Raw genomic sequence first — 72,089 nt, forward strand, 5'->3', positions numbered from 1 at the left:
CACAAATTGCTCCGCGAGTCAATAATGCAGTCTCCAGACGACTTCTTACAAAGGAACTAACAATGCTATGGTCACCGTTCGGAAGTCTTCCTGGGACTCACCTTGGTTGCTTCCGATACGCAGTTTTCAGTTTACTGCATTCCTTGAAGTTTCCTGTAGACGATGGAACACACATATTGCGTCGCGAGTCAATAATGCAGTCACCAGATCACCTCTCACAAAGCGGCTAACGTCGCTATGGCCACAGTACGGAAATCCGCCTGGGAGTCACCTTAGCTGCTTCCGATGCGCTGTTTTCAGTTTGCTGCATTCCTTGAAGCTTCCTGTAGATGATAGAGCACAAAAATTTCCTCGCGAGTCAATAATGCAGTCTCCAGATGGCTTCTCACAAAGCGGCTAACGTCGGTATGGCCACTGTACGGAAGTCCTCCCAGAAATCACCTTGGTTGCTTCCGATGCGCAGTTTTCAGTTTACTGCATTCCTTGAAGCTTCCAGTAGGCGATCGAACACACAAATTGCATCGCGAGTCAATAATGCAGTCTCCAGATGACTTCTTACAATGGAACTAAGGTGGGTATGGTCACCGTTCGAAAGTCCTCCTGGGAGTCACCTTAGTTGCGTCTGATGCGCAATTTTCAGTTTACAGCATTCCATGAAGCTTCTTGTAGACGATGGAAAACACAAATTGCGTCGCGTGTCAATAATGCAGTCTGCAGATGACCTCTCACAAAGAGACTAACGTCGCTATGGCCTCTGTACGGAAGTCCTCCTGGGAGTCATCTTGGTAGCTTCCGATGCGCAGTTTTCATTTTACTGCATTCCTTGAAGCTTCCTGTAGACGATGGAACACATAATTGTGACGCGAGTCGATAATGCAGTCTCCAGGTGACTTCTTACAATGGAACTAGGGTGGCTATGGTCACCGTTCGAAAGTCCTCCTGGGAGCCACCTTGGTTGCATCCGATGCGCAATTTTCAGTTTGCTGCATTCCTTGCAGCTTCCTGTAGACGATGGAACATACAAATCGCGTCACGAGTCAATAAAGTAATCTCCAGATGACTTCTCACAAAGGGACTAAAGTGGCTATGGTCACTGTACGGAAGTCCTCCTGGGAGCCACCTTGGTTGCTTCCAATGCGCAGTTTTCAGTTTACTGCGTTCCTTCAAGCTTCCTGTAAACGATGGAACACACAAATTGCGTCGTGAGTCAGTAATGCAGTCTCCAGATGACTTCTTACAAAGGAACCAACGTTGCTATGGTCACCGTCCGGAAGTCCTCTTGGGAGTCACCTTGGTTCCTTCCGATGGGCAGTTTTCAGTTTACTGCATTCCTTGAAGTTACCTGTTGACGATGGAACATACAAATTGCGTCGCGAGTCAGTAATGTAGTCTCCAGATGAGTTCTCACAAAGGGACTAAAGTGGCTATGGTCACTGTACGGAAGTCCTCCTGGGAGTCACCTTGGTTGCTTCCGATGCGCAGTTTTCAGTTTACTGTATTCCTTGATGCTTCCTGTAGACGATGGAACACACAAATTGCGTCGCGAGTCAATAATGCAGTCTTCAGACGACTTCTAACAAAGGAACTAATGTGCCTATGGTCACAGATCGGAAGTCCTCCCGGGAATCACCTTGGTTGCTTCCGATGCGCAGTTTTCAGTTTACTGTATTCCTTGAAGCTTCCTGTTGACGATGGAACACACAATTTGCGTCGCGAGGGAATAATGCAGTCACCAGATGCCTTCTCACAAAGCGGCTAACGTCGCTATGGCTACTGTACGGAAGTCCTCCTGGGAGTCACCTTGGTTGCTTCCAATGCGCAGTTTTCAGTTAACTGTATTCCATGAAGCTTTTTGTAGACGATGGAGCACACAAATTGCGTCGCGAGTCAATAATGCAGTCTCCAGACGACACCTTACAAAGGAACTAACGTTGCTATGGTCACCGTTCGGAAGTCCTCCTGGGACTCACCTTGGTTGCTTCCGATGCGCAGTTTTCAGTTTACTGCATTCCTTGAAGTTTCCTGTAGACGATGGAACACACAAATTGCGTCGCGAGTCAATAATGCAGTCACCAGATGACTTCTGACAAAGCGGCGAACGTCGCTATGGCCACTGTACGGAAGTCCTCCTGGGAGTCACCTTAATTGCTTCCCATGCGCAGTTTTCAGTTTACTGTATTGCCTGAAGCTTCCTGTAGACGATGGAACTCACAAATTGCGTCGCGAATCGATTATGCAGTCGCCAGGCGACATCTCACAAAGTGGCTAACGTCGATATGGCCACTGTACGGAAGTCCTCCTGGGAGTCACCTTGGTTGCTTCCGATGCGCAGTTTTCAGTTTACTGCATTCGTTGAAGCTTCCTGTAAACGATGGAACACACAAATGGCGTCGCGAGTCAATAATGCAGTCTCCAGATCACCTCTCACAAAGCGGCTAACGTCGCTATGGCCACTGTACGGAAATCCGCCTGGGAGTCACCTTAGCTGCTTCCGATGCGCTGTTTTCAGTTTGCTGCATTCCTTGAAGCTTCCTGTAGATGATAGAGCACAAAAATTTCCTCGCGAGTCAATAATGGAGTCTCCAGATGGCTTCTCACAAAGCAGCTAACGTCGGTATGGCCACTGTACGGAAGTCCTCCTAGGAGTCACCTTGGTTGCATCCGATGCGCAGTTTTCAGTTTACTGCATTCCTTGAAGCTTCCAGTAGGCGATCGAACACACAAATTGCGTCGCGAGTCAATAATGCAGTCTCCAGATGACTTCTTACAATGGAACTAAGGTGGCTATGGTCACCGTTCGAAAGTCCTCCTGGGAGTCACCTTAGTTGCGTCTGATGCGCAATTTTCAGTTTACAGCATTCCATGAAGCTTCTTGTAGATGGTGGAATACACAAATTGCGTCACAAGTCAATAATGCGGTCTCAGATGAGCTCTCACAAAGAGGCTAACGTCGCAATGGCCACTGTACGGAAATCCTCTAGGGAGTCACCTTAGTTACTTCCGATGCGCAGTTTTCAGTTTACTGTATTCCTTGAAATTTCCTGTAGACGAAGGAACACACAAATTGCGTCGCGAGTCGATAATGCAGTCTCCAGATCTATTCTCACAAAGTGGCTAACGTCGCTATGATCACTGTAGAGAAGTCCTCCTGGGAGTCACCTTGGGTGCTTCCGATGCGCAGTTTTCCATTTACTGCATTATTTGAACCCTCCTGTAGACGATGGAACACACAAATTGCGTCGCCAGTCAATAATGCAGTCTCCAGATGACTTCTTACAATGGAACTAAAGTGGCTATGGTCACCGTTCGGAAGTCCTCCTGGAAGTCACCTTGGTTGCTTCCGATGCGCAGTTTTCAGTTTACTGCATTCCTTGAATCTTCCTGTAGACGATGGAACACACAAATTGCGTCGCAAGTCAATAATGCAGTCTCCAGATGACCTCTCACAAAGAGGCTAACGTCGCTATGGCCACTGAACGGAGGTCCTCCTGGGAGTCACCTTGGTAGCTTCCGATGCGCAGATTTCAGTTTAATGCATTCCTTGAAGCTTCCTGTAGACGATGGAACAAGTAATTGCAGTCGCGAGTTAATAATGCAGTCTCCAGATGGCTTCATACAAAGGAACTAAGGGGGCTATGGTAACCGTTTGGAAGTCCTCCTGGGAGTCACCTTGGTTGCTTCCAATGCGCAGTTTTCAGTTTACTGCGTTCCTTCAAGCTTCCTGTAAACGATGGTACACACAAATTGCGTCGCGAGTCAATAATGCAGTCTCCAGATGACTTCTTACAAAGGAACCAACGTTGCTATCGTCACCGTTCGGAAGTCCTCTTGGGAGTCACTTTGGTTCCTTCCGATGAGCAGTTTTCAGTTTACTGCATTCCTTGAAGCTTCCTGTAGACGATGGAACACACAAATTGTGCCGCGAGTCAATAATGAAATCTTCAGATGACTTCTTACAAAGGAACCAAAGTGGCTATGGTCACCGTTCGGAAGTCCTCCTGGGAGTCACCTTGGTGGCTTCAGGAGCGCAGTATTCAGATTACTGCATTCCTTGAAGCTTCCTGTAGACGATGGAACACACAAATTGCGTCGCGAGTCAATAATGCGGTCTCCAGATGACTTCTTACAAAGGAACTTAAGTGGCTATGATCATCGTTCGGAAGTACTCCTGTGAGTCACCTTGGTTGCTTCCGATGTGCAGTATTCAGTTTACTGCATTCGTTGAATCTTCCTGTAGATGATGGAACACACAAATTGCGTCGCGAGTCAATAATGCACTATCCACATCACCTCCCGCACAGAGGCTAACGTCGCTATGGCTACTGTACGGATGTCCTCCTGGCAGTCACCTTGGTTTCTTCCGATGCGCAGTTTTCAGATTTCGGCATTCCTTGAAGCTTCCTGTAGACGATGGAGCACACAATTTGCGTCGCGAGTCAATAATGCAGTCTCCAGATGACTCCTTGCAAAGGAACTAAAGTGGCTTTGGTTACTGTTCGTAAGTCCTCCTGTTAGACACCTTGGTTGCTCCCGTTGCGCAGTTTTCAGTTTACTGTACTCCTGGAAGTTTCCTGTAGACGTTGGAACACACAAATTGCGTCGCGAGTCAGTAATGCAGTCTTCACATCACCTCTCACACAACGGCTAACGTCGCTATGGCCACTGTACTGAAGTCCTCCTGGGGGCCACCTTGGTTGCTTCCGATGCCCAGTTTTCAGTTTGCAGCATTCCTTGAAGCTTCCTGTAGACGATGGAGCACACAAATAGCGTCGCGAGTCAATAATGCAGTCTCCAGATGACTCATTACAAAGAAGCTAAAGTGGCTATGGTTACCATTCAGAAGTCCTCCTGGGAGTCACCTTGGTTGCTTCCGATGCGCAGTTCTCATTTTACTGCAATCCTTGAAGCTTCCTGTAGACGATGGAACACACAAATTGCGTCGCGAGTCAGTGAAGCAGTCTCCAGATCACCTCTCAGAAAGCGGCTAACGTCGCTATGGCCACTGTACGGAAATCCTCCTGGGAGTCACCTTGGTTGCTTTGGATGCACAGTTTTCTGTTTGCGGCATTCCTTGAAGCTTCCTGTAGACGATGGAACACACAAATTGCATCGCGAGTCAATATAGCAGTCTCCAGATGACTTCTTGCAAAGGAACCAAAGTGGCTATGGTCAGCGTTCGGAAGTCCTCCTGCGAGTCACCTTGGTTGCTTCCGATGCGCAGTTTTCAGTCTACTGTATACCTTGAAGTTTCCTGTAGACGATGGAACACACAAATTGAGTCGCGAGTCAATAATGTAGTCTGCAGATGACTTCTTACAAAGGAACTAAAGTGGCTAGGGTTACCGTACGGAAGTCCTCCTGGGAGTCACCTTGGTTGCTTCCGATGCGCAGTTTTCAGTTTACTGCATTCCTTGAAGCTTCCTGTAGACGATGGAACACACAAATTGCGTCGCAAGTCAATAATGCAGTCTCCAGATGACCTCTCACAAAGAGGCTAACGTCGCTATAGCCACTGTACGGAAGTCCTCCTGGGAGTCACCTTGGTAGCTTCCGATGCGCAGATTTCAGTTCACTGCATTCCTTGAAGCTTCCTGTAGACGATGGAACACACAAATTGTGCCGCGTGCCAATAATGAAATCTTCAGATGACTTCTTACAAAGGAACCAAAGTGGCTATGGTCACCGTTCGGAAGTCCTCCTGGGAGTCACCTTGGTGGCTTCAGGTGCGCAGTATTCAGATTACTGCATTCCTTGAAGCTTCCCGTAGACGATGGAACACACAAATTGCGTCGCGAGTCAATAATGCGGTCTCCAGATGACTTCTTACAAAGGAACTGAAGTGGCTATGATCATCGTTCGGAAGTACTCCTGTGAGTCACCTTGGTTGCTTCCGATGTGCAGTATTCAGTTTACTGCATTCGTTGAATCTTCCTGTAGATGATGGAACACACAGATTGCGTCGCGAGTCAATAATGCACTATCCACATCACCTCCCGCACAGAGGCTAACGTCGCTATGGCTACTGTACGGATGTCCTCCTGGCAGTCACCTTGGTTGCTTCCGATGCGCAGTTTTCAGATTTCGGCATTCCTTGAAGCTTCCTGTAGACGATGGAGCACACAATTTGCGTCGCGAGTCAATAATGCAGTCTCCAGATGACTCCTTGCAAAGGAACTAAAGTGGCTTTGGTTACCGTTCGGAAGTCCTCCTGTTAGACACCTTGGTTGCTCCCGTTGCGCAGTTTTCAGTTTACTGTACTCCTGGAAGTTTCCTGTAGACGTTGGAACACACAAATTGCGTCGCGAGTCAGTAATGCAGTCTTCACATCACCTCTCACACAACGGCTAACGTCGCTATGGCCACTGTACTGAAGTCCTCCTGGGGGCCACCTTGGTTGCTTCCGATGCCCAGTTTTCAGTTTGCAGCATTCCTTGAAGCTTCCTGTAGACGATGGAGCACACAAATAGCGTCGCGAGTCAATAATGCAGTCTCCAGATGACTCATTACAAAGAAGCTAAAGTGGCTATGGTTACCATTCAGAAGTCCTCCTGGGAGTCACCTTGGTTGCTTCCGATGCGCAGTTTTCATTTTACTGCAATCCTTGAAGCTTCCTGTAGACGATGGAACACACAAATTGCGTCGCGAGTCAGTAAAGCAGTCTCCAGATCACCTCTCAGAAAGCGGCTAACGTCGCTATGGCCACTGTACGGAAATCCTCCTGGGAGTCACCTTGGTTGCTTTGGATGCACAGTTTTCTGTTTGCGGCATTCCTTGAAGCTTCCTGTAGACGATGGAACACACAAATTGCATCGCGAGTCAATATAGCAGTCTCCAGATGACTTCTTGCAAAGGAAACAAAGTGGCTATGGTCAGCGTTCGGAAGTCCTCCTGCGAGTCACCTTGGTTGCTTCCGATGCGCAGTTTTCAGTCTACTGTATACCTTGAAGTTTCCTGTAGACGATGGAACACACAAATTGAGTCGCGAGTCAATAATGTAGTCTGCAGATGACTTCTTACAAAGGAACTAAAGTGGCTATGGTCACTGTGCGGAAGTCCTTCTGGGTGTCACCTTGGTTGCTTCCAATGCGCAGTTTACAGTTTACTGCGTTCCTTCCATCTTCCTGTAGGCGATAAAACACACAAATTGCGTCACCAGTCAATAATGCAGTCTCCAGATGACTTCTTACAAACGAACTAACGTCGCTATGGTCACCGTTCGGAAGTCCTCCTGGGAATCACCTTGATTGCTTCCGATGCGCAGTTTTCAGTTTACTGTATTCCTTGAAGCTTCCTGTAGACGATGGAAAACACAAATATAGTCGCGAGTCAGCAATGTAGTCTCCAGATGACTTCTTACAAAGTAACTAAAGTGGCTATGGTTGCTGTGCGGAAGTCCTCCTGGGAGTCATCTTGGTTGCTTCCAATGCGCAGTTTTCTGTTTAATGCATTCCTTGAGGCTTCCTGTAGACGATGGAACACACAAATTGCGTCGCGAGTCAATAAAGCAGTCTCCAGATGACTTCTTACAAAGGAACCAAAGTGGCTATGGTCACCGTTCAGAAGTCCTCCTGGGAGTCACCTTGGTTGCTTACGATGCGCAGTTTTCAGTTTACTGCATTCCATGAAGGTTCCTGTAGACGGTGGAACACAGAAATTGCGTCGCGAGTCAATAAAGCAGTCTCCAGATGACTTCTTACAAAGGAACCAAAGTGGCTATGGTCACCGTTCAGAAGTCCTCCTGGGAGTCACCTTGGTTGCTTACGATGCGCAGTTTTCAGTTTACTGCATTCCTTGAAGCTTCCTGTAGACGATGGAACACTCAAATTGCGTCGCGAGTCAGTAGAGCAGTCTCCAGATCACCTCTCAGAAAGCGGCGAACGTCGCTATGGCCACTGTACGGAAGTCCTCCTGGAAGTCACCTTGGTTGCTTTCGATGCGCAGTTACCTGTTTGCGGCATTCCTTGAAGCTTCCTGTAGACGATGGAGCACCCAAATTGCGTCGCGAGTCAATAATGCAGTCTTCGGATGACTCCATACAAAGGAACTAAAGTGGCTATGGTTGCCGTTCGGAGGTCCTCCTGGGAGTCACCTTGGTTGCTTCCGATGCGCAGTTTTCAGTTTACTGCATTCCTTGAAGCTTCCTTTAGACGATGGAACACACAAATTGCGTCGCGAGTCAGTAAAGCAGTCTCCAGATCACCCCTCAGAAAGCGGCTAACGTCGCTATGGCCACTGTACGGAAGTCATCCTGGGAGTCACCTTGGTTGCTTTCGATGCGCAGTTTTCTGTTTGCGGCATTCCTTGAAGCTTCCTGTAGACGATGGAGCACACAAATAGCGTCGCGAGTCAATAATGCAGTCCCCAGGTGACTCCTTACAAAGGAACTAAAGTGGCTATGGTTGCCGTTCGGAGGTCCTCCTGGGAGTCACCTTGGTTGCTTTCGATGCGCATTTTTCTGTTTGCGGCATTCCTTGAAGCTTCCTGTAGACGATGGAGCACACAACTTGCGTCGCGAGTCAATAATGCAGTCTCCTGATGACTTCTTACAAAGGAACTAAAGTGGCTAGGGTTACCGTACGGAAGTCCTCCTGGGAGTCACCTTGGTTGCTTCCGATGCGCAGTTTTCAGTTTACTGCATTCCTTGAAGCTTCCTGTAGACGATGGAACACACAAATTGCGTCGCAAGTCAATAATGCAGTCTCCAGATGACCTCTCACAAAGAGGCTAACGTCGCTATAGCCACTGTACGGAAGTCCTCCTGGGAGTCACCTTGGTAGCTTCCGATGCGCAGATTTCACTTCACTGCATTCCTTGAAGCTTCCTGTAGACGATGGAACACACAAATTGTGCCGCGTGCCAATAATGAAGTCTTCAGATGACTTCTTACAAAGGAACCAAAGTGGCTATGGTCACCGTCCGGAAGTCCTCCTGGGAGCCACCTTGGTTGCTTCCGATGTGCAGTATTCAGTTTACTGCATTCGTTGAAGCTTCCTGTAGATGATGGAACACACAAATTGCGTCGCGGGTCAATAATGCACTATCCACATCACTTCCCGCACAGCGGCTATCGTCGCTATGGCTACTGTACGGATGCCCTCCTGGCAGTCACCTTGGTTGCTTCCGATGCGCAGTTTTCAGTTTGCAGCATTCCTTGAAGCTTCCTGTAGACGATGGAACACACAAATTGCGTCGCGAGTCAATAATGCAGTCTCCATATGACTCCTTACAAAGGAACTAAAGTGGCTTTGGTTACCGTTCGGAAGTCCTCCTGGGAGACACCTTGGTTGCTTCCGATGCGCAGTTTTCAGTTTACTGTACTCCTGGAAGTTTCCTGTAGACGTTGGAACACACAAATTGCGTCGCGAGTCAATAATGCAGTCTTCACATCACCTCTCACACAACGGCTAACCTCGCTATGGCCACTGTACGGAAGTCCTCCTGGGGGTCACCTTGGTTGCTTCCGATGCGCAGTTTTCAGTTTGCAGCATTCCTTGAAGCTTCCTGTAGACGATGGAGCACACAAATAGCGTCGCGAGTCAATAATGCAGTCTCCAGATGACTCATTACAAAGGAACTAAAGTGGCTATGGTTACCATTCGGAAGTCCTCCTGGGAGTCACCTTGGTTGCTTCCGATGCGGAGTTTTCATTTTACTGCAATCCTTGAAGCTTCCTGTAGACGATGGAACACACAAATTGAGTCGCGAGTCAATAATGTAGTCTCCAGATGACCTCTTACAAAGGAACTAAAGTGGCTATGGTCACTGTGCGGAAGTCCTTCTGGGTGTCACCTTGGTTGCTTCCAACGCGCAGTTTACAGTTTACTGCGTTCCTTCCATCTTCCAGTAGGCGATAAAACACACAAATTGCGTCGCCAGTCAATAATGCAGTCTCCAAATGACTTCTTACAAAGGAACTAACGTCGCTATGGTCACCGTTCGGAAGTCCTCCTGGGAATCACCTTGGTTGCTTCCGATGCGCAGTTTTCAGTTTACTGTATTCCTTGAAGCTTCCTGTAGACGATGGAAAACACAAATATAGTCGCGAGTCAACAATGTAGTCTCCTGATGACTTCTTACAAAGTAACTAAAGTGGCTATGGTTGCTGTTTGGAAGTCCTCCTGGGAGTCACCTCGCTTGCTTCCAATGCGCAGTTTTCTGTTTAATGCATTCCTTGAGGCTTCCTGTAGACGATGGAACACACAAATTGCGTCGCGAGTCAATAAAGGCAGATAGTTAGAGAACCAACTCGTGAAGCTAACGTTTTAGACCTCATAGCAACAAATAGACCGGAACTTTTCGACTCCGTGAATGTAGAAGAGGGTATCAGTCATCATAAGTCAGTGGTTGCATCAATGACTACAAGTGTAATAAGAAATGCCAAGAAAGGAAGGAAAATATATTTGCTTAACAAGAGTGATAGGGCACAAATCGCAGAATATCTGAGTGACCACCATCAAACGTTCATTTCTGAGGAAGAGGATGTGGAACAAAAATGGAAAAAGTTCAGAAACATCGTCCAGTACGCCTTAGATAAGTTCGTACCGACTAAGGTCCAAAGCGAGGGGAAAGATCCACCGTGGTATAACAATCATGTACGAAAGGTACTATGGAAACAAAGAAAGCTTCATCATAGGTTTAAGAGTAGTCGAATCATAGCTGATAAGGAAAAGCTGAACGAAGCGAAAAAGAGCGTAAAGAGAGCAATGAGAGAAGCATTCAACGAATTCGAACATAAAACATTGGCAAACAATCTAAACAAGAACCCTAAAAAGTTTTGGTCATATGTAAAATCGGTAAGCGGATCTAAATCCCCTATTCAGTCACTCGTTGACCACGATGGCACCGAAACAGAGGACGACCGAAGAAAGGCAGAAATACTGAATTCAGTGTTCCGAAACTGTTTCACTGCGGAAAATCGTAACACGGTCCCTGACTTCAGCCGTCGCACGGACGCCAAAATGGAAAATATTGAAATAAACGATATCGGAATTGAAAAACAACTGCTATCACTTAGTAGCGGAAAAGCATCCGGACCAGACGAGATACCCTTAAGATTCTACAGTGATTATGCTAAAGAACTTGCCCCCTTTCTATCAGCAATTTATCGTAGATCGCTGGAAGAACGTAAAGTACCTAGCGACTGGAAGAAAGCGCAGGTCGTTCCCATTTTCAAGAAGGGTCATAAATCAGATGCGAATAATTATAGGCCTATTTCGCTTACGTCAATCTGTTGTAGAATAATGGAACATGTTTTGTGTTCTCGTATTATGACGTTCTTAGATAATACAAATCTCCTTCATCATAACCAACATGGATTCCGCAAACAGAGATCATGTGAAACTCAGCTCGCCCTATTTGCCCAAGAAATTCACAGTGCCGTAGACACTGGCGAGCAGATTGATGCCGTATTCCTGGACTTCAGGAAGGCATTTGATACGGTTCCGCACTTACGTTTAGTGAAAAAAATACGAGCTTACGGAATATCGGACCAGGTTTGTGATTGGATTCAGGATTTCCTAGAAGAAAGAACACAACATGTCATTCTTAACGGTTCAAAATCTGCAGATGTAGAGGTAATTTCGGGAGTACCGCAGGGAAGCGTGATAGGACCTTTATTGTTTACAATATACATAAATGACTTAGTTGACAACATCGGTAGCTCCGTGAGGCTATTTGCAGATGACACGGTTGTCTACAAGAAAGTAGCAACATCAGAAGACTCGTACATACTCCAGGAGGACCTGCAGAGGATTAATGCATGGTGCGACAGCTGGCAGCTTTCCCTAAACGTAGATAAATGTAATATAATGCGCATACATAGGGGCAGAAATCCATTCCAGTACAATTATGCCATAGGTGGTAAATCATTGGAAGCGGTAACGACCGTAAAATACTTAGGAGTTACTATCCGGAGCGATCTGAAGTGGAATGATCACATAAAACAAATAGTGGGAAAAGCAGGCGCCAGGTTGAGATTCATAGGAAGAATTCTAAGAAAATGTGACTCATCGACGAAAGAAGTAGCTTACAAAACGCTTGTTCGTCCGATTCTTGAGTATTGCTCATCAGTATGGGACCCTTACCAGGTTGGATTAATAGAAGAGATAGACATGATCCAGCGAAAAGCAGCGCGATTCGTCATGGGGACATTTAGTCAGCGCGAGAGCGTTACGGAGATGCTGAACAAGCTCCAGTGGCGGACACTTCAAGAAAGGCGTTACGCAATACGGAGAGGTTTATTATCGAAATTACGAGAGAGCACATTCCGGGAAGAGATGGGCAACATATTACTACCGCCCACATATATCTCGCGTAATGATCACAACGAAAAGATCCGAGAAATTAGAGCAAATACGGAGACTTACAAGCAGTCGTTCTTCCCACGCACAATTCGTGAATGGAACAGGGAAGGGGGGATCAGATAGTGGTACAATAAGTACCCTCCGCCACACACCGTAAGGTGGCTCGCGGAGTATAGACGTAGATGTAGATGTAGATGTAAAGCAGTCTCCAGATGACTTCTTACAAAGGAACCAAAGTGGCTATGGTCACCGTTCGGAAGTCCTCCTGGGAGTCACCTTGGTTGCTTACGATGCGCAGTTTTCAGTTTACTGCATTCCATGAAGGTTCCTGTAGACGATGGAACACAGAAATTGCGTCGCGAGTCAATAAAGCAGTCTCCAGATGACTTCTTACAAAGGAACCAAAGTGGCTATGGTCACCGTTCGGAAGTCCTCCTGGGAGTCTCCTTGGTTGCTTTTGATGCGCAGTTTTCAGTTTACTGCATTCCTTGAAGCTTCCTGTAGACGATGGAACACTCAAATTGCGTCGCGAGTCAGTAAAGCAGTCTCCAGATCACCTCTCAGAAAGCGGCGAACGTCGCTATGGCCACTGTACGGAAGTCCTCCTGGAAGTCACCTTGGTTGCTTTCGGTGCGCAGTTTTCTGTTTGCGGCATTCCTTGAAGTTTCCTGTAGACGATGGAGCACCCAAATTGCGTCGCGAGTCAATAATGCAGTCTCCAGATGACTCCATACAAAGGAACTAAAGTGGCTATGGTTGCCGTTCGGAGGTCCTCCTGGGAGTCACCTTGGTTGCTTCCGATGCGCAGTTTTCAGTTTAATGCATTCCTTGAAGCTTCCTTTAGACGATGGAACACACAAATTGCGTCGCGAGTCAGTAGAGCAGTCTCCAGATCACCCCTCAGAAAGCGGCTAACGTCGCTATGGCCACTGTACGGAAGTCCTCCTGGGAGTCACCTTGGTTGCTTTCGATGCGCAGTTTTCTGTTTGCGGCATTCCTTGAAGCTTCCTGTAGACGATGGAGCACACAAATAGCATCGCGAGTCAATAATGCAGTCTCCAGATGACTCCTTACAAAATAACTAAAGTGGCTATGGATACTGTACGGATGTCCTCCTGGGAGTCACCTTGGTTGCTTCCGATGCGCAGTTTTCAGTTTACCTCATTCCTTGAAGCTTCCTGTAGACGATGGAACACACAAAATGCGTCGCGAGTCAGTAAAGCAGTCTCCAGATCACCCCTCAGAAAGCGGCTAACACCGCTATGGCCACTGTACGGAAGTCCTCCTGGGAGTCACCTTGGTTGCTTTCGATGCGCAGTTTTCTGTTTGCGGCATTCCTTGAAGCTTCCTGTAGACGATGGAGCACACAAATAGCGTCGCGAGTCAATAATGCAGACTCCAGATGACTCCTTACAAATTAACTAAAGTGGCTATGGATACTGTACGGATGTCCTCCTGGGAGTCACCTTGGTTGCTTCCGATGCGCAGTTTTCAGTTTACCTCATTCCTTGAAGCTTCCTGTAGACGATGGAACACACAAAATGCGTCGCGAGTCAGTAAAGCAGTCCCCAGATCACCTCTCAGAAAGCGGCTAACGTCGCTATGGCCACTGTACGGAAGTCCTCCTGGGAGTCACCTTGGTTGCTTTCGATGCGCATTTTTCTGTTTGCGGCATTCCTTGAAGCTTCCTGTAGACGATGGAGCACACAACTTGCGTCGCGAGTCAATAATGCAGTCTCCAGATGACTTCTCACAAAGGAACTAAAGTGGCTAGGGTTACCGTTCGGAAGTCCTCCTGGGAGTCACCTTGGTTGCTTCCGATGCGCAGTTTTCAGTTTACTGCATTCCTTGAAGCTTCCTGTAGACGATGGAACACACAAATTGCGTCGCGAGTCAGTAAAGCAATCTCCAGATCACCTCTCAGAAAGCGGCTACCGTCGCTATGGTCACTGTACGGAAGTCTCCCTGGGAGTCACCTTGGTTGCTTTCGATGCGCAGTTTTCTGTTTGCGGCATTCCTTGAAGCTTCCTGTAGACGATGGAGCATACAAATTGCGTCGCGAGTCAATAATGCAGTCTCCAGATGACTCGTTACAAAGGAACTAAGGTGGCTATGATTACCGCTCGGAAGTCCTCCTGGGAGTCACCTTGGTTGCTTCCGATGCGCAGTTTTCAGTTTACTGCATTCCTTGAAGCTTCCTGTAGACGATGGAACACACAAATTGCGTCGCGAGTCAGTAAAACAGTCTCCAGATCACCTCTCAGAAAGCGGCTAACGTCGCTATGGCCACTGTACGGAAGTCCTCCTGGGAGTCACCTTGGTTGCTTTCGATTCGCAGTTTTCTGTTTGCGGCATTCCTTGATGCTTCCTGTAGACGATGGAGCACACAAATCGCGACGCGAGTCAATAATGCAGTCTCCAGATGACTCCTTACAAAGGAACTAATGTGGCTATGGTTACCGTTCGGATGTCCTCCTGGGAGTCACCTTGGTTGTTTCCGATGCGCAGTTTTCAGTTTACTGCATTCCTTGAAGCTTCCTGTAGACGACGGAACACACAAATTGCGTCGCGAGTCGGTAAAGAACTCTCCAGATCACCTCTCAGAAAGCGGCTAACGACGCTAAGGCCACTGTACGGAAGTCCTCCTGGGAGTCACCTTGGATGCTTTCGATGCGCAGTTTTCTGTTTGCGGCATTCCTTGAAGCTTCTAGTAGACGATGGAGCACACAAATTGCGTCGCGAGTCAATAATGCAGTCTCCAGATGACTTCTTACAAAGGAACTAAAGTGGCTATGGTTACCGTTCGGAAGTCCTCCTGGGAGTCACCTTGAGGGCTTCCGATGCGCAGATTCAGTTTACTGCATTCCTTGAAGCTTCCTGTAGACGATGGAACACACAAATTGCGTCGCGAGTCAGTAAAGCAGTCTCTAGATCACCTCTCAGAAAGCGGCTAACGTCGCTATGGCCACGGTACGGAAGTCCTCCTGGGAGTCACCTTGGTTGCTTTCGATGCGCAGTTTTCTGTTTGCGGAATTCCTTGAAGCTTCCTGTAGACGATGGTGCACACAAATTGCGTCGCGACTCAATAATGCAGTCTCCAGCTGACTCCTTACAAAGGAACTAAAGCGGCTATGGTTACCGTTCGGAAGTCCACCTGGGAGTCACCTCGGATGCTTCCGATGCGCAGTTTTCAGTTTACAGTATTCCTTGAAGCTTCCTGTAGTCGATGGAACACAAATTGCCTTCGGGGGTCAATAATGCAATCACGAGATGACTTCTTACAATAGAAGTTAAGTGGCTATGGTCACCGTTCGGAAGTCCACCTGGGAGTCACCTTGGTTGTTTCCGATGCGCAGTTTTCAGTTTACTGCATTCCATGAAGCTCTCTGTAGCCGATGGAACACATTAATTGCGTCGCGAGACAAGAATGCAGTCTCCAGATGACTTCTTACAAAGGAACTAAGGTGGCCATGGTCACCGTTCGGAAGTCCTCCTGGGTGTCACCTTGGTTGCTTCCGATGCGCAGTTTTCATCTTACTGCATTCCTTGAAGCATCCTGTAGACGATGGAACACACAAATGGCGTCGCGAGTCAACAATACAGTCTCCAGATGACTTCTTACATAGGAACTAAAGTGGCTATGGTCACCGTTCGGAAGTCCTCCTGGGAGTCACCTTGGTTGCTTCCGATGCGCAGTTTTCAATTTACTGCATGCCATGAAGCTTCCAGTAGACGATGGAACACACAAATTGCGTCACAAGTCAATAATGCAGTCTCCAGATGACTTCTCACAAAGCGGCTAACGTCGCTAAGGCCACTGTACGGAAGTCTTCTTGGGAGTCACCTTGGTTGCTTCCGATGCGCAGTTTTCAGTTTACTGTATTCCATGAAGCTTCCTGTAGTCGATGGAACAGACAAATTGCGTCGCGAGTCAATAATGCGGTCTCCAGATGACTTCTTACAAAGGAACTAAAGTGGCTATGGTCACCGTTCGGAAGTCCTCCTGGGAGTCACCTTGGTTGCTTCCGATGCGCAGTTTTCAGTTTACTGCATTCCTTGAAGCTTCCCGTAGACGATGGAACACACAAATTGCGTCGCGAGCCAATAATGCCGTGTCTAGATGACTTCTCACAAAGCAGCTAACGTCGCTGTGGCCTTTGGACGGATGTCCTCCTGGGAGTCACCTTGGTTGCTTCCGATGTGCAGTTTTCAGGTTACTGTATTCCTTGAAGCATCCTGTAGACGATGGAACACACAAATGGCGTCGCGAGTCAACAATACAGTCTCCAGATGACTTCTTACAAAGGAACTAAAGTGGCTATGGTCACTGTGCGGAAGACTTTCTGGGTGTCACCTTGGTTGCTTCCAATGCGCAGTTTACAGTTTACTGCGTTCCTTCCATCTTCCTGTAGGCGATAAAACACACAAATTGCGTCGCCAGTCAATAATGCAGTCTCCAGATGACTTCTTACAAAAGAACTAACGTTGCTATGGTCACCGTTCGGAAGTCCTCCTGGGAATCACCTTGGTTGCTTCCGATGCGCAGTTTTCAGTTTACTGTATTCCTTGAAGCTTCCTGTAGACGATGGAAAACACAAATATAGTCGCGAGTCAACAATGTAGTCTCCAGATGACTTCTTACAAAGTAACTAAAGTGGCTATGGTTGCTGTGCGGAAGTCCTCCTGGGAGTCACCTTGGTTGCTTCCAATGCGCAGTTTTCTGTTTAATGCATTCCTTGAGGCTTCCTGTAGACGATGGAACACACAAATTGCGTCGCGAGTCAATAAAGCAGTCTCCAGATGACTTCTTACTAAGGAACCAAAGTGGCTATGGTCACCGTTCGGAAGTCCTCCTGGGAGTCACCTTGGTTGCTTACGATGCGCAGTTTTCAGTTTACTGCATTCCATGAAGGTTCCTGTAGACGATGGAACACAGAAATTGCGTCGCGAGTCAATAAAGCAGTCTCCAGATGACTTCTTACAAAGGAACCAAAGTGGCAATGGTCACCGTTCGGAAGTCCTCCTGGGAGTCTCCTTGGTTGCTTCCGATGCGCAGTTTTCAGTTCACTGCATTCCTTGAGGCTTCCTGTAGACGATGGAACACTCAAATTGCGTCGCGAGTCAGTAAAGCAGTCTCCGGATCACCTCTCAGAAAGCGGCGAACGTCGCTATGGCCACTGTACGGAAGTCCTCCTGGAAGTCACCTTGGTTGCTTTCGATGCGCAGTTTTCTGTTTTCGGCATTCCTTGAAGCTTCCTGTAGACGATGGAGCACCCAGATTGCGTCGCGAGTCAATAATGCAGTCTCCAGATGACTCCTTACAAAGGAACTAAAGTGGCTATGGTTACCGTTCGGAGGTCCTCCTGGGAGTCACCTTGGTTGCTTCCGATGCGCAGTTTTCAGTTTACTGCATTCCTTGAAGCTTCCTTTAGACGATGGAACACACAAATTGCGTCGCGAGTCGGTAAAGCAGTCTCCAGATCACCCCTCATAAAGCGGCTAACGTCGCTATGGCCACTGTACGGAAGTCCTCCTGGGACTCACCTTGGTTGCTTTCGATGCGCAGTTTTCTGTTTGCGGCATTCCTTGAAGCTTCCTGTAGACGATGGAGCACACAAATAGCGTCGCGAGTCAATAATGCAGTCTCCAGATGACTCCTTACAAAGGAACTAAAGTGGCTATGGATACTGTACGGAAGTCCTCCTGGGAGTCACCTTGGTTGCTTCCGATGCGCAGTTTTCAGTTTACCTCATTCCTTGAAGCTTCCTGTAGACGATGGAACACACAAATTGCGTCGCGAGTCAGTAAAGCAGTCCCCAGATCACCTCTCAGAAAGCGGCTAACGTCGCTATGGCCACTGTACGGAAGTCCTCCTGGGAGTCACCTTGGTTGCTTTCGATGCGCATTTTTCTGTTTGCGGCATTCCTTGAAGCTTCCCGTAGACGATGGGGCACACAACTTGCGTCGCGAGTCTATAATGCAGTCTCCAGACGACTTCTTACAAAGGAACTAAAGTGGCTAGGGTTACCGTTCGGAAGTCCTCCTGGGAGTCACCTTGGTTGCTTCCGATGCGCAGTTTTCAGTTTACTGCTTTCCTTGAAGCTTCCTGTAGACGATGGAACACACAAATTGCGTCGCGAGTCAGTAAAGCAATCTCCAGATTACCTCTCAGAAAGCGGCTAACGTCGCTATGGCCACTGTACGGAAGTCCTCCTGGGAGTCACCTTGGTTGCTTTCGATGCGCAGTTTTCTGTTTGCGGCATTCCTTGAAGCTTCCTGTAGACGATGGAGCATACAAATTGCGTCGCGAGTCAATAATGCAGTCTCCAGATGACTCCTTACAAAGGAACTAAAGTGGCTATGATTACCGCTCGGAAGTTCTCCTGGGAGTCACCTTGGTTGCTTCCGATGCGCAGTTTTCAGTTTACTGCATTCCTTGAAGCTTCCTGTAGACGATGAAACACTCAAATTGCGTCGCGAGTCAGTAAAGCAGTCTCCAGATCACCTCTCAGAAAGCGGCTAACGTCGCTATGGCCACTGTACGGAAGTCCTCCTGGGAGTCACCTTGGTTGCTTTCGATGCGCAGTTTTCTGTTTGCGGCATTCCTTGATGCTTCCTGTAGACGATGGAGCACACAAATTGCGTCGCGAGTCAATAATGCAGTCTCCAGATGACTCCTTACAAAGGAACCAAAGTGACTATGGTTACCGTTCGGATGTCCTCCTGGGAGTCACCTTGGTTGTTTCCGATGCGCAGTTTTCAGTTTACTGCATTCCTTGAAGCATCCTGTAGACGATGGAACACACAAATTGCGTCGCGAGTCAGTAAAGATGTCTCCAGATCACCTCTCAGAAAGCGGCTAACGACGCTAAGGCCACTGTACGGAAGTCCTCCTGGGAGTCATCTTGTATGCTTTCGATGCGCAGTTTTCTGTTTGCGGCATTCCTTGAAGCTTCTAGTAGACGACGGAGCACACAAATTGCGTCGCGAGTCAATAGTGCAGTCTCCAGATGACTTCTTACAAGGGAAATAAAGTGGCTATGGTTACCGTTCGGAACTCCTCCTGGGAGTCGCCTTGGTTGCTTCCGATTCGCAGTTTTCAGTTTACTGCATTCCTTGAAGCTTCCTGTAGACGATGGAACACACAAATTGCGTCGCAAGTCAGTAAAGCAGTCTCTAGATCACCTCTCAGAAAGCGGCTAACGTCGCTAAGGCCACTGTACGGACGTCCTCCTGGGAGTCACCTTGGTTGCTTTCGATGCGCAGTTTTCTGTTTGCGGCATTCCTTGAAGCTTCCTGTAGACGATGGTGCACACAAATTGCGTCGCGAGTCAATAATGCAGTCTCCAGATGACTCCTTACAAAGGAACTAAAGTGGATATGGTTACCGTTCGGAAGTCCGCCTGGGAGTCACCTTGGTTGCTTCCGATGCGCAGTTTTCAGTTTACAGTATTCCTTGAAGCTTCCTGTATTCGATGGAACACAAATTGCCTTCGTGAGTCAATAATGCAATCTCGAGATGACTTCTTACAATAGAAGTTAAGTGGCTATGGTCACCGTTCGGAAGTCCACCTGGGAGTCACCTTGGTTGTTTCCGATGCGCAGTTTTCAGTTTACTGCATTCCATGAAGCTCTCTGTAGCCGATGGAACACATCAATTGCGTCGCGAGTCAAGAATGCAGTCTCCAGATGACTTCTTACAAAGGAACTAAGGTGGCCATGGTCACCGTTCGGATGTCCTCCTGGGTGTCACCTTGGTTGCTTCCGATGCGCAGTTCTCAATTTACTGCATGCCATGAAGCTTCCAGTAGACGATGGACCACACAAATTACGTCACAAGTCAATAATGCAGTCTCCAGATGACTTCTCACAAAGCGGCTAACGTCGCTAAGGCCACTGTACGGAAGTCTTCCTGGGAGTCACCTTGGTTGCTTCAGATGCGCAGTTTTCAGTTTACTGTATTCCTTGAAGCTTCCTGTAGTCGATGGAACAGACAAATTGCGTCGCGAGTCAATAATGCGGTCTCCAGATGACTTCTTACAAAGGAACTAAAGTGGCTATTGTCACCGTTCGGAAGTCCTCCTGGGAGTCACCTTGGTTGCTTCCGATGCGCAGTTTTCAGTTTACTGCATTCCTTGAAGCATCCCGTAGACGATGGAACACACAAATTGCGTCGCGAGTCAATAATGCAGTCTCCAGATGACTTCTTACAAAAGAACTAAAGTGGCTATGGTCAACGTTCGCAAGTCCTCCTGGGAGTCACCTTGGTTGCTTCCGATGTGCAGTTTTCAGTTTACTGCATTCGTTGAAACTTCCTGTAAACGATGGAACACGCAAATTGCGTCGCGAGTCAATAATGCCGTCTTTAGATGACTTCTCACAAAGCAGCAAACGTCGCTATGGAAGCTGGACGGATGTCCTCCCGGGAGTCACCTTGGTTGCTTCCGATGCGCAGTTTTCAGTTTACTGCATTCCTTGAAGCTTCCTGTAGACGATGGAACACAGAAATTTCGTCGCGAGTCCATAATGCAGTCTCCAGATGACTTCTTACAAAGGAACTATAGTGGCTATGGTCACCGTTCGCAAGTCGTCCTGGGACTCACCTTGGTTGCTTCCGATGTGCATTTTTCAGTTTACTGCATTCGTTGAAACTTCCTGTAAACGATGGTACACACAAATTGCGTCGCGAGTCAAGAATGCCGTCTCTAGATGACTTCTCACAAAGCAGCTAACGTCACTCTTGCCACTGGACGGATGTCCTCCTGGGAGTCACCTTGGTTGCTTCCGATGTGCAGTTTTCAATTTGCGGCATTCCTTGATGCTTCCTGTAGACGATGGAGCACACAAATTGCGTCGCGAGTCATTAATGCAGTCTCCAGATGTCTCCTTACAAAGGAACTAAAGTGCCTATGGTCAATGTCCGGAAGTTATCCTGGGAGTCACCTTGGTTGCTTCCGATGCACAGTTTTCAATGTACTGCTTTCCTTGAAGCTTCCTGTAGACGATGGAACACACAAATTGCGTCGCGAGTCAATAATGCAATCTCCATATGACTTGTTGCGAAGGAACTAAGTTTTCTATGGTCACCGTTCGAAAGTCTTCCTGGGAGTCACCTTGGTTGCGTCAGATGCGCAGTTTTTAGTTAACTGCATTCCATGAAGCTTCCTGTAGATGATGGAATACACAAATTGCGTCGCAAGTCAATAATGCAGTCTCCAGATGACTTCTCGCAAAGCGGCTAAGGTCGCTATGGCCACTGTATGGAAGTCCGCCTGGGAGTCACCTTGATTGCTTCCGATGCGCAGTTTTCAGTTTACAGTATTCCTTGAAGCTTCCTGTAGTCGATGGAACACACAAATTGCCTTCGCGAGTCAATAATGCAATCTCGAAATGACTTCTTACAATAGAACTTAAGTTGCTATGGTTACCTTTCGGACGTCCACCTGGGAGTCACCTTGGTTGTTTCCGATGCGCAGTTTTCAGTTTACTGCATTCCATGAAGCTCTCTGTAGACGATGGAACACATTAATTGCGTCGCGAGTCAAGAATGCTGTCTCCAGATGACTTCTTACAAAGGAACTAAAGTGGCTATGGTCATCGTTCGGAAGTCCCCTGGGAGTCACCTTGGTTGCTTCCGATGCGCAGTTTTCAGTTTACTGCATTCCTTGAAGCTTCCTGTAGACGATGGAACACACAAATTGCGTCGCGAGTTAATAATGCAGTCTCCAGATGACTTCTTACAAAAGAACTAAGGTGGCCATGGTCACCCTTCGGAAGTCCTCCTGGGAGTCACCTTGGTTGCTTCCGATGCGCTGTTCTCATTTTACTTCATTCCTTGAAGCATCCTGTAGACGATGGAACACAGAAATGGAGTCGCGAGTCAATAATACAGTCGCCAGTTGACATCTTACATAGGAACTAAAGTGGCTATGGTCACCGTTCGGAAGTCCGCCTGGGAGTCACCTTGGTTGCTTCCGATGTACAGTTTTCAGTTTACTGCATGCCATGAAGCTTCCAGTAGACGATGGAAGACACAAATTGCGCCGCAAGTCAATAATGCAGTCTACAGTTGACTTCTCACAAAGCGGCTAACGTCGCTAGGGCCACTGCACGGAAGTCATCCTGGGAGTCACCTTGGTTGCTTCCGATGCTCAGTTTTCAGTTTACTGTATGCCTTGAAGCTTCCTGTAGTCGATGGAACAGGCAAATTGCGTCGCGAGTCAATAATGCAGTCTCCAGATGACTTCTTACAAAGGAACAAAGGTGGCCATGGTCACCGTTCGGAAGTCCTCCTGGGAGTCACCCTGGTTGCTTCCGATGCGCAGTTTTCATTTTACTGCATTCCATGAAGCAATCTGTACAAGATGGAACACACAAATTGCGTCGCGAGTCAATAATGCAGTCTCCAGATGACATCTTACAAAACAACTAAAGCGGCTATGGTCACCGTTCAGAAGTCCTCCTGGGAGACACCTTGGTTACTCCCGATGCGTAGTTTTCAGTTTACTGTATTCCTGGAGGTTTCCTGTAGACGATGAAACACACAAATTGCGTCGCGAGTCAATAATGCAGTCTCCAGACGACTTTTTACAATAGAACTACAGTGGCTATAGTCACCGTTTGGAAGTCCACCGAAGAGTCACCTTGGTTGTTTCCGATGCGCAGTTTTCAGTTTACTGCTTTCCAAGAAGCTTTCTGTAGACGATGGAACACATTAATTGCTTCGCAAGTCAAGAATGCGGTCTCCAGATGACTTCTTACAATGGAACTAAAGTGGCTATGGTCACCGTCCGGAAGTCCTCCTAGGAGTCACCTAGGACGCTTCCGATGCACTGTTTTCAGTTTACTGCATTCCTTGAAGCTTCCTGTAGACGATGGAACACACAAATTGCGTCGCGAGTTCATAATGCAGTCTCCAGATGACTTCTTAAAAAGGAACTAAGGTGGCCATGGTCACCGTTCGGACGTCCTCCTGGGAGTCACCTTGGTTGCTTCCGATGCGCAATTTTCAGTTTACTGCATTCCTTGAAGCTTCCTGTGGACAATGGAACACACAAATCGCGTCGCGAGCCAATAGTGCAGTCTCCGGAGGAATTCTTACAAAGGAACTAAAGTGGCTATGGTCACCGTTCGGAAGTCCTCCTGGGAGTCACCTTGGTTGCTTCCGATGCGCAGTTTTCGGTTTACTGCATTCCTTGAAGCATCCTGTAGACAATGGAACACACAAATTGCGTCGCGAGTCAATAATGCAGTCTCCAGATGACTTCTCGCAACGCGGCCAACGTCGTTATGGCCACTGTACGGAAGTCCTCCAGGGAGTCACTTTTCTTGCTTCCGATGCGCAGTGTACAGTTTACTGTATTCCTTGAAGCTTAATGAAGACAATGGAACACACAAACTGCGTCGCGAATCAATAATGCAGTCTCCAGTTGACTTCCCACAAAGCGGCTAACGTCGATATGGCCACCGTACGGAAGTCCTCCTGGGAGTCATCTTGGTTGCTTCCGATGCGCAGTTTACAGTTTACTGTATTCCTTGAAGCTTCCTGTAGACGATGGAACACACAAATTGCGTCGCAAGTCAATAATGCAGTCTCCAGATGACTTCTCGCAAAGCGGCTAAGGTCGCTATGGCCACTGCACGGAAGTCCTCCTGGGAGTCACCATGATTGCTTCCGATACGCAGTTTCCAGTTTACAGTATTCCTTGAAGCTTCCTGTAGTCGATGGAACACACAAATTGCCTTCGCGAGTGAATAATGCAATCTCGAGATGACTTCTTACAATAGAACTTAAGTGGCTATGGTCACCGTTCGGACGTCCACCTGGGAGTCACCTTGGTTGTTTCCGATGCGCAGTTTTCAGTTTACTGCATTCCATGAAGCTCTCTGTAGACGATGGAACACATTAATTGCGTCGCGAGTCAAGAATGCAGTCTCCAGATGACATCTTACAAAGGAACTAAAGTGGCTATGGTCATAGTTCGGAAGTCCCCTGGGAGTCACCTTGGTTGCTTCCGATGCGCAGTTTTCAGTATACTGCATTCCTTGAAGCTTGCTGTAGACGATGGAACACACAAATTGCGTCGCGAGTCAATAATGCCGTCTCTGGATGACTTCTCACAAAGCAGCTAACGTCACTCTTGCCACTGGACGGATGTCCTCCTGGGAGTCACCTTGGTTGCTTCCGATGCGCAGTTTTCAGTTTACTGCATTCCTTGAAGCTTCCTGTAGACGATGGAACACACAAATTGCGTCGCGAGTTAATAATGCAGTCTCCAGATGACTTCTTACAAAGGAACCAAAGTGGCTATGGTCACCGTTCGGAAGTCCTCCTTGGAGTCACCTTGGTTGTTTCCGATGCGCAGTTTTCAGTTTACTGCATTCCTTGAAGCTTCCTGTAGACGATGGAACACACAAATTGCGTCGCGAGTCAATAATGCAGTCTCCAGATGACTTCTTACAAATAAACTAAAGTGGCTATGGTCACCGTTAGCAAGTCCTCCTGGGAGTCACCTTGGTTGCTTCCGATGTCCAGTTTTCAGTTTACTGCATTCGTTGAAACTTCCTTTAAACGATGGAACACACAAATTGCGTCGCGTGTCAATAATGCCGTCTCTAGATGACTTCTCACAAAGCAGCTAACGTCGCTATTGCCACTGGACGGATGTCCTCCTGGGAGTCACTTTGGTTGCTTCCGATGTGCAGTTTTCAGTTTGCGGCATTCCTTGAAGCCTCCTGTGGACGATGGAGCACACAAATTGCGTCGCGTGTCAATAATGCAGTCTCCAGATGACTCCTTACATAGGAACTAAAGTGGCTATGGTCACCGTACGGAAGTCCTCCTGGGAGTCACCTTGGTTGCTTCCGATGTGCAGTTTTCAGTTTACTGGATTCCTTGAAGCTTCCTGTAGTCGATGGAACACACAAATTGCGTCGCGAGTTAATAATGCAGTCTCCAGATGACTTCTTACAAAGGAACAAAGGTGGCCATGGTCACCGTTCGGAAGTCCTCCTGGGAGTCACCTTGGTTGCTTCCGATGCGCAGTTTTCATTTTACTGCATTCCTTGAAGCATCCTGTACAAGATGGAACACACAAATTGCGTCGCGAGTCAATAATGCAGTCTCCAGATGACTTCTTACAAAACAACTAAAGCGGCTACGGTCACCGTTCAGAAGTGCTCCTGGGAGACACCTTGGTTGCTCCCGATGCGCAGTTTTCAGTTTACTGTATTCCTGGAGGTTTCCTGTAGACGATGAAACACACAAATTGCGTCGCGAGTCAATAATGCAGTCTCCAGACGACTTTTTACAATAGAACTACAGTGGCTATAGTCACCGTTTGGAAGTCCACCTAAGAGTCACCTTGGTTGTTTCCGATGCGCAGTTTTCAGTTTACTGCATTCCAAGAAGCTTTCTGTAGACGATGGAACACATTAATTGCCTCGCAAGTCAAGAATGCGGTCTCCAGATGACTTCTTACAAAGGAACTAAAGTGGCTATGGTCACCATCCGGAAGTCCTCCTGGGAGTCACCTTGGATGCTTCCGATGCGCTGTTTTCAGTTTACTGCATTCCTTGAAGCTTCCTGTAGACGATGGAACACACAAATTGCGTCGCGAGTTCATAATGCAGTCTCCAGATGACTTCTTACAAAGGAACTAAGGTGGCCATGAACACCGTTCGGAAGTCCTCCTGGGAGTCACCTTGGTTGCTTCCGATGCGCAATTTTCAGTTTACTGCATTCCTTGAAGCTTCCTGTGGACAATGGAACACACAAATCGCGTCGCGAGCCAATAGTGCAGTCTCCGGAGGAATTCTTACAAAGGAACTAAAGTGGCTATGGTCACCGTTCGGAAGTCCTCCTGGGAGTCACCTTGGTTGCTTCCGATGCGCAGTTTCCGGTTTACTGCATTCCTTGAAGCATCCTGTAGACAATGAAACACACAAATTGCGTCGCGAGTCAATAATGCAGTCTCCAGATGACTTCTCGCAACGCGGCCAACGTCGTTATGGCCACTGTACGGAAGTCCTCCAGGGAGTCACTTTTCTTGCTTCCAATGCGCAGTGTACAGTTTACTGTATTCCTTGAAGCTCAATGAAGACAAAGGAACACACAAACTGCGTCGCGAATCAATAATGCAGTCTCCAGTTGACTTCTCACAAAGCGGCTAACGTCCATATGGCCACCGTACGGAAGTCCTCCTGGGAGTCACCTTGATTGCTTCCGATGCGCAGTTTTCAGTTTACTGCATTCCTTGAAGCTTCCTGTAGACGATGGAACACACAAATTGCGTCGCGAGTTAATAATGCAGTCGCCAGATGACTTCTTACAAAGGAACTAAGGTGGCCATGGTCACCCTTCGGAAGTCCTCCTTGGAGTCACCTTGATTGCTTCCGATGCACAGTTTTCAGTTTACTGCATTCCTTGAAGCTTCCTGTAGACAATGGAACACACAAATTGCGTCGCGAGCCAATAGTGCAGTCTCAAGAGGAATTCTTACAAAGGAACTAAAGTGGCTATGGTCACCGTTCGGAAGTCCTCCTAAGAGTCACCTTGGTTGCTTCCGATGCGCAGTTTTCGGTTTACTGCATTCCTTGAAGCATGCTGTAGACAATGGAACACACAAATTGCGTCGCGAGTCAATAATGCAGTCTCCAGATGACTTCTCGCAACGCGGCCAATGTCGTTATGGCCACTAAACGGAACTCCTGCAGGGAGTCACTTTTGTTGCTTCCGATGCGCAGTGTTCAATTTACTGTATTCCCTGAAGCTTAATGTAGACAATGGAACACACAAACTGCGTCGCGAATCAATAATGCAGTCTCCAGTTGACTTCTCATAAAGCGGCTAACAACGATATGGCCACCGTACGGAAGGCCTCCTGGGAGTCATCTTGGTTGCTTCCGATGCGCAGTTTTCAGTTTACTGTATTCCTTGAAGCTTCCTGTAGACGATGGAACACACAAATTGCGTCGCGAGTCAATAATGCAGTCTCCAGATGACTTCTCACAGGGAGGATAACGTCGTTATGGCCACTGTACGGAGGTCCTCCTGGGAGTCACCTTGGTTGCTTCCGATGCGCAGTTTTCACTTTACTGCACTCCTTGAAGCTTCCTGTAGACAATGGAACACACAAATTGCGTCGCGAGCCAATAGTGCAGTCTCCAGAGGAATTCTTACAAAGGAACTAACGTGGCTATGGTCACCGTTCGGAAGTCCTCCTGGGAGTCACCTTGGTTGCTTCCGATGGGCAGTTTTCGGTTTACTGCATTCCTTGAAGCTTCTTGTAGATGATGGAACACACAAATTGCGTCGCTAGTCAATAATGCAGTCACCAGATGACTTCTTACAAAGGAACTAAAGTGGCTATGGTCACAGTTCGGAAGTCCTCCTGGGAGTCACCTTGATTGCTTCCATTGCGCAGTTTTCAGTTTACTGTATTCCGTGAAGCTTCCTGTAGACGATGGAACACACTAACTGCGTCGCGAGTCGATAATGCTGTCTCCAGATGACTTCTTACAAAGCGGCTAACGTCGCTATGGCCACTGTATGGAAGACCACCAGGGAGTCACCTTGTTTGCTTCCGAAGCGCAGTTTTCAGTTTACTGTATCCCTTGAAGGTTCCTGTAGACGATGGATCACACAAATTGCATCGCAAGTCAATAATGCAGTTTCCAGATGATATCCTACAAAGGAACTAAGGTGGCTATGGGCACCGTTCGGAAGTCCACCAGGGAGTCACCTTGTTTGCTTCCGAAGCGCAGTTTTCAGTTTACTGTATCCCTTGAAGCTTCCTGTAGACGATGGAACACATAAATTGCGTCGCAAATCAATAATGCAGTCTCCAGATGGTTTCTCACAAAGGAACTAAAGTGGCTATGGTCTCCGTCCGGAAGTCTTCCTTGGAGTCACCTTGGTTGCTTCAGATGCGCAGTTTTCAGTTTACGGCATTCCTTGAACCTTCCTGTAGACGATGGAACACACATATTGAGCCACGAGTCAATAATGCAGTCTCCAGGTGACTTCTTACAAAGGAACTAAAGTGGCTATGGTCACCGTTCGGTATTCCTCCTGGGAGTCACCTTGGTTGCTTCCTATGCGCAGTGATCTATTTACTGCATACCTCGAAGCTTCCTGTAGACGGTGGAACACACAAATGGCGTCGCGAGTCAATAAAGCTGTCTTCTGATTACTTCATACAAAGGAACTAAAGTGGCTAAGGTCACCGTTCGAATGTCCTCCTGGGAGTCACCTTGGTTGCCTCCGAGGCGCAGTTTTCAGTTTACTGATTCCTGGAAGCTTCCTGATGACGACGGAAAACACAAATTGCGTCGCGAGTCAATAATGCAGTCTCCAGATGACTTCTTACAAAGGAACTAAAGAGGCTATGGTCACCGTTCGGAAGTCCTCCTGGGAGTCACCTTGGTTGCTTCAGATGCGCAGTTTTCAGTTTACGGCATTCCTTGAAGCTTCCTGTAGACGATGGAACACACAAATTGCGTCGCGAGCCAATAATGCAGTCTCCAGATGACTTCTCACAAGGAGGATAACGTCGTTATGGCCACTGTACGGAAGTCCTCCTGGGAGTCACCTTGGTTGCTTCCGATGCGCAGTTTTCAGTTTACTGCATTCCTTGAAGCTTCCTGTAGACAATGGAACACAAAAATTGCGTCGCGAGCCGATAGTGCAGTCTCCAGAGGAATTCTTACAAAGGAACTAAATTGGCTATGGTCACCGTTTGGAAGTCCTCCTGGGAGTCACCTTGGTTGCTTCCGATGAGCAGTTTTCGGTTTACTGCATTCCTTGAAGCTTCTTGTAGATGATGGAACACACAAATTGCGTCGCTAGTCAATAATGCAGTCACCAGATGACTTCTTACAAAGGAACTAAAGTGGCTATGGTCACAGTTCGGAAGTCCTCCTGGGAGTCACCTTGATTGCTTCCGATGCGCAGTTTTCAGTTTACTGTATTCCGTGAAGCTTCCTGTAGACGATGGAACACACTAATTGCGTCGCGAGTCGATAATGCAGTCTCCAGATGACTTCTTACAAAGCGGCTCACGTCGCTATGGCCACAGTATGGAAGACCACCAGGGAGTCACCTTGTTTGCTTCCGAAGCGCAGTTTTCAGTTTACTGTATCCCTTGAAGGTTCATGTAGACGATGGAGCACACAAATTGCGTCGCAAGTCAATAATGCAGTTTCCAGATGATATCCTACAAAGGAACTAAGGTGGCTGTGGGCACCGTTCGGAAGTCCACCAGGGAGTCACCCTGTTTGCTTCCGAAGCGCAGTTTTCAGTTTACTGTATCCCTTGAAGCTTCCTGTAGACGATGGAACACATAAATTGCGTCGCAAATCAATAATGCAGTCTCCAGACGGTTTCTCACAAAGGAACTAAAGTGGCTATGGTCTCCGTCCGGAAGTCCTCCTTGGAGTCACCTTGGTTGCTTCACATTAGCAATTTTCAGTTTACGGCATTCCTTGAAGCTACTTGTAGACGATGGAACACACAAATTGTGTCGCGAGTCAATAATGCAGTCTCCAGATGACTTCTCACAAAGGGGCTAACGTCGCTATGGCCACAGTACGGAAGTCCTCCTGGGAGTCACCTTGGTTGTTTCCGATGCGCAGTTTTTAATTTACTGCATTCCTTGAACCTTCCTGTAGACGATGGAACACACAAATTGAGCCACGAGTCAATAATGCAGTCTCCAGGTGACTTCTTACAAAGGAACAAAAGTGGCTATGGTCACCGTTCGGTATTCCTCCTGGGAGTCACCTTGGTTGCTTCCTATGCGCAGTGTTCTATTTACTGCATTCCTTGAAGCTTCCTGTAAACGATGGAACACACAAATGGCGTCGCTAGTCAATGAAGCTGTTTTCAGATTACTTCATACAAAGGAACTAAAGTGGGTATGGTCACCGTTCGAAAGTCCTCCTGGGAGTCACCTTGGTTGCCTCCGAGGCGCAGTTTTCAGTTTACTGATTCCTTGAAGCTTCCTGATGACGATGGAACACACAAATTGCGTCCCGAGTCAATAATGCAGTCTCCAGATGACTTCTTACAAAGGAACAAAGGTGGCCATGGTCACCGTTCGGAAGTCCTCCTGGGAGTCACCTTGGTTGCTTCCGATGCGCAGTTTTCATTTTACTGCATTCCTTGAAGCATCCTGTACAAGATGGAACACACAAATTGCGTCGCGAGTCAATAATGCAGTCTCCAGATGACTTCTTACAAAACAACTAAAGCGGCTACGGTCACCGTTCAGAAGTGCTCCTGGGAGACACCTTGGTTGCTCCCGATGCGCAGTTTTCAGTTTACTGTATTCCTGGAGGTTTCCTGTAGACGATGAAACACACAAATTGCGTCGCGAGTCAATAATGCAGTCTCCAGACGACTTTTTACAATAGAACTACAGTGGCTATAGTCACCGTTTGGAAGTCCACCTAAGAGTCACCTTGGTTGTTTCCGATGCGCAGTTTTCAGTTTACTGCATTCCAAGAAGCTTTCTGTAGACGATGGAACACATTAATTGCCTCGCAAGTCAAGAATGCGGTCTCCAGATGACTTCTTACAAAGGAACTAAAGTGGCTATGGTCACCATCCGGAAGTCCTCCTGGGAGTCACCTTGGATGCTTCCGATGCGCTGTTTTCAGTTTACTGCATTCCTTGAAGCTTCCTGTAGACGATGGAACACACAAATTGCGTCGCGAGTTCATAATGCAGTCTCCAGATGACTTCTTACAAAGGAACTAAGGTGGCCATGAACACCGTTCGGAAGTCCTCCTGGGAGTCACCTTGGTTGCTTCCGATGCGCAATTTTCAGTTTACTGCATTCCTTGAAGCTTCCTGTGGACAATGGAACACACAAATCGCGTCGCGAGCCAATAGTGCAGTCTCCGGAGGAATTCTTACAAAGGAACTAAAGTGGCTATGGTCACCGTTCGGAAGTCCTCCTGGGAGTCACCTTGGTTGCTTCCGATGCGCAGTTTCCGGTTTACTGCATTCCTTGAAGCATCCTGTAGACAATGAAACACACAAATTGCGTCGCGAGTCAATAATGCAGTCTCCAGATGACTTCTCGCAACGCGGCCAACGTCGTTATGGCCACTGTACGGAAGTCCTCCAGGGAGTCACTTTTCTTGCTTCCAATGCGCAGTGTACAGTTTACTGTATTCCTTGAAGCTCAATGAAGACAAAGGAACACACAAACTGCGTCGCGAATCAATAATGCAGTCTCCAGTTGACTTCTCACAAAGCGGCTAACGTCCATATGGCCACCGTACGGAAGTCCTCCTGGGAGTCACCTTGATTGCTTCCGATGCGCAGTTTTCAGTTTACTGCATTCCTTGAAGCTTCCTGTAGACGATGGAACACACAAATTGCGTCGCGAGTTAATAATGCAGTCGCCAGATGACTTCTTACAAAGGAACTAAGGTGGCCATGGTCACCCTTCGGAAGTCCTCCTTGGAGTCACCTTGATTGCTTCCGATGCACAGTTTTCAGTTTACTGCATTCCTTGAAGCATGCTGTAGACAATGGAACACACAAATTGCGTCGCGAGCCAATAGTGCAGTCCTAAGAGGAATTCTTACAAAGGAACTAAAGTGGCTATGGTCACCGTTCGGAAGTCCTCCTAAGAGTCACCTTGGTTGCTTCCGATGCGCAGTTTTCGGTTTACTGCATTCCTTGAAGCATGCTGTAGACAATGGAACACACAAATTGCGTCGCGAGTCAATAATGCAGTCTCCAGATGACTTCTCGCAACGCGGCCAATGTCGTTATGGCCACTAAACGGAACTCCTGCAGGGAGTCACTTTTGTTGCTTCCGATGCGCAGTGTTCAATTTACTGTATTCCCTGAAGCTTAATGTAGACAATGGAACACACAAACTGCGTCGCGAATCAATAATGCAGTCTCCAGTTGACTTCTCATAAAGCGGCTAACAACGATATGGCCACCGTACGGAAGGCCTCCTGGGAGTCATCTTGGTTGCTTCCGATGCGCAGTTTTCAGTTTACTGTATTCCTTGAAGCTACCTGTAGACGATGGAACACACAAATTGCGTCGCGAGTCAATAATGCAGTCTCCAGATGACTTCTCACAGGGAGGATAACGTCGTTATGGCCACTGTACGGAGGTCCTCCTGGGAGTCACCTTGGTTGCTTCCGATGCGCAGTTTTCACTTTACTGCACTCCTTGAAGCTTCCTGTAGACAATGGAACACACAAATTGCGTCGCGAGCCAATAGTGCAGTCTCCAGAGGAATTCTTACAAAGGAACTAACGTGGCTATGGTCACCGTTCGGAAGTCCTCCTGGGAGTCACCTTGGTTGCTTCCGATGGGCAGTTTTCGGTTTACTGCATTCCTTGAAGCTTCTTGTAGATGATGGAACACACAAATTGCGTCGCTAGTCAATAATGCAGTCACCAGATGACTTCTTACAAAGGAACTAAAGTGGCTATGGTCACAGTTCGGAAGTCCTCCTGGGAGTCACCTTGATTGCTTCCATTGCGCAGTTTTCAGTTTACTGTATTCCGTGAAGCTTCCTGTAGACGATGGAACACACTAACTGCGTCGCGAGTCGATAATGCTGTCTCCAGATGACTTCTTACAAAGCGGCTAACGTCGCTATGGCCACTGTATGGAAGACCACCAGGGAGTCACCTTGTTTGCTTCCGAAGCGCAGTTTTCAGTTTACTGTATCCCTTGAAGGTTCCTGTAGACGATGGATCACACAAATTGCATCGCAAGTCAATAATGCAGTTTCCAGATGATATCCTACAAAGGAACTAAGGTGGCTATGGGCACCGTTCGGAAGTCCACCAGGGAGTCACCTTGTTTGCTTCCGAAGCGCAGTTTTCAGTTTACTGTATCCCTTGAAGCTTCCTGTAGGCGATGGAACACATAAATTGCGTCGCAAATCAATAATGCAGTCTCCAGATGGTTTCTCACAAAGGAACTAAAGTGGCTATGGTCTCCGTCCGGAAGTCTTCCTTGGAGTCACCTTGGTTGCTTCAGATGCGCAGTTTTCAGTTTACGGCATTCCTTGAACCTTCCTGTAGACGATGGAACACACATATTGAGCCACGAGTCAATAATGCAGTCTCCAGATGACTTCTTACAAAGGAACTAAAGTGGCTATGGTCACCGTTCGGTATTCCTCCTGGGAGTCACCTTGGTTGCTTCCTATGCGCAGTGATCTATTTACTGCATACCTCGAAGCTTCCTGTAGACGGTGGAACACACAAATGGCGTCGCGAGTCAATAAAGCTGTCTTCTGATTACTTCATACAAAGGAACTAAAGTGGCTAAGGTCACCGTTCGAATGTCCTCCTGGGAGTCACCTTGGTTGCCTCCGAGGCGCAGTTTTCAGTTTACTGATTCCTGGAAGCTTCCTGATGACGACGGAAAACACAAATTGCGTCGCGAGTCAATAATGCAGTCTCCAGATGACTTCTTACAAAGGAACTAAAGTGGCTATGGTCACCGTTCGGAAGTCCTCCTGGGAGTCACCTTGGTTGCTTCAGATGCGCAGTTTTCAGTTTACGGCATTCCTTGAAGCTTCCTGTAGACGATGGAACACACAAATTGCGTCGCGAGTCAATAATGCAGTCTCCAGATGACTTCTCACAAGGAGGATAACGTCGTTATGGCCACTGTACGGAAGTCCTCCTGGGAGTCACCTTGGTTGCTTCCGATGCGCAGTTTTCAGTTTACTGCATTCCTTGAAGCTTCCTGTAGACAATGGAACACAAAAATTGCGTCGCGAGCCGATAGTGCAGTCTCCAGAGGAATTCTTACAAAGGAACTAAAGTGGCTATGGTCACCGTTTGGAAGTCCTCCTGGGAGTCACCTTGGTTGCTTCCGATGAGCAGTTTTCGGTTTACTGCATTCCTTGAAGCTTCTTGTAGATGATGGAACACACAAATTGCGTCGCTAGTCAATAATGCAGTCACCAGATGACTTCTTACAAAGGAACTAAAGTGGCTATGGTCACAGTTCGGAAGTCCTCCTGGGAGTCACCTTGATTGCTTCCGATGCGCAGTTTTCAGTTTACTGTATTCCGTGAAGCTTCCTGTAGACGATGGAACACACTAATTGCGTCGCGAGTCGATAATGCAGTCTCCAGATGACTTCTTACAAAGCGGCTCACGTCGCTATGGCCACAGTATGGAAGACCACCAGGGAGTCACCTTGTTTGCTTCCGAAGCGCAGTTTTCAGTTTACTGTATCCCTTGAAGGTTCATGTAGACGATGGAGCACACAAATTGCGTCGCAAGTCAATAATGCAGTTTCCAGATGATATCCTACAAAGGAACTAAGGTGGCTGTGGGCACCGTTCGGAAGTCCACCAGGGAGTCACCCTGTTTGCTTCCGAAGCGCAGTTTTCAGTTTACTGTATCCCTTGAAGCTTCCTGTAGACGATGGAACACATAAATTGCGTCGCAAATCAATAATGCAGTCTCCAGACGGTTTCTCACAAAGGAACTAAAGTGGCTGTGGTCTCCGTCCGGAAGTCCTCCTTGGAGTCACCTTGGTTGCTTCACATTAGCAATTTTCAGTTTACGGCATTCCTTGAAGCTACTTGTAGACGATGGAACACACAAATTGTGTCGCGAGTCAATAATGCAGTCTCCAGATGACTTCTCACAAAGGGGCTAACGTCGCTATGGCCACAGTACGGAAGTCCTCCTGGGAGTCACCTTGGTTGTTTCCGATGCGCAGTTTTTAATTTACTGCATTCCTTGAACCTTCCTGTAGACGATGGAACACACAAATTGCGTCCCGAGTCAATAATGCAGTCTCCAGATGTCTTCTTACAAAGGAACTAAAGTGGCTATGGTCACCGTTCGGAAGTCCTCCTGGGAGTAACCTTGGTTGCCTCCGATGCGCAGTTTTCAGTTTACTGCAATCCTTGAAGCTTCCAGTAGGCGATAGAAAACACATATTGCGCCGCGAGTCAATAATTCAGTCTCCACATGACTTCTTACAAAGGAACTAACGTGGCTATGGTCACCGTACGGACGTACTCCTGGGAGGCACCATGGTTTCCTCCGTTGCGCAGTTTAAAGTTTACTGTATTTCTTGAAGCTTCCTGTAGACGATGGAACACACAAATTGCGTTGCGAGTCAATTATGCAGTCTCCAGATGTCTTCTCACAAAGCGGCTAACGTCGCTATGGCCACTGTAAGGAAGTCCTCCTGGGAGTCACCTTGGTTGCTTCCGATGCGCAGTTTTCAGTTTGCGGCATTCCTTGAAGGTTCCTGTAGACGATGGATCACACAAATTGCATCGCGAGTCAATAATGCAGTCTTCAGATGACTTCTTACATAGGAACTAAAGTGGCTGTGGTCACCATTCGGAAGTCCTCCTGGTAGTCACGTTGGTTACTTCCGATGCGCAGTTTTCAGTTTACTGCATCCCTTGAAGCTTCCTGTAGACGATGGAACACACAAATTGCGTTGCGAGTCAATAATGCAGTTTAGAGATGACTTCTTACAAAGGTACTAATGAGGCTATGGTCACCGTTCGGAAGTCCTCCTGGGTGTCACCTTGGTTGCTTCTGATGCGCAGTTTTCAGTTTACTGTATCCCTTGAAGCTTCCTGTAGTCGATGGAACACATAAATTGCGTCGCAAATAAATAATGCAGTCTCCAGATGGTTTCTCACAAAGGAACTAAAGTGGCTATTGTCTCCGTCCGGAAGTCCTCCTTGGAGTGACCTTGATTGCTTCAGATGCGCAGATTTCAGTTTACGATTTTCCTTGAAGCTACCTGTAGACGATGGAACACACAAATTGTGTCGCGAGTCAATAATGCAGTCTCCAGATGACTTCTCACAAAGGGGCTAACGTCGCTACGGCCACAGTATAAAAGTCCTCCTGGAAGTCACCTCGGTTGTTTCCGATGCTCAGTTTTTAGTTTACAGCATTCCTTGAACCTTCCTGTAGACGATGGAACACACAAATTGAGCCACGAGTCAATAATGCAGTCTCTAGGTGACTTCTTACAAAGGAACTAAAGTGGCTGTGGTCACCATTCGGAAGTCCTCCTGGTAGTCACGTTGGTTACTTCCGATGCGCAGTTTCAGTTTACTGTATTCCGTGAAGCTTCCTGTAGACGATGGAACACACTAACTGCGTCGCGAGTCGATAATGCTGTCTCCAGATGACTTCTTACAAAGCGGCTAACGTCGCTATGGCCACTGTATGGAAGACCACCAGGGAGTCACCTTGTTTGCTTCCGAAGCGCAGTTTTCAGTTTACTGTATCCCTCGAAGCTTCCTGTAGACGATGGAACACATAAATTGCATCGCAAATCAATAATGCAGTCTCCAGATGGTTTCTCACAAAGGAACTAAAGTGGCTATGGTCTCCGTCCGGAAGTCCTCCTTGGAGTCACCTTGGTTGCTTCAGATGCGCAGTTATCAGTTTACGGCATTCCTTGAACCTTCCTGTAGACGATGGAACACACAAATTGAGCCACGAGTCAATAATGCAGTCTCCAGGTGACTTCTTACAGAGGAACTAAAGTGGCTATGGTTACCGTTCGGTATTCCTCCTGGGAGTCACCTTGGTTGCTTCCTATGCGCAGTGATCTATTTACTGCATACCTTGAAGCTTCCTGTAGACGGTGGAACACACAAATGGCGTCGCGAGTCAATAAAGCTGTCTTCTGATTACTTCATACAAAGGAACTAAAGTGGCTAAGGTCACCGTTCGAAAGTCCTCCTGGGAGTCACCTTGGTTGCCTCCGAGGCGCAGTTTTCAGTTTACTGATTCCTTGAAGCTTCCTGATGACGATGGAAAACACAAATTGCGTCGCGAGTCAATAATGCAGTCTCCAGATGACTTCTTACAAAGGAACTAAAGTGGCTATGGTCACCGTTCGGAAGTCCTCCTGGGAGTCACCTTGGTTGCTTCAGATGCGCAGTTTTCAGTTTACGGCATTCCTTGAAGCTTCCTGTAGACGATGGAACACACAAATTGCGTCGCGAGTCAACAATGCAGTCTCCAGATGACTTCTCACAAGGAGGATAACGTCGTTATGGCCACTGTACGGAAGTCCTCCTGGGAGTCACCTTGGTTGCTTCCGATGCGCAGTTTTCAGTTTACTGCATTCCTTGAAGCTTCCTGTAGACAATGGAACACGAAAATTGCGTCGCGAGCCGATAGTGCAGTCTCCAGAGGAATTCTTACAAAGGAACTAAAGTGGCTATGGTCACCGTTCGGAAGTCCTCCTGGGAGTCACCTTGGTTGCTTCCGATGGGCAGTTTTCGGTTTACTGCATTCCTTGAAGCTTCTTGTAGATGATGGAACACACAAATTGCGTCGCTAGTCAATAATGCAGTCACCAGATGACTTCTTACAAAGGAACTAAAGTGGCTATGGTCACAGTTCGGAAGTCCTCCTGGGAGTCACCTTGATTGCTTCCGATGCGCAGTTTTCAGTTTACTGTATTCCGTGAAGCTTCCTGTAGACGATGGAACACACTAATTGCGTCGCGAGTCGATAATGCAGTCTCCAGATGACTTCTTACAAAGCGGCTCACGTCGCTATGGCCACTGTATGGAAGACCACCAGGGAGTCACCTTGTTTGCTTCCGAAGCGCAGTTTTCAGTTTACTGTATCCCTTGAAGGTTCATGTAGACGATGGAGCACACAAATTGCGTCGCAAGTCAATAATGCAGTTTCCAGATGATATCCTACAAAGGAACTAAGGTGGCTGTGGGCACCGTTCGGAAGTCCACCAGGGAGTCACCCTGTTTGCTTCCGAAGCGCAGTTTTCAGTTTACTGTATCCCTTGAAGCTTCCTGTAGACGATGGAACACATAAATTGCGTCGCAAATCAATAATGCAGTCTCCAGACGGTTTCTCACAAAGGAACTAAAGTGGCTATGGTCTCCGTCCGGAAGTACTCCTTGGAGTCACCTTGGTTGCATCACATTAGCAATTTTCAGTTTACGGCATTCCTTGAAGCTACTTGTAGACGATGGAACACACAAATTGTGTCGCGAGTCAATAATGCAGTCTCCAGATGACTTCTCACAAAGGGGCTAACGTCGCTATGGCCACAGTACGGAAGTCCTCCTGGGAGTCACCTTGGTTGTTTCCGATGCGCAGTTTTCAGTTTACTGATTCCTTGAAGCTTCCTGATGACGATGGAACACACAAATTGCGTCCCGAGTCAATAATGCAGTCTCCAGATGTCTTCTTACAAAGGAACTAACGTGGCTATGGTCACCGTACGGACGTACTCCTGGGAGGCACCATGGTTTCCTCCGTTGCGCAGTTTAAAGTTTACTGTATTTCTTGAAGCTTCCTGTAGACGTTGGAACACACAAATTGCGTTGCGAGTCAATTATGCAGTCTCCAGATGTCTTCTCACAAAGCGGCTAACGTCGCTATGGCCACTGTAAGGAAGTCCTCCTGGGAGTCACCTTGGTTGCTTCCGATCCGCAGTTTTCAGTTTGCGGCATTCCTTGAAGGTTCCTGTAGACGATGGATCACACAAATTGCGTCGCGAGTCAATAATGCAGTCTTCAGATGACTTCTTACATAGGAACTAAAGTGGCTGTGGTCACCATTCGGAAGTCCTCCTGGTAGTCACTTTGGTTACTTCCGATGCGCAGTTTTCAGTTTACTGCATCCCTTGAAGCTTCCTGTAGACGATGGAACACACAAATTGCGTTGCGAGTCAATAATGCAGTTTAGAGATGACTTCTTACAAAGGAACTAATGAGGCTATGGTCACCGTTCGGAAGTCCTCCTGGGTGTCACCTTGCTTGCTTCTGATGCGCAGTTTTCAGTTTACTGTATCCCTTGAAGCTTCCTGTAGTCGATGGAACACATAAATTGCGTCGCAAATAAATAATTCAGTCTCCAGATGGTTTCTCACAAAGGAACTAAAGTGGCTATGGTCTCCGTCCGGAAGTCCTCCTTGGAGTGACCTTGATTGCTTCAGATGCGCAGTTTTCAGTTTACGATATTCCTTGAAGCTACCTGTAGACGATGGAACACACAAATTGTGTCGCGAGTCAATAATGCAGTGTCCAGATGACTTCTCACAAAGCGGCTAACGTCGCTATGGCCACTGTACAGAAGTCCTCCTGGGAGTCATCTTGGTTGCTTCCGATGCACAGTTTTCAGTTTACTGCATTCCTTGAAACTTCCTGTAGACGATGGAACACACAAATTGCGTCGGGAGTCAATAATGCAGTCTCAAGATGATATCTTACAAAGGAAGTAAAGTGGCAATGGTCACCGTTCGGAAGTCCTCCTGGGAGTCAAATTGGTTGCCTCCGATGCGCAGTTTTCAGTTTACTGCATCCCTTGAAGCTTCCTGTAGACGATGGAACACACAAATTGCGTTGCGAGTCAATAACGTCGCTACGGCCACAGTATGGAAGTCCTCCTGGAAGTCACCTCGGTTGTTTCCGATGCTCAGTTTTTAGTTTACAGCATTCCTTGAACCTTCCTGTAGACGATGGAACACACAAATTGAGCCACGAGTCAATAATGCAGTCTCCAGGTGACTTCTTACAAAGGAACTAAAGCGGCTCTGGTCACCGTTCGGAAGTCCTCCTGGGAGTCATCTTGGTTGCTTCCAATGTGCAGTTTTCAGTTTACTGCATTCCTTGAAGCTTCCTGTAGCCGATGGAACACACAAATTGCGTCGCGAGTCAATAATGCAGTCTCCAGATGACTTCTTACATAGTAATTAAATTGGCTATCGTCACCGTTCGGAAGTCATCCTGGGAGTCACCTTGGTTGCTTCCGATGCGCAGTTTTCAGTTTACTGCATTGTTTGAAGCTTCCTTTAGCCGATGGAACACACAAATTGCGTCGCGAGTCAATAATGCATTCTCCAGCTGACTTCTTACAAATGAACTAAAGTGGCAATGGTCACCGTTCGGAAGTCCTCCTGGGAGTCAAATTGGTTGCCTCCGATGCGCAGTTTTCAGTTTACTGATTCCTTGAAGCTTCCTTTAGACGATGGAACACACAAATTGCGTTGCGAGTCAATAATGCAGTCTACAGATGACTTCTTACCCAGGAACTAAAGTGGCTATGGTCACCGTTCGGAAGGCATCCTGGGAGTCATCTTGTTTGCTTCCGATGCGCAGTTTTCAGTTTACTGCATTCCTTGAAGCTTCCTGTAGACGATGGATCACACAAATTGCGTTGCGAGTCAATAATGCAGTCTACAGATGACTTCTTACAAAGGAACTAAAGTGGCTATGGTCACCATTCGGAAGTCCTCCTGGAAGTCACCTTAGTTGCTTCCGATGCGCAGTTTTCAGTTTACTGTATTCCTTGAAGCTTCCTGTAGACGATGGAACACACAAATAGCGTAGCGAGTCAACAATGCAGTGTCCAGATGACTTCTCACAAAGCGGCTAACGTCGCTATGGCCACTGTACAGAAGTCCTCCTGGGAGTCATCTTGGTTGCTTCCGATGCACAGTTTTCAGTTTACTGCATTCCTTGAAACTTCCTGTAGACGATGGAATACACAAATTGCGTCGCGAGTAAATAATGCGGTCTCCAGATGACTTCTTACGAAGGCACTAAAGTAGCTATGGTCACCATTCGGAAGTCTTCCTGGGAGTCACCTTATTTGCTTCCGATGCGCAGTTTTCTCTTTACTGTATTCCTTGAAGCTTCCTGTAGACGATGGAACACACAAATTGCGTCGGGAGTCAATAATGCAGTCTCCAGATGATATCTTACAAAGGAAGTAAAGTGGCAATGGTCACCATCGGAAGTGCTCCTGGGAGTCACGTTGGTTGCTCCCATGCACAGTTTTCAGTTTACTGTATTCCGTGAGGCTTCCTGTAGACGATGGAACACACAAATTGCGTTGCGAGTCAATAATGCAGTCTCCAGATGGCTCCTCACAAAGGAACTAAAGTGGCTATGGTCACCTTTCGGAAGTCCTCCTGGGAGTATTCTCGGTTGCTTCCGATGCGCAGTTTTCTCTTTACTGCATTCCTTGAAGCTTCCTGTTGACGATGGAACACATAAATTGCGTCGCGAGTGAATAATGAAGTATAAAGATGACTTTTTAAAAAGGAACTAAAGCGGCTATGGTCACCGTTCGGAAGTCCTCCTGGGAGTCATCTTGTTTGCTTCCGATGCGCAGTTTTCAGTTTACGATATTCCTTGAAGCTACCTGTAGACGATGGAACACACAAATTGCGTTGCGATTCAATAATGCAGTCTCCAGATGACTTCTCACAAAGCGGCTAACATCGCTATGGCAATTGTACGGAAGTCCTCCTGGGAGTCACCTTGGTTGCTTCCGATGCGCAGTTTTCAGTTTACTGGATTCCTTGAAGATTCCTGTAGATGATGGAACACACAAATTGCTTCGCGACTCAATAATGCAGTCCAGATGACTTCTTACAAAGGAGCAATAGTGGCTATGGTCACCATTCTGAAGTCCTCCTGGGAGTCACCTTGGTGCTTCCAATGCGCAGTTTCCAGTTTACTGCATTCCTTGAAGCTTCCTGTAGACCATGGAACACATAAATTGCGTCTCGTGTCAAAAATGCAGTCTCCAGATGACTTCTCACAAACCGGCTAACGTCGCTATGGCATCTGTACGGAAGTCCTCGTGGGAGTCACCTTGGTTGCTTCCGATGCGCAGTTTTCAGTTTAGTGCATTCCTTGAAGCTTCCTGTAGACGTTGGAACACACAAATTGCGATGCGAGTCAATTATGCAGTCTCCAGATGTCTTCTCACAAAGCGGCTAACGTCGCTATGGCCACTGTAAGGAAGTCCTCCTGGGAGTCACCTTGGTTGCTTCCGATGCGCAGTTTTCAGTTTGCGGCATTCCTTGAAGGTTCCTGTAGACGATGGATCACACAAATTGCGTCGCGAGTCAATAATGCAGTCTTCAGATGACTTCTTACATAGGAACTAAAGTGGCTGTGGTCACCATTCGGAAGTCCTCCTGGTAGTCACGTTGGTTACTGCCGATGCGCAGTTTTCAGTTTACTGCATCCCTTGAAGCTTCCTGTAGACGATGGAACACACAAATTGCGTTGCGAGTCAATAATGCAGTTTAGAGATGACTTCTTACAAAGGAACTAATGAGGCTATGGTCACCGTTCGGAAGTCCTCCTGGGTGTCACCTTGCTTGCTTCTGATGCGCAGTTTTCAGTTTACTGTATCCCTTGAAGCTTCCTGTAGTCGATGGAACACATAAATTGCGTCGCAAATAAATAATGCAGTCTCCAGATGGTTTCTCACAAAGGAACTAAAGTGGCTATGGTCTCCGTCCGGAAGTCCTCCTTGGAGTGACCTTGATTGCTTCAGATGCGCAGTTTTCAGTTTACGATATTCCTTGAAGCTACCTGTAGACGATGGAACACACAAATTGCGTCGCGAGTCAATAATGCAGTCTCCAGATGACTTCTCACAAAGGGGCTAACGTCGCTACGGCCACAGTATGGAAGTCCTCCTGGAAGTCACCTCGGTTGTTTCCGATGCTCAGTTTTTAGTTTACAGCATTCCTTGAACCTTCCTGTAGACGATGGAACACACAAATTGAGCCACGAGTCAATAATGCAGTCTCCAGGTGACTTCTTACAAAGGAACTAAAGCGGCTATGGTCACCGTTCGGAAGTCCTCCTGGGAGTCATCTTGGTTGCTTCCAATGTGCAGTTTTCAGTTTACTGCATTCCTTGAAGCTTCCTGTAGACGATGGAACACACAAATTGCGTCGCGAGTCAATAGTGCAGTCTCCAGATGACTTCTTACATAGTAAATAAATTGGCTATGGTCACCGTTCGGAAGTCATCCTGGGAGTCACCTTGGTTGCTTCCGATGCGCAGTTTTCAGTTTACTGCATTCCTTGAAGCTTCCTTTAGCCGATGGAACACACAAATTGCGTCGCGAGTCAATAATGCAGTCTCCAGCTGACTTCTTACAAATGAACTAAAGTGGCAATGGTCACCGTTCGGAAGTCCTCCTGGGAGTCAAATTGGTTGCCTCCGATGCGCAGTTTTCAGTTTACTGATTCCTTGAAGCTTCCTTTAGACGATGGAACACACAAATTGCGTTGCGATTCAATAATGCAGTCTCCAGGTGACTTCTTACACGGGAACTAAAGTGGCTATTGTCACCGTTCGGAAGGCATCCTGGGAGTCATCTTGTTTGCTTCCGATGCGCAGTTTTCAGTTTACTGCATTCCTTGAAGCTTCCTGTAGACGATGGAACACACATATAGCGTAGCGAGTCAACAATGCAGTGTCCAGATGACTTCTCACAAAGCGGCTAACGTCGCTATGGCCACTGTACAGAAGTCCTCCTGGGAGTCATCTTGGTTGCTTCCTATGCACAGTTTTCAGTTTACTGCATTCCTTGAAACTTCCTGTAGACGATGGAATACACAAATTGCGCCGCGAGTAAATAATGCGATCTCCAGATGACTTCTTACAAAGGCACTAAAGTAGCTATGGTCACCATTCGGAAGTCTTCCTGGGAGTCATCTTATTTGCTTCCGATGCGCAGTTTTCTCTTTACTGTATTCCTTGGAGCTTCCTGTAGACGATGGAACACACAAATTGCGTCGGGAGTCAATAATGCAGTCTCCAGATGATATCTTACAAAGGAAGTAAAGTGGCAATGGTCACCGTTCGGAAGTCCTCCTGGGAGTCAAATTGGTTGCCTCCGATGCGCAGTTTTCAGTTTACTGCATCCCTTGAAGCTTCCTGTAGACGATGGAACACACAAATTGCGTTGCGAGTCGATAATGCAGTTTAGAGATGACTTCTTACAAAGGAACTAATGAGGCTATGGTCACCGTTCGGAAGTCCTCCTGGGTGTCACCTTGGTTGCTTCTGATGCCCAGTTTTCAGTTTACTGTATCCCTTGAAGCTTCCTGTAGTCGATGGAACACATAAATTGCGTCGCAAATAAATAATGCAGTCTCCAGATGGTTTCTCACAAAGGAACTAAAGTGGCTATGGTCTCCGTCCGGAAGTCCTCCTTGGAGTGACCTTGATTGCTTCAGATGCGCAGTTTTCAGTTTACGATGTTCCTTGAAGCTACCTGTAGACGATGGAACACACAAATTGTGTCGCGAGTCAATAATGCAGTCTCCAGATGACTTCTCACAAAGGGGCTAACGTCGCTACGGCCACAGTATGGAAGTCCTCCTGGAAGTCACCTCGGTTGTTTCCGATGCTCAGTTTTTAGTTTACTGCATTCCTTGAACCTTCCTGTAGACGATGGAACACACAAATTGAGCCACGAGTCAATAATGCAGTCTCCAGGTGACTTCTTACAAAGGAACTAAAGCGGCTCTGGTCACCGTTCGGAAGTCCTCCTGGGAGTCATCTTGGTTGCTTCCAATGTGCAGTTTTCAGTTTACTGCATTCCTTGAAGCTTCCTGTAGACGATGGAACACACAAATTGCGTCGCGAGTCAATAATGCAGTCTCCAGATGACTTCTTACATAGTAACTAAATTGGCTATGGTCACCGTTCGGAAGTCATCCTGGGAGTCACCTTGGTTGCTTCCGATGCGCAGTTTTCAGTTTACTGCATTGTTTGAAGCTTCCTTTAGCCGATGGAACACACAAATTGCGTCGCGAGTCAATAATGCAGTCTCCAGCTGACTTCTTACAAATGAACTAAAGTGGCAATGGTCACCGTTCGGAAGTCCTCCTGGGAGTCAAATTGGTTGCCTCCGATGCGCAGTTTTCAGTTTACTGATTCCTTGAAGCTTCCTTTAGACGATGGAACACACAAATTGCGTTGCGAGTCAATAATGCAGTCTACAGATGACTTCTTACACAGGAACTAAAGTGGCTATGGTCACCGTTCGGAAGGCATCCTGGGAGTCATCTTGTTTGCTTCCGATGCGCAGTTTTCAGTCTACTGCATTCCTTGAAGCTTCCTGTAGACGATGGATCACACAAATTGCGTTGCGAGTCAATAATGCAGTCTACAGATGACTTCTTACAAAGGAACTAAAGTGGCTATGGTCACCGTTCGGAAGTCCTCCTGGAAGTCACCTTAGTTGCTTCCGATGCGCAGTTTTCAGTTTACTGTATTCCTTGAAGTTTCCTGTAGGCCATGGAACACACAAATTGCGTCGCGACTCAATAACGCAGTCTCCAGATGACTTCTCACAAAGGAACTAAAGTGGCTATGGTCACCATTCGGAAGTCCTCCTGGAAGTCACCTTAGTTGCTTCCGATGCGCAGTTTTCAGTTTACTGTATTCCTTGAAGTTTCCTGTAGGCCATGGAACACACAAATTGCGTCGCGACTCAATAACGCAGTCTCCAGATGACTTCTCACAAAGGAACTAAAGTGGCTATGGTCACCATTCGGAAGTCCTCCTGGAAGTCACCTTAGTTGCTTCCGATGCGCAGTTTTCAGTTTACTGATTCCTTGAAGCTTCCTTTAGACGATGGAACACACAAATTGCGTTGCGAGTCAATAATGCAGTCTACAGATGACTTCTTACACAGGAACTAAAGTGGCTATGGTCACCGTTCGGAAGGCATCCTGGGAGTCATCTTGTTTGCTTCCGATGCGCAGTTTTCAGTTTACTGCATTCCTTGAAGCTTCCTGTAGACGATGGATCACACAAATTGCGTCGCGAGTCAATAATGCAGTCTCCAGCTGACTTCTTACAAATGAACTAAAGTGGCAATGGTCACCGTTCGGAAGTCCTCCTGGGAGTCAAATTGGTTGCCTCCGATGCGCAGTTTTCAGTTTACTGATTCCTTGAAGCTTCCTTTAGACGATGGAACACACAAATTGCGTTGCGAGTCAATAATGCAGTCTCCAGATGACTTCTTACACAGGAACTAAAGTGGCTATGGTCACCGTTCGGAAGGCATCCTGGGAGTCACCTTGGTTGCTTCCGATGCGCAGTTTTAAGTTTACTGCATTGTTTGAAGCTTCCTTTAGCCGATGGAACACACAAATTGCGTTGCGAGTCAATAATGCAGTCTCCAGCTGACTTCTTACAAATGAACTAAAGTGGCAATGGTCACCGTTCGGAAGTCCTCCTGGGAGTCAAATTGGTTGCCTCCGATGCGCAGTTTTCAGTTTACTGATTCCTTGAAGCTTCCTTTAGACGATGGAACACACAAATTGCGTTGCGAGTCAATAATGCAGTCTACAGATGACTTCTTACACAGGAACTAAAGTGGCTATGGTCACCGTTCGGAAGGCATCCTGGGAGTCATCTTGTTTGCTTCCGATGCGCAGTTTTCAGTCTACTGCATTCCTTGAAGCTTCCTGTAGACGATGGATCACACAAATTGCGTTGCGAGTCAATAATGCAGTCTACAGATGACTTCTTACAAAGGAACTAAAGTGGCTATGGTCACCGTTCGGAAGTCCTCCTGGAAGTCACCTTAGTTGCTTCCGATGCGCAGTTTTCAGTTTACTGTATTCCTTGAAGTTTCCTGTAGGCCATGGAACACACAAATTGCGTCGCGACTCAATAACGCAGTCTCCAGATGACTTCTCACAAAGGAACTAAAGTGGCTATGGTCACCATTCAGAAGTCCTCCTGGAAGTCACCTTAGTTGCTTCCGATGCGCAGTTTTCAGTTTACTGTATTCCTTGAAGCTTCCTTTAGACGATGGATCACACAAATTGCGTCGCGAGTCAGTAATGCAGTCTCCAGCTGACTTCTTACAAATGAACTAAAGTGGCAACGGTCACCGTTCGGAAGTCCTCCTGGGAGTCAAATTGGTTGCCTCCGATGCGCAGTTTTCAGTTTACTGATTCCTTGAAGCTTCCTTTAGACGATGGAACACACAAATTGCGTTGCGAGTCAATAATGCAGTCTACAGATGACTTCTTACACAGGAACTAAAGTGGCTATGGTCACCGTTCGGAAGGCATCCTGGGAGTCATCTTGTTTGCTTCCGATGCGCAGTTTTCAGTTTACTGCATTCCTTGAAGCTTCCTGTAGACGATGGATCACACAAATTGCGTTGCGAGTCAATACCCCAGTCTACAGATGACTTCTTACAAAGGAACTAAAGTGGCTATGGTCACCGTTCGGAAGTCCTCCTGGAAGTCACCTTAGTTGCTTCCGATGCGCAGTTTTCAGTTTACTGTATTCCTTGAAGTTTCCTGTAGGCCATGGAACACACAAATTGCGTCGCGACTCAATAACGCAGTCTCCAGATGACTTCTCACAAAGGAACTAAAGTGGCTATGGTCACCATTCGGAAGTCCTCCTGGAAGTCACCTTAGTTGCTTCCGATGCGCAGTTTTCAGTTTACTGTATTCCTTGAAGTTTCCTGTAGGCCATGGAACACACAAATTGCGTCGCGACTCAATAACGCAGTCTCCAGATGACTTCTCACAAAGGAACTAAAGTGGCTATGGTCACCATTCGGAAGTCCTCCTGGAAGTCACCTTAGTTGCTTCCGATGCGCAGTTTTCAGTTTACTGATTCCTTGAAGCTTCCTTTAGACGATGGAACACACAAATTGCGTTGCGAGTCAATAATGCAGTCTACAGATGACTTCTTACACAGGAACTAAAGTGGCTATGGTCACCGTTCGGAAGGCATCCTGGGAGTCATCTTGTTTGCTTCCGATGCGCAGTTTTCAGTTTACTGCATTCCTTGAAGCTTCCTGTAGACGATGGATCACACAAATTGCGTTGCGAGTCAATAATGCAGTCTACAGATGACTTCTTACAAAGGAACTAAAGTGGCTATGGTCACCGTTCGGAAGTCCTCCTGGAAGTCACCTTAGTTGCTTCCGATGCGCAGTTTTCAGTTTACTGTATTCCTTGAAGTTTCCTGTAGGCCATGGAACACACAAATTGCGTCGCGACTCAATAACGCAGTCTCCAGATGACTTCTCACAAAGGAACTAAAGTGGCTATGGTCACCATTCGGAAGTCCTCCTGGAAGTCACCTTAGTTGCTTCCGATGCGCAGTTTTCAGTTTACTGATTCCTTGAAGCTTCCTTTAGACGATGGAACACACAAATTGCGTTGCGAGTCAATAATGCAGTCTACAGATGACTTCTTACACAGGAACTAAAGTGGCTATGGTCACCGTTCGGAAGGCATCCTGGGAGTCATCTTGTTTGCTTCCGATGCGCAGTTTTCAGTTTACTGCATTCCTTGAAGCTTCCTGTAGACGATGGATCACACAAATTGCGTTGCGAGTCAATAATGCAGTCTACAGATGACTTCTTACAAAGGAACTAAAGTGGCTATGGTCACCGTTCGGAAGTCCTCCTGGAAGTCACCTTAGTTGCTTCCGATGCGCAGTTTTCAGTTTACTGTATTCCTTGAAGTTTCCTGTAGGCCATGGAACACACAAATTGCGTCGCGACTCAATAACGCAGTCTCCAGATGACTTCTCACAAAGGAACTAAAGTGGCTATGGTCACCATTCGGAAGTCCTCCTGGAAGTCACCTTAGTTGCTTCCGATGCGCAGTTTTCAGTTTACTGATTCCTTGAAGCTTCCTTTAGACGATGGAACACACAAATTGCGTTGCGAGTCAATAATGCAGTCTACAGATGACTTCTTACACAGGAACTAAAGTGGCTATGGTCACCGTTCGGAAGGCATCCTGGGAGTCATCTTGTTTGCTTCCGATGCGCAGTTTTCAGTTTACTGCATTCCTTGAAGCTTCCTGTAGACGATGGATCACACAAACTGCGTTGCGAGTCAATAATGCAGTCTACAGATGACTTCTTACAAAGGAACTAAAGTGGCTATGGTCACCGTTCGGAAGTCCTCCTGGAAGTCACCTTAGTTGCTTCCGATGCGCAGTTTTCAGTTTACTGTATTCCTTGAAGTTTCCTGTAGGCCATGGAACACACAAATTGCGTCGCGACTCAATAACGCAGTCTCCAGATGACTTCTCACAAAGGAACTAAAGTGGCTATGGTCACCATTCGGAAGTCCTCCTGGAAGTCACCTTAGTTGCTTCCGATGCGCAGTTTTCAGTTTACTGATTCCTTGAAGCATCCTTTAGACGATGGAACACACAAATTGCGTTGCGAGTCAATAATGCAGTCTACAGATGACTTCTCACAAAGGAACTAAAGTGGCTATGGTCACCATTCGGAAGTCCTCCTGGAAGTCACCTTAGTTGCTTCCGATGCGCAGTTTTCAGTTTACTGTATTCCTTGAAGTTTCCTGTAGGCCATGGAACACACAAATTGCGTCGCGACTCAATAACGCAGTCTCCAGATGACTTCTCACAAAGGAACTAAAGTGGCTATGGTCACCATTCGGAAGTCCTCCTGGAAGTCACCTTAGTTGCTTCCGATGCGCAGTTTTCAGTTTACTGATTCCTTGAAGCTTCCTTTAGACGATGGAACACACAAATTGCGTTGCGAGTCAATAATGCAGTCTACAGATGACTTCTTACACAGGAACTAAAGTGGCTATGGTCACCGTTCGGAAGGCATCCTGGGAGTCATCTTGTTTGCTTCCGATGCGCAGTTTTCAGTTTACTGTATTCCTTGAAGTTTCCTGTAGACGATGGATCACACAAATTGCGTTGCGAGTCAATAATGCAGTCTACAGATGACTTCTTACAAAGGAACTAAAGTGGCTATGGTCACCGTTCGGAAGTCCTCCTGGAAGTCACCTTAGTTGCTTACGATGCGCAGTTTTCAGTTTACTGCATTCCTTGAAGCTTCCTGTAGACGATGGATCACACAAATTGCGTTGCGAGTCAATAATGCAGTCTACAGATGACTTCTTACAAAGGAACTAAAGTGGCTATGGTCACCGTTCGGAAGTCCTCCTGGAAGTCACCTTAGTTGCTTCCGATGCGCAGTTTTCAGTTTACTGCATTCCTTGAAGCTTCCTTTAGACGATGGAACACACAAATTGCGTTGCGAGTCAATAATGCAGTCTACAGATGACTTCTTACAAAGGAACTAAAGTGGCTATGGTCACCATTTGGAAGTCCTCCTGGAAGTCACCTTAGTTGCTTCCGATGCGCAGTTTTCAGTTTACTGCATTCCTTGAAGCTTCCTGTAGGCCATGGAACACACAAATTGCGTCGCGACTCAATAACGCAGTCTCCAGATGACTTCTCACAAAGGAACTAAAGTGGCTATGGTCACCATTCGGAAGTCCTCCTGGAAGTCACCTTAGTTGCTTCCGATGCGCAGTTTTCAGTTTACTGTATTCCTTGAAGTTTCCTGTAGACGATGGATCACACAAATTGCGTTGCGAGTCATTAATGCAGTCTACAGATGACTTCTTACAAAGGAACTAAAGTGGCTATGGTCACCGTTCGGAAGTCCTCCTGGAAGTCACCTTAGTTGCTTCCGATGCGCAGTTTTCAGTTTACTGCATTCCTTGAAGCTTCCTGTAGACGATGGATCACACAAATTGCGTTGCGAGTCAATAATGCAGTCTACAGATGACTTCTTACAAAGGAACTAAAGTGGCTATGGTCACCGTTCGGAAGTCCTCCTGGAAGTCACCTTAGTTGCTTCCGATGCGCAGTTTTCAGTTTACTGCATTCCTTGAAGCTTCCTTTAGACGATGGAACACACAAATTGCGTTGCGAGTCAATAATGCAGTCTACAGATGACTTCTCACAAAGGAACTAAAGTGGCTATGGTCACCGTTCGGAAGTCCTCCTGGAAGTCACCTTAGTTGCTTCCGATGCGCAGTTTTCAGTTTACTGCATTCCTTGAAGCTTCCTGTAGACGATGGATCACACAAATTGCGTTGCGAGTCAATAATGCAGTCTACAGATGACTTCTTACAAAGGAACTAAAGTGGCTATGGTCACCGTTCGGAAGTCCTCCTGGAAGTCACCTTAGTTGCTTCCGATGCGCAGTTTTCAGTTTACTGTATTCCTTGAAGTTTCCTGTAGGCCATGGAACACACAAATTGCGTCGCGACTCAATAACGCAGTCTCCAGATGACTTCTCACAAAGGAACTAAAGTGGCTATGGTCACCATTCGGAAGTCCTCCTGGAAGTCACCTTAGTTGCTGCCGATGCGCAGTTTTCAGTTTACTGATTCCTTGAAGCTTCCTTTAGACGATGGAACACACAAATTGCGTTGCGAGTCAATAATGCAGTCTACAGATGACTTCTTACACAGGAACTAAAGTGGCTATGGTCACCGTTCGGAAGGCATCCTGGGAGTCATCTTGTTTGCTTCCGATGCGCAGTTTTCAGTTTACTGCATTCCTTGAAGCTTCCTGTAGACGATGGATCACACAAATTGCGTTGCGAGTCAATAATGCAGTCTACAGATGACTTCTTACAAAGGAACTAAAGTGGCTATGGTCACTGTTCGGAAGTCCTCCTGGAAGTCACCTTAGTTGCTTCCGATGCGCAGTTTTCAGTTTACTGTATTCCTTGAAGTTTTCTGTAGGCCATGGAACACACAAATTGCGTCGCGACTCAATAACGCAGTCTCCAGATGACTTCTCACAAAGGAACTAAAGTGGCTATGGTCACCATTCGGAAGTCCTCCTGGAAGTCACCTTAGTTGCTTCCGATGCGCAGTTTTCAGTTTACTGATTCCTTGAAGCTTCCTTTAGACGATGGAACACACAAATTGCGTTGCGAGTCAATAATGCAGTCTACAGATGACTTCTCACAAAGGAACTAAAGTGGCTATGGTCACCATTCGGAAGTCCTCCTGGAAGTCACCTTAGTTGCTTCCGATGCGCAGTTTTCAGTTTACTGTATTCCTTGAAGTTTCCTGTAGGCCATGGAACACACAAATTGCGTCGCGACTCAATAACGCAGTCTCCAGATGACTTCTCACAAAGGAACTAAAGTGGCTATGGTCACCATTTGGAAGTCCTCCTGGAAGTCACCTTAGTTGCTTCCGATGCGCAGTTTTCAGTTTACTGATTCCTTGAAGCTTCCTTTAGACGATGGAACACACAAATTGCGTTGCGAGTCAATAATGCAGTCTACAGATGACTTCTTACACAGGAACTAAAGTGGCTATGGTCACCGTTCGGAAGGCATCCTGGGAGTCATCTTGTTTGCTTCCGATGCGCAGTTTTCAGTTTACTGCATTCCTTGAAGCTTCCTGTAGACGATGGATCACACAAATTGCGTTGCGAGTCAATAATGCAGTCTACAGATGACTTCTTACAAAGGAACTAAAGTGGCTATGGTCACCGTTCGGAAGTCCTCCTGGAAGTCACCTTAGTTGCTTCCGATGCGCAGTTTTCAGTTTACTGTATTCCTTGAAGTTTCCTGTAGGCCATGGAACACACAAATTGCGTCGCGACTCAATAACGCAGTCTCCAGATGACTTCTCACAAAGGAACTAAAGTGGCTATGGTCACCATTCGGAAGTCCTCCTGGAAGTCACCTTAGTTGCTTCCGATGCGCAGTTTTCAGTTTACTGATTCCTTGAAGCTTCCTTTAGACGATGGAACACACAAATTGCGTTGCGATTCAATAATGCAGTCTACAGATGACTTCTTACAAAGGAACTAAAGTGGCTATGGTCACCGTTCGGAAGTCCTCCTGGAAGTCACCTTAGTTGCTTCCGATGCGCAGTTTTCAGTTTACTGTATTCCTTGAAGTTTCCTGTAGGCCATGGAACACACAAATTGCGTCGCGACTCAATAACGCAGTCTCCAGATGACTTCTCACAAAGGAACTAAAGTGGCTATGGTCACCATTTGGAAGTCCTCCTGGAAGTCACCTTAGTTGCTTCCGATGCGCAGTTTTCAGTTTACTGATTCCTTGAAGCTTCCTTTAGACGATGGAACACACAAATTGCGTTGCGAGTCAATAATGCAGTCTACAGATGACTTCTTACACAGGAACTAAAGTGGCTATGGTCACCGTTCGGAAGGCATCCTGGGAGTCATCTTGTTTGCTTCCGATGCGCAGTTTTCAGTTTACTGCATTCCTTGAAGCTTCCTGTAGACGATGGATCACACAAATTGCGTTGCGAGTCAATAATGCAGTCTACAGATGACTTCTTACAAAGGAACTAAAGTGGCTATGGTCACCGTTCGGAAGTCCTCCTGGAAGTCACCTTAGTTGCTTCCGATGCGCAGTTTTCAGTTTACTGTATTCCTTGAAGTTTCCTGTAGGCCATGGAACACACAAATTGCGTCGCGACTCAATAACGCAGTCTCCAGATGACTTCTCACAAAGGAACTAAAGTGGCTATGGTCACCATTCGGAAGTCCTCCTGGAAGTCACCTTAGTTGCTTCCGATGCGCAGTTTTCAGTTTACTGTATTCCTTGAAGTTTCCTGTAGGCCATGGAACACACAAATTGCGTCGCGACTCAATAACGCAGTCTCCAGATGACTTCTCACAAAGGAACTAAAGTGGCTATGGTCACCATTCGGAAGTCCTCCTGGAAGTCACCTTAGTTGCTTCCGATGCGCAGTTTTCAGTTTACTGATTCCTTGAAGCTTCCTTTAGACGATGGAACACACAAATTGCGTTGCGAGTCAATAATGCAGTCTACAGATGACTTCTTACACAGGAACTAAAGTGGCTATGGTCACCGTTCGGAAGGCATCCTGGGAGTCATCTTGTTTGCTTCCGATGCGCAGTTTTCAGTTTACTGCATTCCTTGAAGCTTCCTTTAGACGATGGAACACACAAATTGCGTTGCGAGTCAATAATGCAGTCTACAGATGACTTCTTACACAGGAACTAAAGTGGCTATGGTCACCGTTCGGAAGGCATCCTGGGAGTCATCTTGTTTGCTTCCGATGCGCAGTTTTCAGTTTACTGCATTCCTTGAAGCTTCCTGTAGACGATGGATCACACAAATTGCGTTGCGAGTCAATAATGCAGTCTACAGATGACTTCTTACAAAGGAACTAAAGTGGCTATGGTCACCGTTCGGAAGTCCTCCTGGAAGTCACCTTAGTTGCTTCCGATGCGCAGTTTTCAGTTTACTGTATTCCTTGAAGTTTCCTGTAGGCCATGGAACACACAAATTGCGTCGCGACTCAATAACGCAGTCTCCAGATGACTTCTCACAAAGGAACTAAAGCGGCTATGGTCACCATTCGGAAGTCCTCCTGGAAGTCACCTTAGTTGCTTCCGATGCGCAGTTTTCAGTTTACTGTATTCCTTGAAGTTTCCTGTAGGCCATGGAACACACAAATTGCGTCGCGACTCAATAACGCAGTCTCCAGATGACTTCTCACAAAGGAACTAAAGTGGCTATGGTCACCATTCGGAAGTCCTCCTGGAAGTCACCTTAGTTGCTTCCGATGCGCAGTTTTCAGTTTACTGATTCCTTGAAGCTTCCTTTAGACGATGGAACACACAAATTGCGTTGCGAGTCAATAATGCAGTCTACAGATGACTTCTTACAAAGGAACTAAAGTGGCTATGGTCACCATTCGGAAGTCCTCCTGGAAGTCACCTTAGTTGCTTCCGATGCGCAGTTTTCAGTTTACTGTATTCCTTGAAGTTTCCTGTAGGCCATGGAACACACAAATTGCGTCGCGACTCAATAACGCAGTCTCCAGATGACTTCTCACAAAGGAACTAAAGTGGCTATGGTCACCATTCGGAAGTCCTCCTGGAAGTCACCTTAGTTGCTTCCGATGCGCAGTTTTCAGTTTACTGTATTCCTTGAAGTTTCCTGTAGGCCATGGAACACACAAATTGCGTCGCGACTCAATAACGCAGTCTCCAGATGACTTCTCACAAAGGAACTAAAGTGGCTATGGTCACCATTCGGAAGTCCTGCTGGAAGTCACCTTAGTTGCTTCCGATGCGCAGTTTTCAGTTTACTGATTCCTTGAAGCTTCCTTTAGACGATGGATCACACAAATTGCGTTGCGAGTCAATAATGCAGTCTACAGATGACTTCTTACAAAGGAACTAAAGTGGCTATGGTCACCATTCGGAAGTCCTCCTGGAAGTCACCTTAGTTGCTTCCGATGCGCAGTTTTCAGTTTACTGTATTCCTTGAAGTTTCCTGTAGGCCATGGAACACACAAATTGCGTCGCGACTCAATAACGCAGTCTCCAGATGACTTCTCACAAAGGAACTAAAGTGGCTATGGTCACCATTCGGAAGTCCTCCTGGAAGTCACCTTAGTTGCTTCCGATGCGCAGTTTTCAGTTTACTGTATTCCTTGAAGTTTCCTGTAGGCCATGGAACACACAAATTGCGTCGCGACTCAATAACGCAGTCTCCAGATGACTTCTCACAAAGGAACTAAAGTGGCTATGGTCACCATTCGGAAGTCCTCCTGGAAGTCACCTTAGTTGCTTCCGATGCGCAGTTTTCAGTTTACTGTATTCCTTGAAGTTTCCTGTAGGCCATGGAACACACAAATTGCGTCGCGACTCAATAACGCAGTCTCCAGATGACTTCTCACAAAGGAACTAAAGTGGCTATGGTCACCATTCGGAAGTCCTCCTGGAAGTCACCTTAGTTGCTTCCGATGCGCAGTTTTCAGTTTACTGATTCCTTGAAGCTTCCTTTAGACGATGGAACACACAAATTGCGTTGCGAGTCAATAATGCAGTCTACAGATGACTTCTTACACAGGAACTAAAGTGGCTATGGTCACCGTTCGGAAGGCATCCTGGGAGTCATCTTGTTTGCTTCCGATGCGCAGTTTTCAGTTTACTGCATTCCTTGAAGCTTCCTGTAGACGATGGATCACACAAATTGCGTTGCGAGTCAATAATGCAGTCTACAGATGACTTCTTACAAAGGAACTAAAGTGGCTATGGTCACCGTTCGGAAGTCCTCCTGGAAGTCACCTTAGTTGCTTCCGATGCGCAGTTTTCAGTTTACTGTATTCCTTGAAGTTTCCTGTAGGCCATGGAACACACAAATTGCGTCGCGACTCAATAACGCAGTCTCCAGATGACTTCTCACAAAGGAACTAAAGTGGCTATGGTCACCATTCGGAAGTCCTCCTGGAAGTCACCTTAGTTGCTTCCGATGCGCAGTTTTCAGTTTACTGTATTCCTTGAAGTTTCCTGTAGGCCATGGAACACACAAATTGCGTCGCGACTCAATAACGCAGTCTCCAGATGACTTCTCACAAAGGAACTAAAGTGGCTATGGTCACCATTCGGAAGTCCTCCTGGAAGTCACCTTAGTTGCTTCCGATGCGCAGTTTTCAGTTTACTGATTCCTTGAAGCTTCCTTTAGACGATGGAACACACAAATTGCGTTGCGAGTCAATAATGCAGTCTACAGATGACTTCTTACACAGGAACTAAAGTGGCTATGGTCACCGTTCGGAAGGCATCCTGGGAGTCATCTTGTTTGCTTCCGATGCGCAGTTTTCAGTTTACTGCATTCCTTGAAGCTTCCTGTAGACGATGGATCACACAAATTGCGTTGCGAGTCAATAATGCAGTCTACAGATGACTTCTTACAAAGGAACTAAAGTGGCTATGGTCACCGTTCGGAAGTCCTCCTGGAAGTCACCTTAGTTGCTTCCGATGCGCAGTTTTCAGTTTACTGATTCCTTGAAGCTTCCTTTAGACGATGGAACACACAAATTGCGTTGCGAGTCAATAATGCAGTCTACAGATGACTTCTTACAAAGGAACTAAAGTGGCTATGGTCACCGTTCGGAAGTCCTCCTGGAAGTCACCTTAGTTGCTTCCGATGCGCAGTTTTCAGTTTACTGATTCCTTGAAGCTTCCTTTAGACGATGGAACACACAAATTGCGTTGCGAGTCAATAATGCAGTCTACAGATGACTTCTTACAAAGGAACTAAAGTGGCTATGGTCACCGTTCGGAAGTCCTCCTGGAAGTCACCTTAGTTGCTTCCGATGCGCAGTTTTCAGTTTACTGTATTCCTTGAAGTTTCCTGTAGGCCATGGAACACACAAATTGCGTCGCGACTCAATAACGCAGTCTCCAGATGACTTCTCACAAAGGAACTAAAGTGGCTATGGTCACCATTCGGAAGTCCTCCTGGAAGTCACCTTAGTTGCTTCCGATGCGCAGTTTTCAGTTTACTGTATTCCTTGAAGTTTCCTGTAGGCCATGGAACACACAAATTGCGTCGCGACTCAATAACGCAGTCTCCAGATGACTTCTCACAAAGGAACTAAAGTGGCTATGGTCACCATTCGGAAGTCCTCCTGGAAGTCACCTTAGTTGCTTCCGACGCGCAGTTTTCAGTTTACTGATTCCTTGAAGCTTCCTTTAGACGATGGAACACACAAATTGCGTTGCGAGTCAATAATGCAGTCTACAGATGACTTCTTACAAAGGAACTAAAGTGGCTATGGTCACCGTTCGGAAGTCCTCCTGGAAGTCACCTTAGTTGCTTCCGATGCGCAGTTTTCAGTTTACTGTATTCCTTGAAGTTTCCTGTAGGCCATGGAACACACAAATTGCGTCGCGACTCAATAACGCAGTCTCCAGATGACTTCTCACAAAGGAACTAAAGTGGCTATGGTCACCATTCGGAAGTCCTCCTGGAAGTCACCTTAGTTGCTTCCGATGCGCAGTTTTCAGTTTACTGATTCCTTGAAGCTTCCTTTAGACGATGGATCACACAAATTGCGTTGCGAGTCAATAATGCAGTCTACAGATGACTTCTTACACAGGAACTAAAGTGGCTATGGTCACCGTTCGGAAGTCCTCCTGGAAGTCACCTTAGTTGCTTCCGATGCGCAGTTTTCAGTTTACTGTATTCCTTGAAGTTTCCTGTAGGCCATGGAACACACAAATTGCGTCGCGACTCAATAACGCAGTCTCCAGATGACTTCTCACAAAGGAACTAAAGTGGCTATGGTCACCATTCGGAAGTCCTCCTGGAAGTCACCTTAGTTGCTTCCGATGCGCAGTTTTCAGTTTACTGATTCCTTGAAGCTTCCTTTAGACGATGGAACACACAAATTGCGTTGCGAGTCAATAATGCAGTCTACAGATGACTTCTTACACAGGAACTAAAGTGGCTATGGTCACCGTTCGGAAGGCATCCTGGGAGTCATCTTGTTTGCTTCCGATGCGCAGTTTTCAGTTGACTGCATTCCTTGAAGCTTCCTGTAGACGATGGATCACACAAATTGCGTTGCGAGTCAATAATGCAGTCTACAGATGACTTCTTACAAAGGAACTAAAGTGGCTATGGTCACCGTTCGGAAGTCCTCCTGGAAGTCACCTTAGTTGCTTCCGATGCGCAGTTTTCAGTTTACTGTATTCCTTGAAGTTTCCTGTAGGCCATGGAACACACAAATTGCGTCGCGACTCAATAACGCAGTCTCCAGATGACTTCTCACAAAGGAACTAAAGTGGCTATGGTCACCATTCGGAAGTCCTCCTGGAAGTCACCTTAGTTGCTTCCGATGCGCAGTTTTCAGTTTACTGTATTCCTTGAAGTTTCCTGTAGGCCATGGAACACACAAATTGCGTCGCGACTCAATAACGCAGTCTCCAGATGACTTCTCACAAAGGAACTAAAGTGGCTATGGTCACCATTCGGAAGTCCTCCTGGAAGTCACCTTAGTTGCTTCCGATGCGCAGTTTTCAGTTTACTGATTCCTTGAAGCTTCCTTTAGACGATGGAACACACAAATTGCGTTGCGAGTCAATAATGCAGTCTACAGATGACTTCTTACACAGGAACTAAAGTGGCTATGGTCACCGTTCGGAAGGCATCCTGGGAGTCATCTTGTTTGCTTCCGATGCGCAGTTTTCAGTTGACTGCATTCCTTGAAGCTTCCTGTAGACGATGGATCACACAAATTGCGTTGCGAGTCAATAATGCAGTCTACAGATGACTTCTTACACAGGAACTAAAGTGGCTATGGTCACCGTTCGGAAGGCATCCTGGGAGTCATCTTGTTTGCTTCCGATGCGCAGTTTTCAGTTTACTGCATTCCTTGAAGCTTCCTGTAGACGATGGATCACACAAATTGCGTTGCGAGTCAATATTGCAGTCTACAGATGACTTCTTACAAAGGAACTAAAGTGGCTATGGTCACCGTTCGGAAGTCCTCCTGGAAGTCACCTTAGTTGCTTCCGATGCGCAGTTTTCAGTTTACTGTATTCCTTGAAGTTTCCTGTAGGCCATGGAACACACAAATTGCGTCGCGACTCAATAACGCAGTCTCCAGATGACTTCTCACAAAGGAACTAAAGTGGCTATGGTCACCATTCGGAAGTCCTCCTGGAAGTCACCTTAGTTGCTTCCGATGCGCAGTTTTCAGTTTACTGATTCCTTGAAGCTTCCTTTAGACGATGGATCACACAAATTGCGTTGCGAGTCAATAATGCAGTCTACAGATGACTTCTTACACAGGAACTAAAGTGGCTATGGTCACCGTTCGGAAGGCATCCTGGGAGTCATCTTGTTTGCTTCCGATGCGCAGTTTTCAGTTTACTGCATTCCTTGAAGCTTCCTGTAGACGATGGATCACACAAATTGCGTTGCGAGTCAATAATGCAGTCTACAGATGACTTCTTACAAAGGAACTAAAGTGGCTATGGTCACCATTCGGAAGTCCTCCTGGAAGTCACCTTAGTTGCTTCCGATGCGCAGTTTTCAGTTTACTGATTCCTTGAAGCTTCCTTTAGACGATGGAACACACAAATTGCGTTGCGAGTCAATAATGCAGTCTACAGATGACTTCTTACACAGGAACTAAAGTGGCTATGGTCACCGTTCGGAAGGCATCCTGGGAGTCATCTTGTTTGCTTCCGATGCGCAGTTTTCAGTTTACTGCATTCCTTGAAGCTTCCTGTAGACGATGGATCACACAAATTGCGTTGCGAGTCAATAATGCAGTCTACAGATGACTTCTTACAAAGGAACTAAAGTGGCTATGGTCACCGTTCGGAAGTCCTCCTGGAAGTCACCTTAGTTGCTTCCGATGCGCAGTTTTCAGTTTACTGTATTCCTTGAAGTTTCCTGTAGGCCATGGAACACACAAATTGCGTCGCGACTCAATAACGCAGTCTCCAGATGACTTCTCACAAAGGAACTAAAGTGGCTATGGTCACCGTTCGGAAGGCATCCTGGGAGTCATCTTGTTTGCTTCCGATGCGCAGTTTTCAGTTTACTGCATTCCTTGAAGCTTCCTGTAGACGATGGATCACACAAATTGCGTTGCGAGTCAATAATGCAGTCTACAGATGACTTCTTACAAAGGAACTAAAGTGGCTATGGTCTCCATTCGGAAGTCCTCCTGGAAGTCACCTTAGTTGCTTCCGATGCGCAGTTTTCAGTTTACTGTATTCCTTGAAGTTTCCTGTAGGCCATGGAACACACAAATAGCGTAGAGAGTCAACAATGCAGTGTCCAGATGACTTCTCACAAAGCGGCTAACGTCGCTATGGCCACTGTACAGAAGTCCTCCTGGGAGTCATCTTGGTTACTTCCGATGCACAGTTTTCAGTTTACTGCATTCCTTGAAACTTCCTGTAGACGATGGAATACACAAATTGCGTCGCGCGTAAATAATGCGGTCTCCAGATGACTTCTTACAAAGGCACTAAAGTAGCTATGGTCACCATTCGGAAGTCTTCCTGGAAGTCACCTTATTTGCTTCCGATGCGCAGTTTTCTCTTTACTGTATTCCTTGAAGCTTCCTGTAGACGATGGAACACACAAATTGCGTCGCGAGTCAATAATGCAGTCTCCAGGTGGCTCCTCACAAAGGAACTAAAGTGGCTATGGTCACCTTTCGGAAGTCCTCCTGGGAGTATCCTCGGTTGCTTCCGATGCGCAGTTTTCTCTTTACTGCATTCCTTGAAGCTTCCTGTTGACGATGGAACACATAAATTGCGTCGCGAGTGAATAATGAAGTATAAAGATGACTTTTTAAAAAGGAACTAAAGTGGCTATGGTCACCATTCGGAAGTCCTCCTGGAAGTCACCTTAGTTGCTTCCGATGCGCAGTTTTCAGTTTACTGTATTCCTTGAAGTTTCCTGTAGGCCATGGAACACACAAATTGCGTCGCGACTCAATAACGCAGTCTCCAGATGACTTCTCACAAAGCGGCTAACATCGCTATGGCAATTGTACTGAAGTCCTCCTGGGAGTCACCTTGGTTGCTTCCGATGCGCAGTTTTCAGTTTACTGGATTCCTTGAAGATTCCTGTAGATGATGGAACACACAAATTGCTTCGCGACTCAATAATGCAGTCCAGATGACTTCTTACAAAGGAGCAATAGTGGCTATGGTCACCATTCTGAAGTCCTCCTGGGAGTCACCTTGGTGCTTCCAATGCGCAGTTTCCAGTTTACTGCATTCCTTGAAGCTTCCTGTAGACGATGGAACACACAAATTGCGTCGCGAGTCAATAATGCATTCTCCACATGACTTCTTACAAAGGAACTAAAGTGGCTATGGTCACCGTTCGGAAGTCCTCCTGGGAGTCACCTTGGTTGCTTCCGATGTGCAGTTTTCAGTTTACTGCATTCCTTAAGGCTTCCTGTACACCATGGAACACACAAATTGCGTCGCGAGTCAATAATGCAGTCTCCAGATGACTTCTTACAAAGGAACTAAACTGGCGATGGTCACCGTCCGGAACTCCTACTGGGAGTCACCTTGGTTGGGCCCGATGCGCAGTTTTCAGTTTACTGCATTCCTTGAAGCTTCCTGTAGATGATGGAACACACAATTTGCGTCCCAAGTCAATAATGCAGTCTCCATATGACTTCTTACAAAGGAACTAGAGTGGCTATGGTCACCGTTCCGAAGTCCTCCTTATAGTCACCTTGGCTGCTTCCGATGCGCAGTTTTCAGTTTACTTCATTCCTTGAAGCTTCCTGTAGACCATGGAACACATAAATTGCGTCTCGTGTCAAAAATGCAGTCTCCAGATGACTTCCCACAAACCGGCTAACGTCGCTATGGCATCTGTACGGAAGTCCTCGTGGGAGTCACCTTGGTTGCTTCCGATGCGCAGTTTTCAGTTTAGTGCATTCCTTGAAGATTCCAGTAGATGATGGAACACACAAATTGCGTCGCGAGTCAATAATGCAGTCTCCAGATGACTACTCACAAAGGAACTACAGTGGCTATGGTCACCGTTCCGAAGTCCTCCTGATAGTCACCTTGGCTGCTGCCAATGCGCAGTTTTCTGTGTACTTCATTCCTTGAAGCTTCCTGTAGACCATGGAACACACAAATTGCGTCGCGAGGCAATCATGCAGTCTCCAGATTACTTCTCACAAAGCGGGCAACGTGGCTATGGCCACTGAACGGAAGTCCTCCTGGGAGTCACCTTGTTTGCTTCCGATGCTCAGATTTCAGTCTACTGTATTCCTTGAAGCCTCCTGTAGACGATGGAACACATAAATTGCGTAGCGAGGCAATCATGCAGTCTCCAGATTACTTCTCACAAAGCGGGTAGTGTGGCTATGGCCACTGTACGGAAGTCCTCCTGGGAGTCACCTAGGTTGCTTCCGATGCGCAGTTTTCAGTTTACTGCATTCCTTGAAGCTTCCTGTAGACGATGGAACACACAAAGTGCGCCGCGAGTCAATAATGAAGTCTCCAGATGACTTCTTACTAAGGAACTAAAGTGGCAATGGGCACCGTTCGGAAGTCCTCCTGGCAGTGACCTTGATTCCTTCCGATGCGCAGTTTTCAGTTTACTGCATTTATTGAAGCTTCCTGTAGACGATGGAACACACAAATTGCGTCGCCAGTCAATAATGCAGTTCCAGATGACTTCTCACAAAGGAACTAAACTGGCTATGCTCACTGTTCGGAAGTCCTCCAGGGAGTCACCTTGCTTGCTTCCGATGCTCAGTTTTTAGTTTACTGCATTCCATGAAGCTTCCAGGAGGCGATGGAACACACAAATTGCGTCGCGAGTCAATAATGCAGTCTCCAGATGACTTCTTACAAAGGAACTATAGTGGCTATGGTCACCGTTCGGAAGTCCTTCTGGGTATCACCTTGGTTGCTTCCGAAGCGCTATTTTCAGTTTACTGCATTCCTCGAAGCTTCCTGTAGACGATGGAACACACAAAGTGCGCCGCGAGTCAATAATGTAGTCTCCGGATGACTTCTTAGAAAGGAACTAACGAGGCTATGGTCACCGTTCGTAAAACATCCTGGGAGTCACTTTGGTTGCTTCAGTTGCGCAGTTTTCAGTGTACTGCATTCCTTGAAGCTTCCTGTCCACGATGGAACACACAAATTGCGTCGCCAGTCAATAATACAGTCTCCAGATGACTTCTTACATACGAACTAAAGTGGCTATAGTCACCGTTCGGAAGGCATCCTGGGAGTCATCTTGGTTGCTTCCGATGCGCAGTTTTCAGTTTACTGCATTCCTCGAAGCTTCCTGTAGACGATGGAACACACAAAGTGCGCCGCGAGTCAATAATGTAGTCTCCGGATGACTTCTTAGAAAGGAACTAACGTGGCTATGGTCACCGTTCGTAAAACCTCCTGGGAGTCACCTTGGTTGCTTCAGTTGCGCAGTTTTCAGTTTACTGCATTCCTTGAAGCTTCCTGTCGACGATGGAACACACAAATTGCGTCGCGAGTCAACAATGCAGTCTCCAGATGACTTCTCACAAAGCGGCTAACGTCGCTATGGCCACTGTACAGAAGTCCTCCTGGGAGTCATTTTGGTTGCTTCCGATGCGCAGTTTTCAGTTTACTGTATTCCTTGAAGTTTCCTGTAGGCCATGGAACACAAAAATTGCGTCACGAGTCAATAATGCAGTCTCCAGATGACTTCTCACAAAGCGGCTAACATCGCTATGGCAACTGTACGGAGGTCCTCCTGGGAGTAACCTTGGTTGCTTCCGATGCGCAGTTTTCAGTTTACTGGATTCCTTGAAGATTCCTGTAGATGATGGAACACACAAATTGCTTCGCGACTCAATAATGCAGTCCAGATGACTTCTTACAAAGGAGCAATAGTGGCTATGGTCACCATTCTGAAATCCTCCTGGGAGTCACCTTGGTGCTTCCAATGCGCAATTTCCAGTTTACTGCATTCCTTGAAGCTTCCTGTAGACGATGGAACACACAAATTGCGTCGCGGGTCAATAACGCGTTCTCCACATGACTTCTTACAAAGGAACTAAAGTGGCTATGGTCACCGTTCGGAAGTCCTCCTGGGAGTCACCTTGGTTGCTTCCGATGTGCAGTTTTCAGTTTACTGCATTCCTTAAGGCTTCCTGTGCACCATGGAACACACAAATTGCGTCGCGAGGCAATCATGCAGTCTCCAGATTACTTCTCACAAAGCGGGCAACGTGGCTATGGCCACTGAACGGAAGTCCTCCTGGGAGTCACCTTGTTTGCTTCCGATGCTCAGATTTCAGTCTACTGTATTCCTTGAAGCCTCCTGTAGACGATGGAACACATAAATTGCGTAGCGAGGCAATCATGCAGTCTCCAGATTACTTCTCACAAAGCGGGTAACGTGGCTATGGCCACTGTACGGAAGTCCTCCTGGGAGTCACCTAGGTTGCTTCCGATGCGCAGTTTTCAGTTTACTGCATTCCTTGAAGCTTCCTGTAGACGATGGAACACACAAAGTGCGCCGCGAGTCAATAATGAAGTCTCCAGATGACTTCTTACTAAGGAACTGAAGTGGCAATGGGCACCGTTCGGAAGTCCTCCTGGCAGTCACCTTGATTCCTTCCGATGCGCAGTTTTCAGTTTACTGCATTTATTGAAGCTTCCTGTAGACGATGGAACACACAAATTCCGTCGCCAGTCAATAATGCAGTTCCAGATGACTTCTCACAAAGGAACTAAACTGGCTATGCTCACTGTTCGGAAGTCCTCCAGGGAGTCACCTTGCTTGCTTCCGATGCTCAGTTTTTAGTTTACTGCATTCCATGAAGCTTCCAGGAGGCGATGGAACACACAAATTGCGTCGCGAGTCAATAATGCAGTCTCCAGATGACTTCTTACAAAGGAACTATAGTGGCTATGGTCACCGTTCGGAAGTCCTTCTGGGAATCACCTTGGTTGCTACCGAAGCGCTATTTTCAGTTTACTGCATTCCTCGAAGCTTCCTGTAGACGATGGAACACACAAAGTGCGCCGCGAGTCAATAATGTAGTCTCCGGATGACTTCTTAGAAAGGAACTAACGAGGCTATGGTCACCGTTCGTAAAACATCCTGGGAGTCACCTTGGTTGCTTCAGTTGCGCAGTTTTCAGTTTACTGCATTCCTTGAAGCTTCCTGTCCGCGATGGAACACACAAATTGCGTCGCCAGTCAATAATACAGTCTCCAGATGACTTCTTACATACGAACTAAAGTGGCTATGGTCACCGTTCGGAAGGCATCCTGGGAGTCATCTTGGTTGCTTCCGATGCGCAGTTTTCAGTTTACTGCATTCCTCGAAGCTTCCTGTAGACGATGGAACACACAAAGTGCGCCGCGAGTCAATAATGTAGTCTCCGGATGACTTCTTAGAAAGGAACTAACGAGGCTATGGTCACCGTTCGTAAAACCTCCTGGGAGTCACCTTGGTTGCTTCAGATGCACAATATTCAGTTTACTGTATTCTTTGAAGCTTCCTGTAGACGATGGAACACACAAATTGCGTCGCGCACCAATAATGCAGACTCCAGATGACTTCTTTTAAAGGAACTAAAGTGGCTATGGTCACCGTTCGGAAGTCCTCCTGGGAGTCACCTTGGTTGCTTCCGATGCGCAGTTTTCAGTTTACTGCATTACTTGAAGCTTTCTGTACACGATGGAACACAATAATTGCGTTGCGAGTCAATATTGCAGTCTCCAGATGACTTCATACAAAGGAACTGAAATGGCTATGGTCACCGTTGGGAAGTCCGCCTGGGAGTCACCTTGGTTGCTTCCGATGCACAGTTTTCAGTTTACTGCATTCCTTGAAGCTTCCTATAGGCGATGGAACACATAAATTGCATCGCGAGTCAATAATGCGTTCTCCAGATGACTTCTAACAAGGGAACTAAAGTGGCTATGGTCACCGTCCAGACGTCCTCCTGGGAGTTACCTTGGTTGCATCCTATGCGCAGTTTTCAGTTTTCTGCATTCCTTGGAGCTTCCTGTAGACGGTGGAACACACAAATTGCGTCCCGAGTCAATAATGCAGTCTCCAGATTACTTCTTACAAAGGAACTATAGTGACCATGGTCACCGTTCGGAAGTACCCCTGGGAGTCACCTTGGTTGCTTCCGATGCGCAGTTTTCAGTTTACTGCATTCCTTGAAGCTTCCTGTAGAGGATGGAACACACAAATTTCCTCGCGAGTCAATAATGCAGTCTCCAGAAGACATCTTATTAAATAACTAACGTGGCTATGGTCACCGTACGGAAGTCCTCTTGGGAGTCACCTTGATTGCTCCCGATGCGCAGTTTTCAGTTTACTGCATTCCTTGAAGCTTCCTGTGGACAATGGAACACACAAATTGCGTCGCGAGTCAATAATGCAGTCTCCAGATGGCTTCTTACAAAGGAACTAAAGTGGCTGTGGTCACTATTCGGAAGTCCTCCTGGGAGTCACCTTGGTTGCTTCCGATGCGTAACTTTCAGTTTACTGTATTCCTTGAAGCTTCCTGTAAACGTCGCAACTCACAAATTGCGTTGCGAGTCAATAATGCAGACTCCAGATGACTTCTTGCAAAGGAATTAAAGTGGCGATGGTCACCTTTCGGAAGTCCTCCTGGGAGTCACCTTGGTTGCTTCAGATGCGCAATATTCAGTTTACTGTATTCTTTGAAGCTTCCTGTAGACGATGGAACACACAAATTGCGTCGAGCACCAATAATGCAGACTCCAGATGACTTCTTTTAAAGGAACTAAAGTGGCTATGGTCACCGTTCGGAAGTCCTCCTGGGAGTCACCTTGGTTGCTTCCGATGCGCAGTTTTCAGTTTACTGCATTCCTTGAAGCTTCCTGTGGACAATGGAACACACAAATTGCGTCGCGAGTCAATAATGCAGTCTCCAGGTGACTTCTTACAAAGGAACTAAAGTGGCTATCGTCACCGTTCGGAAGTGTTCCTGGGAGTCACCTTGCCTGCTTCCAAAGCGCAGTTTTAAGTTAACTGGATTCCTTGAAGCTTCCTGTAGACGATGGAACACACAAATTGCGTCGCGAGTCAATAATGCAGTCTCCAGATGACTTCTTACAAAGGAACTAAAGTGGCTATGGTCACCGTTCGGTAGTCCTCCTGGGAGTCACCTTGGTTGCTTCCGAAGCACAGTTTTCAGTATACTGTATTCCTTGAAGCTTCCTGTAGACGATGGATACAAATTGCGTCGCGAATCAATAATGCAGTCTCCAGGTAACCTCTTACATAGGAACTAAAGTGGCTATGGTCACCATTCGGAAGTCCTCCTGGGAGTCACCTCGGTTGCTTCCGATCAACAGTTTTCAGTTTACTGCAGTCCTTGAAGTGTCTGTAGACGATGGAACACACAAATTGAGGCTCGAGTCAATTATGCAGTCTCCAGATGACTTCTTACAAAGGAACTAACGCGGCTATGGTCACCGTACGGAAGTCCATCTCGCATTCACATTGCTTGCTTCCGATGCGCAGTTTTTTGTTTACTGTATTCCTATGAGCTTCCTGTAGGCGACAGATCCCACAAATTGCGTCGCGAGTCAATAGTGCCGTCTCCAGATGGCTTCTTACAAAGGAACTAAGGAGGCTATGGTCACCGTTCGGAAATCCTCCTGGGAGTCACCTTGGTGGCTTCTGATGCGCAGTTTTCAGTTTACTGCATTCCTTGGAACTTCCTGTAGGCGATGGAGCACACAAATTGCGTCGCGGGTCAATAATGCAGTCTCCAGATGACTTCTTACACAGGAACTAACGTGGCTATGGTCACCGTTCGAAAGTCCTCCTGGGAGTCACCTTGGTTGCTTCCGATGCGCAGTCTTCAGTTTACTGTAATCCTTGAAGCTTCCTGAAGACGATGGAACACACAAATTGCGTCGCGAGTCAATAATGCAGTCTCCAGATGACTTCTTGCAGAGGAACTAACGTGGCTATGGTCACCGTTCGGAAGTCCTCCTGGGAGGCACCTTGGTTGCTTCCGATGCGCAGTTTTCAGTTTACTGCAGTCCTTGAAGCTTCTTGTAGACGATGGAACACACAAATTGCGTCGCGTGTCAATAATGCAGTATCCAGATGACTTCTTACAGAGGAACTAACGTGGCTATGGTCACCGTTCGGAAGTCCTCCTGGGAGACACCTTGGTTGCTTCCGATGCGCAGTTTTCAGTTTACTGCATTCCTTGAAGCTTCCTGTAGATGATGCAACACACAAATTTCATCGCGAGTCAATAATGCGGACTTCAGATGACTTTTTACAAAGGAACTAACGTGGCTATGGTCACCGCACGGATGTCCTCCTGGTAGTCAAATTGGCTGCTTCCAAAGCGCAGTTTTCGGTTTACTGTATTCCTTTATGCCTCCTGTAGACGGTGGAACACACAAATTGCGTCGCGATTCAATAATGCAGTCTTCAGATGACTTCTTACAAAGGAACTAAAGTGGCTACGGTCACCGTTCGGACGTACTCCTGGGAGTCACCTTGGCTGCTTCCAAAGCGCAGTTTTCAGTTTACTGTATTCCTTGAAGCTTCCTGTAGACGATGGAACACACAAATTGCGTCGCGAGTCAATAATGCAGTCTCCAGATGACTTCATACAACGGAACTAAAGTGGCTAAGGTCACCTTTCGGAAGTCCTCCTGGGAGTCACCTTGGTTGCTTCCAATCAACAGTTTTCAGTTTACTGCATTCCTTGAAGTTTCTGTCGACGATGGAACACACAAATTGCGGCTCGAGTCAATAATGCAGTCTCCAGATGACTTGTTACAAAGGAACTAACGTGGCTATGGCCACTGTACGGAAGTCCTCCTGGGAGTCACCATAGTTGCTTCCGATGGGCAGTTTTCAGTTTACTGTATTCCTTGAAGCTTCCAGTAGATGATGGAACACACAAATTGCGTCGCGAGTCAATAATGCAGTCTCCAGCTGACTTCTTACAAAGGAACTAACGTGGCTATGGTCACCGTTCGGAAGTCCATCTGGGATTCACCTTGCTTGGTTCCGATGCGCAGTTTTTAGTTTACTTCATTCCTTGAAGCTTCCTGTAGACCATGGAACACACAAATTGCTTCTCGTGTCAAAAATGCAGTCTCCAGATGACTTCTCACAAAGCGGCTAACGTCGCTATGGCAACTGTACGGAAGTCGTCCTGGGAGTCACCTTGTTTGCTTCCGATGCTCAGATTTCAGTCTACTGTATTCCTTGAAGCCTCCTGTAGACGATGGAACACATAAATTGCGTCGCGAGGCAGTCATGCAGTCTCCAGATTACTTCTCACAAAGCGGGTAACGTGGCAATGGCCACTGTACGGAAGTCCTCCTGGGAGTCACCTAGGTTGCTTCCGATGCGCAGTTTTCAGTTTACTGCATTCCTCGAAGCTTCCTGTAGACGATGGAACACACAAAGTGCGTGCGAGGCAATAATGTAGTCTCCGGATGACTCCTTACAAAGGAACTAACGAGGCTATGGTCACCGTTCGTAAAACCTCCTGGGAGTCACCTTGGTAGCTTCAGTTGCGCAGTTTTCAGTTTACTGCATTCCTTGAAGCTTCCTGTAGACGATGGAACACACAAATTGCGTCGCCAGTCAATAATACAGTCTCCAGATGACTTCTTACATAGGAACTAAGGTGGCTATTGTCACCGTTCGGAAGGCATCCTGGGAGTCATCTTGGTTGCTTCCGATGCGCAGTTTTCAGTTTACTGCATTCCTTGAAGCTTCCTGTAGACGATGGATCACACAAATTGCGTTGCGAGTCAATAATGCAGTCTACAGATGACTTCTTACAAAGGAACTAAAGTGGCTATGGTCACCGTTCGGACGTCAGCCTGGGAGTCACCTTGGCTGCTTCCGATGCGCAGTTTTCAGTTTACTGCATTCCTTGAAGCTTCCTGTTGACGATGGAACACATAAATTGCGTCGCGAGTGAATAATGAAGTATAAAGATGACTTTTTAAAAAGGAACTAAAGTGGCTATGGTCACCATTCGGAAGTCCTCCTGGAAGTCACCTTAGTTGCTTCCGATGCTCAGTTTTCAGTTTACTGCATTCCTTGAAGCTTCCAGTAGACGATGGAACACACAAATTGCGTCGCGAGTCAACAATGCAGTCTCCAGATGACATCTCACAAAGCGGCTAACGTCGCTATGGCCACTGTACAGAAGTCCTCCTGGGAGTCACCTTGGTTGCTTCCGATGTGCAGTTTTCAGTTTACTGCATTCCTTAAGGCTTCCAGTACACCATGGAACACACAAATTGCGTCGGGAGTCAATAATGCAGTCTCCAGATAACTTCTTACAAAGTAACTAAACTGGCGATGGTCACCGTCCGGAACTCCAACTGGGATTCACCTTGGTTGGGTCCGATGCGCAGTTTTCAGTTTACTGCATTCCTTGAAGCTTCCTGTAGACGATGGAACACACAAATTGCGTCCCGAGTCAATAATGCAGTCTCCAGATGACTTCTTACAAAGGAACTAGAGTGGCTATGGTCACCGTTCCGAAGTCCTCCTGATAGTCACCTTGGCTGCTTCCGATGCGCAGTTTTCAGTTTACTTCATTCCTTGAAGCTTCCTGTAGACCATGGAACACACAAATTGCGTCTCGTGTCAAAAATGCAGTCTCCAGATGACTTCTCACAAAGCGGCTAACGTCGCTATGGCAACTGTACGGAAGTCCTCCTGGGAGTCACCTTGTTTGCTTCCGATGCTCAGATTTCAGTCTACTGTAGTCCTTGAAGCCTCCTGTAGACGATGGAACACATAAATTGCGTTGCGAGGCAATCATGCAGTCTCCAGATTACTTCTCACAAAGCGGGTAACGTGGCTATGGCCACTGTACGGAAGTCCTCCTGGGAGTCACCTAGGTTGCTTCCGATGTGCAGTTTTCAGTTTACTGCATTCCTCGAAGCTTCCTGTAGACGATGGAACACACAAAGTGCGCCGCGAGTCAATAGTGCAGTCTCCAGATGTCTTCTTACAAAGGAACTAGAGTGGCTATGGTCACCGTTCCGAAGTCCTCCTGATAGTCACCTTGGCTGCTTCCGATGCGCAGTTTTCAGTTTACTTCATTCCTTGAAGCTTCCTGTAGACCATGGAACACACAAATTGCGTCTCGTGTCAAAAATGCAGTCTCCAGATGACTTCTCACAAAGCGGCTAACGTCGCTATGGCAACTGTACGGAAGTCCTCCTGGGAGTCACCTTGTTTGCTTCCGATGCTCAGATTTCAGTCTACTGTATTCCTTGAAGCCTCCTGTAGAGGATGGAACACATAAATTGCTTCGCGAGGCAATCATGCAGTCTCCAGATTACGTCTCACAAAGCGGGTAACGTGGCTATGGCCACTGTACGGAAGTCCACCTGGGAGTCACCTAGGTTGCTTCCGATGCGCAGTTTTCAGTTTACTGCATTCCTCGAAGCTTCCTGTAGACGATGGAACACACAAACTGCGCCGCGAGTCAATAATGTAGTCTCCGGATGACTTCTTAGAAAGGAACTAACGAGGCTATGGTCACCGTTCGTAAAACATCCTGGGAGTCACCTTGGTTGCTTCAGTAGCGCAGTTTTCAGTTTACTGCATTCCTTGAAGCTTCCTGTCCACGATGGAACACACAAATTGCGTCGCCAGTCAATAATACAGTCTCCAGATGACTTCTTACATACGAACTAAAGTGGCTATGGTCACCGTTCGGAAGGCATCCTGGGAGTCATCTTTGTTGCTTCCGATGCGCAGTTTTCAGTTTACTGCATTCCTCGAAGCTTCCTGTAGACGATGGAACACACAAAGTGCGCCGCAAGTCAATAATGTAGTCTCC

This window comes from Schistocerca serialis, chromosome 4 (genome assembly GCF_023864345.2).
Source record: "Schistocerca serialis cubense isolate TAMUIC-IGC-003099 chromosome 4, iqSchSeri2.2, whole genome shotgun sequence".
Classification (NCBI taxonomy): Eukaryota; Metazoa; Arthropoda; class Insecta; order Orthoptera; family Acrididae; genus Schistocerca; species Schistocerca serialis.